The 66,607-nt window shown below is 30.9% G+C and overlaps 3 protein-coding genes and 1 pseudogene across 3 annotated transcripts; 1 reads left to right on the top strand and 3 right to left on the bottom strand.

Annotated features, from left to right (window-relative positions):
* The first annotated feature begins 17,150 nt into the window (after positions 1-17,150).
* LOC149059687 (uncharacterized) lies at positions 17,151-19,327 on the top strand (annotated as a pseudogene).
* Positions 19,328-33,897: 14,570 nt separating this feature from the next.
* Positions 33,898-41,141, bottom strand: LOC149059686 (zinc finger MYM-type protein 1-like). Its single transcript, XM_089225497.1, has 4 exons — positions 41,091-41,141; positions 39,213-39,468; positions 36,012-36,086; positions 33,898-35,888 (listed from the first exon to the last, which is right to left on the bottom strand). Exons 1-4 carry the CDS (start codon positions 41,139-41,141, stop codon positions 33,898-33,900), a joined length of 2,373 nt encoding a protein of 790 aa, XP_089081623.1.
* A 6,025-nt stretch (positions 41,142-47,166) lies between these two features.
* Positions 47,167-48,986, bottom strand: LOC149059685 (uncharacterized). Its single transcript, XM_089225486.1, has 3 exons — positions 48,735-48,986; positions 48,492-48,642; positions 47,167-47,479 (listed from the first exon to the last, which is right to left on the bottom strand). The coding sequence occupies exons 1-3, from the start codon at positions 48,886-48,888 to the stop codon at positions 47,167-47,169; spliced, it is 618 nt and encodes a 205-aa protein (XP_089081612.1). The 5' UTR covers positions 48,889-48,986.
* Positions 48,987-53,072: 4,086 nt separating this feature from the next.
* Positions 53,073-54,948, bottom strand: LOC149059684 (uncharacterized). Its single transcript, XM_089217686.1, has one exon. The coding sequence runs from the start codon at positions 54,607-54,609 to the stop codon at positions 53,137-53,139; it is 1,473 nt and encodes a 490-aa protein (XP_089073812.1). The 5' UTR covers positions 54,610-54,948; the 3' UTR covers positions 53,073-53,136.
* Between the last annotated feature and the right edge of the window lie 11,659 nt (positions 54,949-66,607).

The raw sequence follows: 66,607 nt of genomic DNA, 5'->3' as shown, positions 1-66,607 counted from the left end.
CACGAGCACCGGGCGCACACCCTTCCCCACCGAAGTCGGGAGAGAGTGCGCCCGTACCATTGGCTGAAGCGTACACGTGCGCTTCGCCACCCAGGTCGGGTCGCAAGCTATCCTCATTGCTTCCCGTTTTTGGTTACGGGCAACCTCCGGTGCATATAGCCCCACCGGTAGGCTGGGTAGGCGCTAAGGAGTAGTCTCACTCGGCAGCTTTCCCCTAGACCGAGCTAGGTCTTTCACCACAAGGTTAGCTCCTGCTAACAGCCACTCCGAAACCAATCCGCCACCGACCGCGCTGCGACCGAAGCCGATGCGCGGCCGGCGTGTGAGGGCACGACGCCAATTCCCTCAGCGCCGCGGGGCTCCCCCACATCCCGAAGTACCATTATCGCACCACGTTGGGTCTGCACGTCAATGGTTGGACGCTGGGCCAGAGCTTCGTCGACGGTATTAAGCGCCTCAGCTGTAATCCTACCGAGATTTGGGCCGTGTACCCGGGCTCACGGTTGGCCCTCACCGGGTGGCGCTCACCACCGGCGCCGTGGCCGCGACCTCCGAGTTAGAGGCTCGGTAGCCTATGCCACGCCTCCCAGAGGCATCACCGGAGTGATCGACTCGCTCTTCATGAGGTCGCAGTCAGAACCTCAAACACCCTAGTCCCCGAAGGTTTCGGTGTGTCCGCGTCCCGGACGCCGGCCCCGTCTGGCCAGTTCCCTTTTAGTCGCCTTTTACGACAAGCAGGGAGTACTGTTGCTGTATTCTAACCGGTCCCAGCAACAGGCCCCTGGTCAGGACGCGCTCGAGCGTGGCCCGCCGCTTGTGCCGCTTACGCCTTGCGTGCTCACCCGGGCCACCCCGAGTCTAAGCACTTACACCTCCTGGTGCGGCTGCGCCCTGACCTTTCCGTTCCTGTTGTCAGTTATGTTCTTTTTGATCATCGATCTGTACGTTTTTGGAGGCAGTCTCTGGCAAAGACCCTGAATGCCTCATAGGTGTTCTTATTTTTAAGGATGGCTCCGTCGTACGGAGGCCACGTTACTGACTCTTTTTGTAATTTCATCTTGAGATGTGTCCTCTGTGCTTCAGTCCTTGGACAGTCAAGGAGAACGTGCTTGACAGTTTCGCTGCCGTTACCGCATGCGCATCCTGGTGCTGGTACTAGCTTGAATGTGTGTAGCTTCCCTCGGAAGTCACCATGTCCTGTTAGCATTTGGCTTGTATAGTGATCCATTGCAAGTGGCAGTCCGTATCGGATCCTTATGTCCGGGATGAGTTGGTGCGTCCACTCACCTTTGTCTTGGGTGGCCCATCGTTCTTGCCAAACCTCTAAGAGCTTACTAAGGTTACTTTCATATTCTTGATAAGTGATGTCGCTTGTCTTCAGGGCTCTTCGAAGAACAAAGCGTCGTACCTCTAGATCAAGTGGGAGTTGTCCTGAGATAACTTGCAAGGCGGCGGTGGACGTGGTCTTATATGCGCTCATTATAGCGATTAAGGCTTGACGTTGTATACTGCCGAGCTTATTGATGGAGCACTTAAGCTCTAGTAACTTTTGCCATATAGATGCGGCGTAAGTTATCCTTGGTAGGAATACCGCTTTGTAAATAACTAGTGATGTGCTCTGGTTGATTCCCCAATTTGCCGATGTCATGTGTCGTAAGCGCTTGAACATTTCTGTGGACTTGTCCGAGATGCTTATTATGTGGTTTCAAAATGATCTTTTCGGGTCTATAGTGACTCCAAGATATTTCACAGTTTTTGATGCTGTAATTGTCAGGGCGTTAGCGCCTGAGCCAAAGGGAATAGTGTAGGTTGGTTTAACCCCACCTTTTAATGTCATTACTTGGCTTTTTGCCATCGAAAATTCTAGGCCGTACTTCTTTGACCAGATTGTTAGTTGGTCTAGGCAATTCATCAGTCTTTTCTTTATTGTTTCTAGCCTCGCGCCCCCAACGGCGAGTGATATGTCATCCGCGTATGCTATTATGTGCGATTGTGGACTTGTTATGTCGAATGCATCTGACATTGCCACTTTCCACAGTGTTGGTCCTAGCCTTGACCCCTGTGGACAGCCTCTTGTCATTTGTCTTGTTCTTGTCTCATTTTCAGTAGTGAGCGAGGCCCTTCTGTTCACGAGATAGCTCTCGAGAAGTGCTAACGTTCTTTTGCTAATGTCTAGGGTCTTTAGTTTCTCAAATATTGGTATCCATCGAACGTAGTCGAAGGCGCCTGTTATATCAAGAAACGCACCTATTACTATTCTGTTTGGGCAATTGTCTGTCAATTCGTATAATGCTTTAACTGCTGTTTCCGTTGATCTCCCGGCGACGTATCCATGTTGCTGGCCTACTTCATTGAGGCCGGTTTCTTTTTCAAGTCTTGTCGTGATCAAGGATTCCAGTGCTTTACCGAGGGTTGATAACAGACTTATGGGTCTATATGACCCCGTGAGCAGCGGGTCTTTTCCTTTTCCCTTTGGAATAATGACTAATTTAGCTGTTTTCCAGCAGTCAGGGAACTTTGCGTTTTTAAGGCAGTTTTCGTACAAGTTTGTTATTGTGTCTGAGATGACCGGCCATGCTGCTCGAAGCATCTTGGCGGTGATTCCATCAAGCCCAGGTGCCTTATTCGGCTTCATTTTCCATATAGCCTCTTTCACTTCTTGAGCGGTTGTGCTGTCAACAGGCGTATCATCTGCTTGATGATCGTAAGGCGTGAAGGTTGGAGGTTCCTGATCCTCGGGAAGATAAGCCTCAAGGAACGTATCCAGCGTATCTTTTAGGCCAGTGGTATATGTCCCTGTGCAGGTCTTCACCGTAGAGGGCATTGGATTCTTCCGTGAGCCACTCTTTGCCCATCGAAATGATTTGCCCCAATGGTTGCTGTTCATGTCTGAACTAAATTCTCGCCATAAAGTCATTTTAGCGAGTCTTATTTTGTGCAGGTGTTGGTTTCTTAGACGGTGGTAAGCCTGTCTGTTTAGTTCAGGGAGACCTTCCCGTCTTGCTTTTTGTAATGACTTTTTTGACTTGGTTAGATCGTCCGTCCACCAGGGAGGCATGACGAGCCCGGTCTTCGCCCTGCCACGCATAGGCATGGAGAGTTTCGCTGCTTGGACAATAACCTTAGTTAGACCATTTGCACTTTCCTCAACTGAGTCCTCTTGAATCTGGGACATGAGACCCAGGAGTACTAGTTTGAACTTATTCCAGTCTGCTTTTTCAGTGTTAAACCTTATGCCAGAATTTTTGTGTTTTGATTTTTTGAGACTAAGTGTCATTTCCAGTAGTCGATGATCGCTATCGATCCTATTGGTCACTGACCAGTCTCTCACTAAACTTCGAATCGCCATGGTGGCCAATGTTTGACTCGCCCATGCCATGTCTTTTGTATGTTTTGAGCTCTTGAGGGGTATTTAGAATGCCGAGTTCTTGATCATCGATCATTTCCTCAACAGTTTTCCCCCTTCTGTTTGTGTCATTGTTGAACCATCTAACAGAATGACCGTTACAGTCAGCCCCTATTAATAGGCGCTTACTGGATAGGCTGATGCTTGTCAGTAATTCGGTGAACATCGTCGTAGGCTTGTTGTATCTAAAGTAGGCGGACACTATCACCACATCGTCCTTGCAAGGTCCGATGCCGATTCTGGCTGTCGCTATATATCTGGTCGTAAATTGTCCAAGTTTTATGACTTTAATTTTGTCATTGATTATGATTATTGCAGCCTCAGGATTGTCATCGAACAAAACTTGACGGCAGCTTTCAAAGGACGATACTCGTCCTTGAGAAATGTATGGGTCTTGGGCTAGAACGATATCTATTTGGTCTTTCAAGCAGATATCCCTCAATTGCTCAGAGGCAATCATCTGCTTGTTGAGATTGACCTGAATTATCTTCAGGCCATTCATAATGGTTCTTCGTACAAAGATCCTGCCGTTGGCGGCTGACCGTAGTCAGTTCGCTTGGCGAGTCGTTTGAGAGCAGCAGTTCTGGCGGGACAGCTGACACTTGATGCCTTGTGCATACCTTTGCAGTTGCAGCACTTAAAATTGTCTTTAGCCTTGCAAGTACAGCTGTCATGACTTTCAGAACAGTTACGACATGTCGACTGTTCTTCGCGACAGTTTTTGGCGGTGTGACCGTATTTTTGGCACTTGAAGCACTGTGAGACCGAGTGGTTCAGACTCAGAGTGCTTCGTATACCACCGATGTAAGCCTTTTTGCCTTCAATTCGTCGGAGAATCTCGGGACTTACTTCGAGGACAAGATCAGACATAATTTCTGACTATGGCCCAGAGTGTTAGGCTACTCTAATGTCCTGTAAATCAGTATCTGATAAACCAAGCTCTGGATTGCATTCTATGAGTTCTTTAATAATTTCAATATCTGTAAGGCTGCTGTCCAAGCCTTTCAGTATAATGCGTGGCCTCTTAGGGATAATTTCGGAGACCATCTCCATGTCCCTTAGAGCATCTGTCGTCTCCTTATTGTCTGGGGTTAGTATCGTCGGGCCTTTAATTCGGCTTTTATGTACAGCCAGTCGCGGATTCTTTACCTTTCCCCTAAGGTTGATCCAAAAACTTTTCCATAGTTTTGGATACTCTACTGTAGTAGCAGAGTCTTTTAGGGTGAACTTCGGCAGTGCCTGAGTTTTCCTTGCCTTTGTAAGGTCGATGGTTGCCTTAATTTTTGCCTTGGGCTTATTTTTCTTTCCAACTTCTTGGAAGGAGCCTCTTGTGGTTGTCTTTGGTACCGATACTGGTGCCGGTGTAAAAGTGTTTGGCTTTGGACCTGAAGAACCTGCCGATTTTTGATTCTTAGAAGGCTTGTTGCCAATCCTGCCATCATGAACGCTGACCCTTACTGGTTCATCGTTCTTCGATGCGGATGGCTGGAGAATTTCTGCATAAGAGATCTTTTCCTTTTTAGATGTACTTTGTGACATGGGTAAATGTTCTTTATTCTTTTTTACCATTTCTTCGTATGCACCTTCCAACTTCGCATGTCGGTATGTAATGTCTCTTACCACCGAGCAGATGCGGTTGTAAGATCCAGTAAGCTCCTTACGCATGGAGATCGTAATGCGTTTAGATAGACTATCGTTATCGATCAGTGTTCTGAGGAAATCAAGTTCCGAGTGGACTAAGTGGCTGAGGTCACCCAAATGATCTTCGGGCTCCTCCTGTGTTTTTGTCTTTTTCTGAGTGTTGTCAACTAAGGTGATTTCTGACTCAGGTTTGTGTCTTTTCGTTGAGGTAGAAGTACCTTCGTCGCTGTCTAGATCGTACACAGGACAAACTAGATTGCCAGGACTTTCTACATTATCTTGGTCATTTCCGGTATCCATATGGTGATCGAAGTCACCGAGACTACCGAGCTTTGGCTATCTAATCTAGTATAAGTTAGTTTCGGACTTTTTGTCGGACTTCGTAATATCCTCATCTGTTCGTCTTCAGATAATTGATTGTCCGTGTTTTTATTCAGCTTAGACATAGCATCCTCTAGCAAACCCTTAATTTCTTGGGATCGTTCATAAACTGCTTTTTCCCTTGTATTCAGCCCTTTGACCGCTAATAGTTCGAGGTCTTTTATCGCTTTGCTGACTAAGCTCTTGACTATTTCATAGTCATTCCATTGCTCGTCCTTACTCGAGTCAAGGTTGGATAATTTGTAGTCAATTGTGTCTAATGTTTCAATCATCTTGCCTCGATTTTCATCTGAGGCAGTAGTATTGGGTTTTGGCCAATATAAGTCGTCTTCAAAGAAGCTTTTTATCCAAGCGACTCGTATTTGAATATTCTTTCCTGTATCCGTAATTTTAAATCCTTTGTTTCCAGTTTCATGTTTCCAGCTTACATTATCCGAGCTACTGATGACGACCTGTGTGGCAAGCTCACCCACACCTGCCGGGTCTGAGGTTTCCGAGGCCTCTGTACCTGTAACGTTTTTTTTGTTTTGTTTGTATGTTCATATTAGTGTTGTTATAGGGGGGCTGCCCCTGGTAGCCCTACACCCTCTGGCCGCCGTCGGGCTAGTTCGGCGGTTGCATCGATTGGGATTAGTACGGTCCGGGGTCGGCCTGCCCCGGACGAGGGTTAATGTGAGAGCCTCTTAGCGACTGGAAAAGTCCAGCCGGGCGGGGTCACCACGACAAGGTGGGCTCTCGTCGACCCCGTAGATTTTAGTACAGTACACGTCCCGGGAATACATAATGAAGCACCAGACTTGTTATCCCGCGACCCGGCACCCGGATCACCCGTAGACGAGGAGCAACTCGAGGAAAAATTGGTCGGAGTACCAACAACTCCGACGACAAATGTTGACCTCGAGGCCGATCGTATCTTCTCTATGTTCGAAAACTACGACAGGGACAACACCCCCCCTCACCGCAGCGACGTTAGAACAGTGGCAGTCCGATGACACCACGATATGCGACGTCATCGCCGGTCTCAAGCTAGACGGGCCAGCACGTAACACAAGGAACGCCAAAACGGGAACCGACACTTATGTCTTTTCCGACAGGCTCTTACGTGTAAACGTCGGCCCTAACGCGCTCATCGTGATACCGAAATCCAAAGCACAACACGTAATTTTGAGGTGTCACGATCACGTCTTATCCAACCACCCCGGTTGGAAAGAGACGTACCGGGTGGTTCGGCAACGGTACTATTGGAAAGGTCAAAAGAACGACGTAAGGTTATATGTCGGTGCGTGCCACGTATGCGCGTGCACAAAACCACTCAACACACGTCCTAATGACCCAATGCAACCTAGAACCCCCCGACAACCTTGGGAAGTTATTAGTATCGATTTAATGGGCCCATACCCACGTTCCGGGAAGGGAAAATCGTATATACTAGTAGCAACTGACTGTTTTAGTAGGTGGACCGAGGCTTACCCTCTAGGCACAGCAACCTCTAAGACAATAATCGAAACGTTAGAACGCGAGTTCTTCTCACGTTTCGGTTACCCGCGCGTGTGTCTCAGTGACAACGGCCCCCAATTCGTGTCGAACGAGATGTTAAACGCGTTAGAACGTTGGGGAACACAGGGTTGGACAACTCCAATTTACCATCCGAGGGCCAACCCAGTCGAACGCCGAAATCAAGATTTGAAAAAAGGTTTGCGCGCACAACTTGTAGACGGCAACCACAAATCTTGGGACACAAGACTACCCGCAATCCTATTTTCAATACGGAACAGGTGTAACGAACAGACATGCTATCCACCCGCGGTCCTCGTTCTCGGCAGGGAATGCAAAAGACCCGGAGATTGGGCGATGTCAAGTTCAACACCGGTCGGTATCGGAAAAGCACAGGAAGAGAGGGTAGTGCGGGAGCAACAGGTTCTAAGCAAAAAGATAGGGGTACAACCAAGCGCGAACACCGGGACACCGGTAAAGTTCAGCAAGGGCGACGTAGTATACTACAAAGCACACCACCTATCAAAGGCACATTGCAATTTTCATGCCGGGTTCGCACCGAAATGGTGGGGACCGGTAGGGCTGGCGAAGCAAGTCGGAAAAGGAGTTTTCCTGACCGACCAGCAGCCACCACGGAAAATACATGTGTCTTGCTTAAAACGCGCACCCACGGGACAAAATTAAAATATATTATTGTTCCGCTTGCGTCACCACAACCACACCAACTGATTGCATACATTTTTTTTTTTGTACCCCCCCCCCCCCCCCCCTGCCTACGCTCTTGTCAACCGCCACCACGGGGTACGACCGCGCGACAGTCGACTCTCCCGCCACGCCGCAAAGGCACAAGGCGGGACGGGAAGAGAAGTCGCGCCGGACGCGGACCGGCCGTCGCCGGTATCTCTCTCGTTCACCGACCTTCGAAATATACACGTCGATATGCACACGCCGACACACGCTGTCTCTATTTCTGTTTCTTTGTAAAAGAATACTTAAATTATTGTTGCTACAATAAACGTGGCCCAGCCACAGTGACCAAGTGAACGACAAGTGTCTATTTTGTTTTTTACATATCCTCGACCGGCCTTCCGCGGACCCTCATCGTCTCTGTCACCGCCGAGGCCGCGTCAGTATTTAGAAGCATTTTCCGTATCTGTCAGGTAAGGTTAATGAATGTAAAGATATTTGAAATGTGTACAATTTTGAGATGTAAGGATTCACTGATATAAAGACAAATAGGTACTTTTCTGTTATCCCTACTACCGCGACTCTCAATTCTGTTGTTGACTGACTTGTTGCTGACTACTATTTATAGTACTATCCAGATGGTTTCGTAATAATAATATAATATAATATACAATAATACACATCATGAATTGCCATTTATGTAATAATATTTATATTAGTATAAAGTTTATTATTAGCAATCACATAAATTATCACAGCAGTGGAGAGTTATAGTATAAAACCACGATTTAAGATAGTGCTAACTTAAATCGTGTATAAAACATAAAATCATCAAAATTATCACAAAACGTCAAATTACAAATTCTAAAATTATCGCAGCCGTGGAAAGTTATTATAATATAAAACAAAAAGTCATCAAAATTATCAATTAAACGTCAAACGGTAGTCGCGGCATTGAACGGTAATAGGGATAACAGAAAAGTACCGACAAATAATTGTTGTAATATTTAGTAAATTTTAATATATTAAAATTAGCGAGCAATCAAGGTATGCATGGTAAACTAAACTTAAAAGCAAATTCATTATTTTCAAAATATTATTCTTTTTTTTTATAAAACTATCTACATTTATAATATTAAATGTATACAATGTATATGTATGTATACAATATTAAGATAGTAAGATACATATCTAGTTTGAATCTAAAATAGGTATCTAAAGAAATGTAGTTTGTGAAAGTCATCAGTTTAATAGGTAGGTATTTACCTAATAAAAATATGCTTCAAAATTTAAACTTAGAGAACATTGTTTGTGCTAGAGGCTCAAAGCGAGTTCAATTGAATAATAAATTATTTGTATATTTACTTTAGTTTATAATTTAAATTATATTTATATTATAGTTATTATACCTATTATCTACAAAAATACTTGTCTCAAAAAATAATTTTGTTTATAAAATATTTTAAAAACTATTAACATATAAGAAATTACTAACAATTTTATTGTTACTTATCAATATAGCAAAAATTATTTTAACGTTTGATATCTATTAAATAAATAAATAAATAGAATAGTTTATCACACAAAAATGTATGTTATTATAAAGTTATAAATAAACAAATAAAATGTATTTCATGAAAATTCAATTACTGGATGTATGAATACTATAATTGTTTTACTAAATTTTTCCTAATTGGCTATGCTACCTTTATTTAATTAACAACTGTGGTTGAATTGGGGATGGACGCGGGAGGGACTGAGCTACTCTTCATTTTTTCTTCAAATTATAGCGTACCCCTTTATTATATTCATCAAGGAATAGGGTTACTATTAAATTGATTAGCTTAATTGTTAAACTTCATTTAGAGCCCCCATTTATTTATTTTTCCAATTCAACCACTGATTAACAAAATATATAATACATAATTTAAGCCTATGAAGAATTTAATAATATTTTTACACTATCATAGTTAATTATGTTTTAAAAAATTAAAATAAATTATATGCATTTCTAATAAATATGACTAAATAGTAATTAGTTTTGTTTGGCATATTCAAATTTGCATACACAATTTAATTATTGTAGCTCAGTAAGTTTAAATACATTCTCTAATATTAGCTGCACTTCAATCAAAAGATTACAATATTATAATAATATAATATATTATAATACAATGGTAACCTTTAGTACGATTTTAAAAGCCAAATTGCTTATTTAAATTATCGTTAAATTATAAACTAAACTTGTAATAGGTGTTGTTTATATTATAACAAAATGGTAAATTGCTATGTGCTACAAGCAGTTTTTTTTACTTATTTATCAAATTTATAATAACTATAATATTTATGTACATATTCTTATTGTGTTAAATTGTTAACATAATATGAATAAATTATAGGTATCATGCTTTTTTTAGTTGGTAAAAAAATGAAAAAAATGATATTTATTTTATTTAAATTTTATATACTGAGTTATATTTTTAATTGTTATATAAATTATATAGGTATTGTATTTCCTTTATAATATTACCACAGTAATGATATTATTACATTGTAAGTAATTATTTTTATTGTTTTATGAAAATCATATTTTGTTTTAAATATGAGTATTTAATATTTTCAAAGTGTTACATTTAATTACTTTTCTAATTGTTATCTAGTGTTATATATTTTATTTTCCTTGTACTATTCCCTAAAGCGATATTAGATATTAAGTATTTATTTTGATTTTTGTAATAAATTATATTTGGATTTTTAAATTATTACATTTAATTTATTATTATTTATTATGTTGTGTTCCTGGTAATTTGTTTGCCTATACACTGTTACATAGGTGGTAACTATAATATAATACTGCATGTACAAAATCTATTAGCTTATACATTTTTCTAGTTTTTCAATATAACTAATTATCTTATCATCAATTATGAATGTTCAAATACCTACTGTGTTAAGACTAGGTTAAACTGTCCAATGACTGATGTTTTAAAACTGAACTTTGTGTTATTTTTAATGTGTATGATTCAGTATCCTTTCAAATGTGTTTATTATTATGTATTATCTATGTATTTTGGAAAATAAATTAATAATACTGAATTTTTGAACAAAATATTAAGTTCAACTAGTCCTTAAGGCCGGGCGCACATTGAGACGCAGGCGACGCAGCACAGTGTAGGGCGACGCAGGGTAGGAAAAACTGCGCTACCTAAGTGAGCGCATATTACTATGCAGTTCTGACGTTTCACCGCCTAATATCAGTCACGAGCATGAGCGTGAGCGATAGTATGATGGCCGAAAATTTAATAAATTTAAGTTCTGAATCAGATTCTGATGACGAATTTGATGAACTTATTTTGTTATATTCGTTAACTAAACAAAAAAAAACGTGGAAAAGTAATTTTATGAAAAAAAGACAAAGTCACGGTGAATTCAATTTGTCGTCGGAATTTTCTGTTGTGAGTGAAGTTCTTGAAAAGCATTATTTTGTTGAGAATTCAAAAGATCAGACTCTACTTGCGAAACAACTTCAAATAATTTATTTTTTATAGTAAGTTGAGACGCTGGTGGCATTTTATAAGTAGTTTGGTACATGGACATAAAGAAATGGTAAAGCGGATCATTTGGAGTTTTGAGGTCTACCAATTTTTGGCGTTCAATAGATCTTTCTTTGGCTCGTTGTTCGCGATTCGCTATAGACTGTTGAATTAAGGTGCCTATATCATTTTTTTTCATTTTTTTCTGTGGTTCTTTGAAAGTAAATTTCCTTCCAGCTGACGAAGGAGTATCTTTTAATTTTTCAACAGAATCTTCTCGTTCCTTGTTGCTGCGCACTTCATTATCTTCTTCCAGTTCATAATTATTCTCCAAGATTGGCGTCTGCTGTGTCTCTAAAATTTGACTAACTTCAGTGTCTGCATTGTCAGATTGTTCATCATCACTGTCAACTATATTGGCACTTCGCTTTCTGTTCTCCATGTATGGCAACAAAAACTCCATTTGTTTCTGGAATTTCCACTGTTTAACTGTCTCAGCTCCAGCTCCACTTTTAAACATTTTTTTTTGCCTTCGTAGAGCATCTCTGTGGCAGTTCCTCAGTTTGGTCCACATGGTTTTCACTGTTTCACCTGTAAAAACAATAAAATATTCTGAGCGGAGCGACTGACCGACCGTTTTCACTCAGAATCGTTTTTTTTATACAATGATTATATTATATCATTGGATTCAAATTTAACACTTGATAATGTATTGTTGTACTTGTATTTAAAGTAGTTAACCGAAATTGTTTAACTGCAAATTTCACATCTCTTTGATTAATAGTAGTAAAATGTAAAAATAATTTTATTAAAAAAACTGTTTTCCCTGTTGGTTACAGGTATTTAGCTTCAGGAGATAGTTACAAAAGTATAGCATATAGTTATAGAATGGGGGATCGAACTGTCTCAAAGATAATAAATGAAGTGGCCACTGCTATATGGAACAACATGCAACCAATATATTTACCAGAACCCACAATGGAAATGTGGAAATTGATCGCAAATGATTTTGAAAAGATATGGCAGTTTCCACACTGCATTGGCGCTCTAGATGGCAAACACATTGTGATTAAAAAACCACCCAAAAGCGGAACTTCATTTTATAATTATAAACAAACATTTTCCGTGGTTTTAATGGCAATAGTTGACGCTCACTACAAATTTATTAGTATTGATATAGGTTCTATGGGAAGATTCAGTGATGCAAATATATTTTCGAGTGGTGCGTTAGCAAAAAAACTTAATAAACAAACTTTAAGACTTCCACCACCAGCAGCTTTAACCGATTATGACCAAATATTACCCTATGCTTTTGTAGCAGATGAAGCGTTTCCACTAAGTGAAAATATTATGCGACCTTATCCAAATAGAAGTGTAACAAACAATTTTCAAAATAAAGTTTTTAATTATAGACTTTCTCGAGCACGGCAAACTGTTGAATGCACTTTTGGAATCTTGGCATCACGATTCCGAGTGTTTAGAAGACCTTTTGAAACTAAAATTGAAAGTGTTGATAATGTTGTAAAAGCAGCTTGTGTATTACACAATTTCTTAAGAAATGAAACAATAATTTTAAATAATATGCAAGGCGATAGTAGTGAAAATGAAATGCCGGAAAATCAATTACTGCCATTAACCAACAACAACACTAGAAGTGGATCAAATGCTTTTTGTGTAAGACAAAAGTACACAGATTATTTTAACACAGTGGGAAGCGTACCATGGCAATCGGATAGTGTTTCTAGGGGTAAATACAAAATACTAACTACTTTTATTTGTAAAAATGTTGATATAATATACACTCTATAAAAACTATTTTATTTGTTTGTAATTTTTTTTTTTTATTATTATAATGTTCTACTAGGTATAAATTAATTTTCCACAATATTATAAACTTTACATTTCTATGAAAAATAAATACGTAAATCTTTACTTGTAATTACTGTTTATTAAGTTCATTATTATTAGTTATTACCTAATATATAATAATTTGGTATTCACAAATCAGTTGTAAAATAAATTAAAATCATCATTCACAATCAAAAAAAAAAAAAGAAATGTAGTATAGTCATACAGAAATTTGTGACAAATATTGTTGATGTATAATATGATGTATATAGGACATAAGTATGTATAATACTATAATGTATAACCATGCGACGAAAGTGAATTTCCTATTTTAAATTGTGTGCGCCTGCTAATCAAATTATAATTAAACCAAGATAATGTTTAAAATTAGATAAAATCAAATCACATAAGTGAGTTTTTGTAAAATATCTTATCTGTACTTGATAAGTTTGTCGACATTTATAGATTTCAATAGTACACCGAACACTTTTCATCGTCTAGACAAATATTCATATTTCATATCTATATTACAATTTATACGTCGAACATTATAGCATGTTAAATGAATAAAAAAAATACCTACGAGTTTTCATAAAAAATATTGACTGATTAATATATATCAGTAAATTTGTTTGATTTTAGTGATATTAGTAATGAAAAAATATTAATTATAATAGTAATATAAATATTATTTTAGGTAATCTAAATCAATTGAATACTAGGTACTTACCATTACTTAATTTAAGTTCACTGGCAATCTTTTCCCATATTTCGTTTTTCAACTTGCCCTTCATATAGTCGGCATGACTAGTGTCAAATAAGACACTGTAATGTCTGACGGCTTCAATTAAAGTTTCTTCCATCGTAATTTTTAAAAAATGATGACTTAATTAACAAGTTTAATTAGTTAAATAAATATCGTAATAGCCAAAGCTCGTGGCACGTGTGCAGTAATCTGTGTCGCGAACACTACGTGACGCAGGCCAACATAGGCACAGCACTGCTCTGCCCTGCCCTGCCTCCCAATATGCGCTAATAAGTTCTAACTAATAGATTACAGAAAACTACGCTGCACTGCCCTACGCTGCGCTGCGTCGCCTGCGTCTCAATGTGCGCCCGGCCTAATTGTTAAATAACTGGAATAGTTATCCTAACTTGTTGTCTAACATGAATTTATAATAAATAAGTACTTATAAAATAAGCATCTAATTATCTTAACATCAACAATTGTGTTTAAGAATCCCATTATAAAAATGTAACTATTTTAGATACTTAAAAAAAAAAATGTAATCTGTAATGTAACGTTTACGACTCATGGCCATTGTCACCGATGTCTTTTGATCGATAAAAAAAAAAATGTAACCATAATGGATTGAAGAACACAACAGAAATAGAAGATATTCTAAACTAATATTTAGTATAATAAAATAATATACAATCTATACAGAGTGATTTTTTAAACATGCTCACCTAATTTGTATGCATTTATTCAAATTCTGATTTTTGAATTTTTAAATATGCTTGAAAACCATATCTCAAATTTGAGATTTTTGTACCACTTAAGAAATCATTCTTAAGGATCACCTATAACAGACAACAATGCAAACTTCTGTTTTTTCAAATATGAACTTTATTTGCTACTTATTATTCAGCAGGCATTTATTGATGTACTTATCTTAATAAAAATTTAGTTGTTCTTAAGTACCTACTATGTATTAATTGGATTATGTAGCTACTAGTTATCGGTGTTAGATTAAATTAAGTTAACCAATAAGTAAGTAAGTAATAACCCTGTGTGGCTGTGTCCTGTGATCTATAATAAGTATTTAGTATATTATTATTGTTTTACAAATTAGAATTAAACACTAATTATATATTCTAATTACCATAATTCAACATTTCAATACCTAGTATAGCAGTATGTGCATAAATAATAATTAATAATAATTGTATTGTGGAATAATTTAATTACTATTCAGTATTCATTCTTTTTTCGTGGTTATATTTGGAACGCAAGTACGCAACTAGAATGCAACAAATATTTTACTTTTGAGTTTTTGATACCTACTTAGTTTATGTATTTTATTAGATACATATTAAACATTAAAATAAATTAATGTACCTATCGTACGTATAATAAAAAATAAAAATTTGTTATTAGAATTAAATTAGTAGGTACCTAGGTAGTAAGGTATGTAAAATAGACCTCAAACATAGACAGTGGCGCCGAACTATAAAAAATGCAGTATGGCAAATATCAAATTTTAATAGAACCACCCACCTACCAATTGGTTAACGTGTACCCGTAGGGGGGATGAAACACTACCATCATATTGTATTCATAATTTATTTTAATACATAATATCTATTTTCATATTGTGTTATCAATAATTTATGATATACCTAGCTGATATAGGTGTTCACTTTATTATTTTTAGCAAATATTACATAATTATTTTCAAGCCCCCCCCCCCCCACCAATAAGTCCTAAGTACACTACCATTATTGATATTAATATTAAAATATATCAAATTAAAATACATCAATTTCAATAATTTCATACTGAGAAAAATTATTTAACAGGCTGCTATTATTTGTTAGGTTTACATTTTAGAATTTAAATTATCTACCACATATTTTTAACAATAGGTACCTTGAGGATTTCTGATTTTTGAGATTTTATACAAATAAGCGTAAATTCATAAAACAAATACATACATCGTAAAGAATTATAACAGAAATTTGTTTTATTTACAACTATAATAAACATTTTAAGTGTAAGTAAAATGTAAAATGAAATATATTAATTAAACTTTGTAATATTTCAAAATATAATATTGTTTATCAATTTTTTTTAAATAATTAATAATTTAGTGATTGGCATTGATTTGCTTGCAAATATATCTATTATTTTATCTTTATCAAGATATATATATCAGGTTCAGAACTTATTTTGACCATTTGCTCCAATCTGTCTTGACACATGGTTGTACGAAGCTTAGTTTTTATTAACTTGAGTTTAGAAAATGATCTCTCAACAGTACAACTCGATACAGGAAGTGTAACAGTTATTTTTAATGTTATATATAAATTTGGAAAAACGTTTTGAAGTGATGCTGTATAGAAAAGTTTAAATAATTTCCCAACACTGGCTAAATTCTGTTTTGAGCAATTTGATGTTTGATCTTCTTCTTCATCATATAAACTAAAATCTATATCATTCTCGTCACCTGAATTTCCAAATTCGTCGAAATCATCGTCATTGATGGTTGTGTGTAAATTTGGTTTGAGTTTAATTGTAGATTCAATTTCTTTATAATTAATAACAAATTGTAAGTATTCTGATACTAAAGCATTTCGATCAACAAATTTATTATATACTTGACAAAATACTAAAAATGAGTCATCTGGTAGCTCATTACTTTCTCTTACTTCCATAATCCTTTTCTCAGTCAAAAGTGATATGTCGTTCAACACACCACAACTAATAACATTAAAACGACTATTAATTTCAGTGAGTGTAACATCAAAAAGCGTGTTATAAGTTTCTATTCTAAACTTTTTTAATGGTTCAACTATAGGTTCATCAATGCCCAATTCTCCAGACTTTTTAGGAATTCTTTTTAATCGTTTATTTTTGAATGGTTAAATTTCATACTCTAAGGGCCGTTTTATCAATCACCAGTTAAATGTCTAGTTAACTAATCTCAGATAATAACTAACTGTAGATTAAAAATATTATGATTTTATCAAATATCTTTATACTAATAAACTGATAAGTTTCAGTTAACTCTCTGTTAAATTTAACTGATAGTTAAATGTCTCTAACTAGCAGTTAAATATGACTGAAAAACCGGGCCTAAGATTAACTATTCTAGCGTATAACAAACCGAAGATTAATTAACTACCGAAATGCATTGATTGATGTTAGTTACATCAGTAATATGAAAATGTTTCTAACTTCTATCAATGAATTGTTATCTTTTATCATGATATATTTATTTTGAGTGATACGCTTACATTATCTGACATATTCTTTTCCGATCTTTTGACGTTTTCAGTTAACAGTTTTTCACTTTTAAAAATATAGAATACTTTTGATTTTATATGTTCAATGTTGTCGTGTTGTATTTGTTAGTTTTGAGTACAATTTAATAACTATGAGTTTATTAAAAATCAAACGTGAACGCTCCACAAATTTTATTGACGGCGAACTGCAACTTCTTGTTGACCTGGTGGCTAGTCAAAAACATATTTTGGAAAACAAAAAAACAGATGCCGTAACAGCCAACCTAAAAAATAAAACTTGGGAAGCATTAGCAAATAAATTTAATTGCAAAAGCCTAAATGGATATCGTAGTCCAAAATGTTTGAAATTAAAATATGAAAATTTAAAAAAAACTGTAAAAATCAAGTTGCGAGATGTGAAATCTAAACCCTGTGTAACAGGAGGAGGACCTCCAATTCCATTAAAAGCACTCAGCAAATTGTCCCCTATGGAAGAACCATTTCTAAAACAATTTTAAACGTGTTTTTACTCAAACGGAATCTGGCAAAAAAATCTTGCTCATCCCATTTATATAAATGGTCTATTCTTATGGATAATAAATATGGTCTTCGAGGTTTGTTGAAGCATTGATTCATATTACCCAAAAATTCAATTTCTTCATCAGTACTACTATCACTACTACTGCTGCTACTTAAATAACCCAAAACGATCTAAGATTAATTTTAAATACAATTTTTGTAATCAAATAGTTATTTTTTAAATCAATGGCACTTACATTGAAATAATCACCAATAAACTATAAATAGAATCAACAAAATAAAAAAATCATTGAAATAAATAATTGAAAAATCAAACAAAATGTAATCGCAAAATCAATATAATCTAATATTGTATACCTAATCTCTAGTTAAACTGTTTAAATATCAAGCCAAATATCTAGGATTAATTAATTTTCGGTTAAAGTCCAGTTAAAATATTAATCCAGTGATCATAAAATCACATTTATAGTTTAACTGGGGATTAAGGTTAACTGAAGTTTAAATTATCATAACTGGAGATTGATAAAACGGCCCATAGTCGTTAATAAAACTATCAACATTAATGCAAATTTTTTCAAACGCACTATCTTCACGCATATTTTGTATTCTAGGTTTAGTTTTATTTATTATTACTGTTGCTGTAATGACATCTAAGTCGTGAGTTTGAAGTATTTTATTAATTGGTCCAAGTATTTTTAGTATATTATATTTAGGAGAAATACTTATTATAGTTAACAATAATTATATCAATTTTTTTTTAATAGGTAAATGGGCATTTATTGATAATGATAGACTTTTATTGAAGGACAATGGTCCAGAGGTGTCTGAAAGAATAGTTATATTTGCAACAGATGATCATTTAAGACTACTTACAGCATCAGACACCTGGTATCTAGACGGAAATTTCGGATTGTCTCCAAAATTTCTCTTACAATTAAACGTAATACGGATAAAATAAAATAATGTATTTTTGACTTCAATTTATTGTATTTTACAAAGAAAAACTAAACAAACATATGTGGAAATGTTCCAAATTACAATGGAAGAATGTGCTAAACGAAATTTATATCCCGACCCCAAATACTTACACCTTGACTTTGAAAGTGCAGTTATTGAAGCAGCAAAAGAAGTAATTGGTAATCATATAAATGTAAGAGGTTGCTTCTATCATTTGTGTCAATCAACCTTCCGTAAAGTACAAGAACTGGGACTTGCCACAATGTACAAAAGAGATGAAGAATTTCGGAAACATTGTGGAATGGTTTATGCACTTGCATTCCTTCCTTTGCAACTCGTAGAAGAAGGTATGACGTATTTAAAAAACAATTTACCCGAAAATCTCATGGATCTATTAGATTATTTTGATGCATACTACGTTAGTGGAAAATATCGAAGAATTGGAAATGAAGAAAATAATATTAGGTATCGAAAACTACCACCAATGTACCCATCAGCTGTATGGAATGTAAATGAATCTACCCTCAATGGCTGTAACAGAACCAACAACAGTGTTGAAGGATGGAACAATAGGTTCTCAAAACTAGTTGGTCAAAAACATCCCACAATTTGGAAACTGATGAGAAAAATTAAAAATGAAATCAACGCCGATCGAGCTAAGTTAGCAATAGATGCTTTAGGTGAACCCGAAGAGAGCAGAACAAAAAGAGGCCACAATAAAACTGTAAACATCCGTCTAAAAGAATTAGTCAAAAGACAAAATGAAGACAACATAACCATTGGGGAATTTTTGACAGCTGTGAATAATAACATACGCATGAGAAACGATTAACTTTTTATTATATACATGGATATTATTTTTATTTTATGCGCAGTGTGATATTTTATATTTTTACCATTGTTCATAATTATCATAATTTTATTATTTTAATTTTTTAATTTTTGACAGCTGTGAGTAATAACATACGCAAGATAACCGATTAACTTTTTATTATATGTATAGATATTATTTTTATTTTATGCGCAGTGTAATTCAAAATTTTATATATTGTTTTTTATTATTAATTATTATTTTAGACATCTCTTTTTTCATTATTATCATAATTATTTTTAATTTTTGCGTAATCTAGCTGTGTGATCAAAATAATATTATACCTAATAGTTATCATTCAAATTTTATATATTTTTATTATTATTAATTATTATTTTAGACAGCTGTATCCAACAATTAGGTATAACTTTGGGGATTTTTTTCCTAGATTCGCCTACATCACTTAAAATTATAACTTGTGTTAGATCACAGACAAATATATATTAAGTCTAGACGATGTTTTTTAATAATTAATTTAAATAATTTTTAATATAAAATGTGTGTTAACGTAAGTTATTCACAATTTAAAGAAGACATAAATCATGAGTATGTTTTAAGTATCAAAAAATCTATCACCGTTAACTTATTTTACTTGGTTAGGCATGATATATTTATAATGGTTTTTGTCTTTATGTTTCATTAGTTTAAATGCTGTCCTTAAAACCAAATACTTATACAGAAAATTGAATTTCATAAATGTATTAATCATTTTTATACATATACAAATTTAATTTATTATGTAAATAATTAAAAAAATTCTTATTTAAAAAAAAAAGATAAAATATGCAGTATAAATTTAAAAAAATATGCATGTATAGGAAAAAAGTTGGAAATAGGTAGGTATGCTTAAATATGTGCAAAAAACTTTTAAATTTCAAATCCAGATACCACAAAACAAATTTATAATTATAACAAAAAATCGTCGGGAGCGATGCGGAGGTACGTGTTGATGCCGTTGACGGTTTGGTGTTCGGCACCGGAACCTAACCTTAGATCGGCTTATTTAAGTGGTTTTATAGGTGCTTTAGAATATAATGATTTGATGTTTGATATAAAATAAATAAAAAATTATTGAATACTAATTGGAATAAAATATTCCAGAAATGGGCCTTTAATTAATAGTTTCAATATCTTGACCAATAAATAAAAGATAATTCAATATTCTTAAAAAAAAGCTATTATTTATCATGGAATAATGGAATTATACGAGTAATTGAATTGAATTATATACATATGCATAACAGTAACTTAAATATTAATTGGCTGAAAGTTTGTTAATATTTGAATTTAGTACCATAGAAACAATATGTAAACAACAGTTAATATAAAATATATTTGTTGATATTAATCATTTTTTACCGACAGTAATAATTATTTAGTAAAATATTTCTGAGTTTTACAATTGAATTGAAAAAAACTTATATTAAATATGTCTTTATTATTGGCAAAACAATTTATTTAAAATAATCGGACAATCGAGAATATGGTATACAAAATCTAGGGCAATAAGTCATACAAATTTAGTAGAAAGTCCTAAAGTAAGTTAATCAAAAAATATGTATAATATTTTTGTCTTCAAACTGTAATCCTTAATTTTTTGGATTGGACTAAAAAAAAAATGTATTGTGGTCTATATAATAAAAACCTGTGTATTAAAGGTAAATATTTATTTATTTATTTATTATTTTGTTAATAGTATACACCAAAAGAAACATTCCTATGTCCTTAATATACATTAAAAATTGTAAATATTTGTAAAGATATTGTTATATTTTAGGCGTAAATGGAACTTTTTCGGGTGGATAAACTCTAAAAGAATTTGGTCCCCAATTAGATAAGTTAATTTCCGAATTCAACACTCTAAATAACATTCTAAGCCAAGCAGATCAGACAAACACAAATTGGCCACAGAGCGATTATGGAGGTTTAAACGACCTCAAAAAGTCTATGACTTTGGAAAAGTTTGGGGAGGAAAAGGATTATAACGCACAGCGATGGACCAATTCACTAAGATGGATATATTTAAACCACAGCTGCAGGTATACCATTATGCTGATAATCCATTTATCAATGTTATATTACTATATACCTATTATACATTCGGTAATTTCTGAGGCCCTAAATGTAAAAAAATTAAAATTAAAAAATAATAGATAATTATACTTTTTAAAACAAACCTCTTAATAAAATGTTCAAAATATTTCAACAATTTTTTAATTATATTTATAAACATTTGAAATTTTTCGTTTTTTATTGTATAAATGTCAATAAAATTTTATTCATTGCGTCAAAATCTTGAAGATTTATACAACTTTCTCATATGTTGATATATAATAGCAGTTGGAAAATATTAAAAATACATAGATACTGTTTTTTTATAAGCGTTTAAGGTTCAAATTTTGTCAAAATTTTATAATTGAAAAATGTAAAAAAAGTTTAAATTTAATAGCTAAGGATTGACAATTTTAAACAAGGTTCAAAAATCTAAAAACTTTACAAACACAGTTTTTTATGGTTATTTTAAGTTCAAGAATAATAATTTTAGTTTTATTGTTGTAATTCAAAAATTTTATTCGTGGGTACTTTAAATTTCTTGAGTATACTTTATATTATAATTTTAATATAGTTAATGTCGTTAATGACTTATATTAATACTTTATAATAACTTGTTTGTTGTATATTACAGCGGCGCGGCGCATGAATTGGTCCACCGGGATTTCGGAAAAGTTCCCGGTTGGCCGATCCTCGTGTTAAGAATCTGGGTCGATGCACTTGGATTACAAACTTATTTGACAATATTTATCTGCGTGTCTAAGTTGTTTGTTGTCAAATACTCATACTACGATATTAGTTGTACCTACTAAGTATAGGAATTACAGTATAGTACATACTATTATGAATTCATTAATCAGTCAACATATTTATATATAAAATACCCAGCAGAACGACATCAACTTACCAGCTTTTTTATATTAAATTACAAATTATTGTAGGATGTATTGGATAAAGAATTATTGAATTATTTACTAGGAATTTATTATTCAGATAATTATTCCAACTCTATTTTTAAAATAAATGCCTGTAAAATTATGTAGGTAATATAACCGATATTGGAATATAAATGATTAAATCAATTTAATATGCAGTTTCATTAGTTCAAAGAGTATTGTAGAATTACTTTCAATGCAATAATTTGATTTTCATATTTTTTGATGGCATAGGTAGCTTCATTAATTAATTTCCACGTGTTTTTAATAATGTTCTTAGATAAAATAAATAATTTATTGTAGTATAGACTACGAGATTTTTTGATTAATTAATTCAATAAATTTCTATATTTAATGTAATATTATTTAATTTAAGATCAAAAGCCACAACAAACGGGCTTCTTGTTTCGATTAATACAAAGAAACTGTATTTAAAGAAACAAAAAGCGCCTTTAATTTATCTTATCTAAGATATTATTATAAGTCGTTAACAACATTAACTATATTAAAATTAGAATATAAAGTATACTCAAGAAATTTCAAGTACCCACGAATACAGTTTTTGAATTACAACAATAAAACTAAAATTATTTAAGTAAAAAATGTAGCATGGAATGACTCCAAATAATTGTTGGTTCAGTATTCTTCTCCAAAAACACTGATTAAACCTGGACCAAACTGTAGCAACCAAAAAAATTCCACATACCCAATTAAAAAGTTTCTCATACCTCGTTCAATCGCAGGAAACTGTCTTGTATAACGCATGATAGCACTGAAACCATCAGTCATGGAAAATTGTGGACAAGCGTGGGTAGCCTGGGTAGGTGAGGTAATGCCAATACCTAATAATACATTAATGTATTAAAGAGAAATACAATTGAATACAAATTTCAAACTTAAACTTACCATTCTGATAATTCTATCTGCTACTGGGACACTGGGTTTGTACGGACCAAATCCAAAACGCTGTTCATCTGTCGGTGACAATACTGTGCAATTGACTAGAATTTTTTTTTTTTTATACAACCATCACTAAGTACATAAAAGTTATTACAAAGTTACTTGTGTAAAATGGAACCAACAGCATCTTAATTGGCTTTCTGGAAATGATTGCTGGGCAGCTGCTGACATCAGAGCTTTTTCATAATCTGTAATAAAACACATTGATAATATAAAGGTAAAATATTTCTTACAATTTCAAACAGAGCCGCATAAACTTCTTCAGTCATACTCCCCAGTAGAGCATAAACCATTGGAAAGGACTAAAAAAACAAAACAAAAATAAATGAATAATAGGCATATATTAAGAAAATAGAATTTGGATTATACATAATAATTATAATATCTATTATTCAATACTTATAACACTTTTGAAAACAACCTGGATGGTAAGGAAACATTTCAAATCTGCTGGAACACGAGGCACAGTTTTGAATGTTGCATCGATCTCAACCAATGTGACAGTGCCCTATTCTTCTCTGTATCTGTCAATTGCATCTGTGTTGGCAAATATCACACCAATACTCCTTCCATCGACGACTAATGCTTGTTGAAAGAACCTAATAATAGTTTTTAAAATATAGGTAATGCATAATAATTTAGAACATTTAATTATAATCTAATACAATACATTGTACATTATACAATATTATTATTAGTAATTAAGAGGTTTTAAGAAAAGTAGTCATAACTACAAATAAATATCAAGGTAGGTATAATTTAATTTGTTGTAACTGAATAATAATTAATTATGCAAATCGCACTTCAGTATCTAAAATAATAATTTTACTCATGTTAAAATTATCACAACAATTTGGGTACAATATTTAATACTGACAATAATATTAAAATAGTGAATAATTCTAATTTTACAGTAAAGTAACATTACAATGATAAATCATGTGAAAAAAAAACAAATTATACATAAGGTACTATACTATATGTACTGACGTGAAAGAATTATGTCAACAGTTTTTTTTTATAGTATAGATTGTTTCTTTTTTGATTAACTTATAATAGATATATAACTATACACTTATGTAAGACTTATAATATGTACATTTTTTTATCAATCATTTTTAATGTCAAATTGAATAAAATAAAAGATTCAAATAGGTATATTAATTCCTACAATTTTATTTACCTAGATGGGGGATTTTAAACTATATATAGAAGCATAAATTGCATTGCGGTCTTCATCCATCACGCTGAACCTTTGAAAATGGCTGTAATTACAGCTAGTCACTCTGGGACATGGACACATGGTACAACAAATCGGGTGCGAGATTTCCTTGTCAACGATCGAGATCGGAATAAAACTATAAAACGTAACAATTTGTTTCCTTCAGCTAAGGAGCTCAGCATTCAGCAACCAATTGGAAAGCTGGTTAGGTGCCGCCGAACTCACTCATGGACCCCTAGAGCCATAATAGCTCCGTACGTAGTCTCTGAATAATACATTCGATAGTGTGTTATATTTTTTAATCATCAACAATTCTAATGAATTTCTATTTTACAGGCATGCCGGATATCAGTATTGTGGTGCTTGTGCAGCATTTGCTTATCGCCAAATAAGTCCATTTGTCGTGTAAGTTACAATGATTACAAAACTTTTCATAAGTAACTCTAGTTATATTTAGGCAACGTATTTTTATACTTGGACCCTTATTTTACCAACCCTAAGGATGTCTTATTTCACGGCTACCCTGTATATCTACAGGGCATTAACCTATCCGCAACCTGGGGACGCGCCCGATGGCATGCTCTTGCCTCCCGTAGGCTGGTTGCAAATTCTTCGTATGACAGATGAAAATTACACCGTTGTTTGGTTGTTTCTTTTTACGAGGTGTGTTTTTCAGTTGTCACTTGTCTGTAATCGCCTCGCCAGTGCCCGTAAAAAATGTATCGCCCTGCCACTCTTTTTTACGGGCACTGGCGAGGCGATAACAAACAAGTACCAAAACTTTTATTGTGATGTGACTGAAGAATATTGCCCAAAACCAATAGGCATGTTTAATTTTTCTTTGATTCAACTGGATTTATTGATTTTATTTCTGATAGGTACATACATTTTCTCAGGAACCATATTATTATTATAACTTCCGTTAATGTTTTACGAATAGTTCGCACATTTTTGTAAATTCGATCCAAGATGTTTTCATTCTAAAAAGAAATTTTATTATAATAATAATATTTAATAATAATAGGTACTTTATAACTTTATACTATTATAAGTGTTTACCAAATTCACATAAGTCACAATTTATTTGATCAAAAAGGCTTGTCATAAAAAAAAAGACTTAAGTCAGAAAATGAGACCAAAGATAGATATTATGTGTTACTTACGTTCAAAATTTGACCGCTGTTATTATTTGAATTCTGGTTCGTATATTTCTGGTCCGCGATATTTAAATATTTAATTGATATATTATTAGAATCTTTCATGTAAATAAATGTTAGATTTCTTTTAAAACTATTTCTGCTATTTAACAAGTACCTAGAATAAAAATTAAACATATTATTTAGATAAACATACTTTAAGACTTTCTATTAAATATAGTACTTTGATTTTGAACTTTGAATTGTTAAAATATTGCATCTTAAAAATTGTCTCGTTAGTTGAAAAGCCATTTTATTAAAATTTTGTTGAAAAACTCAAAATTGTTTTAAACTGTTAATAAATAAAATATTTTATCTGTGTTAGATTGGAGTTACACTAAAATAAGAAAATCGCTAAATGTGAAATCCAATGAAAATCCAATGTTGTAAACATTTAAATTTCAAATGCTCGTAAAAATTTAATTTGAATTTCCGGGGGACTTTTTTTGTGATAAAGATTGACAAACTTGTAAGGAATCTTGTTTTAAATTTACAAATCTTAGATTTAAAAAGAACATTTTTTATGAATTTCTAGCTTAAATAATTTGCGAATTTTTGTGATTTTTCCGTATTTTGTCAAAATTCAAAGTTTGAGTGCTTATAAAAAAAAAATTATGACTATGAATTTATTTTATTTTTCAACTGCTATTGTAACAATATGTTAAGAGCCTTGTATTAAATTTTCAAGATTTTCTACCCAATAAATAAATTTTTATCGATATTAATTTTTAGTTAAAAGTTGGTCATTTAAAATAATTGTATTATAAGTTTAAATTTTTACAAAATCCAAAATTCAAGTGTAAAATAGTGATTTACCATCAAATAATTTTGTATTGTTGTTATAGTTAAAAATTATAACTCGTAGAAACTTGAAATATACATCAGTTGTTTAAATTGCCATTTTCTATACGATTTAATTTAGGGGTATTCAGGTAATTAAAACAAATAAAACATAAGCCTTTTACAACACCCAGTGGAAAATATTATATTATCCTAGGCTGACAATCTCCGATCAGAATCGTTTTTCGTAAATATACTTTTTATTATTATTATTATTTAAATATAGTGTATTATGTTACAGTTTCCTTTTTACACTTCTTTACACATTAAATCAGAAATGACGTAATAACTAAAAGTATTTAGTATAAACTTAAAACTATAATAACATACTTATTTTGAAATTTGAAAAAGAGTGTTCTTCTTGAAAGTGTTGAATTAGAACCGTTTTCATATTGCAACCATACCCACAATAGTTGCAGTCATATAAAAAAAAATTGTGTTTGGATTTTTGATGCCGAAGCAACGAACATCTTTTTTTATATTGGAGTGAGCAAAAATCACAATTAAACATTTTTAATGAATATTTGTATAATACTATAATTGCACCGAGTGCCTACATTTAGACTACCATTAGTACCATTATATTTACTATTTAGACATTAGACTTTAAAGTACCATATATCTGACTTGGGCGTCTATATTTTACTCTATTTTTAGACATGATAATATTTTTTATATATTTCAAAAGATCAAAAGTGATAAGAATAGCGATAAGCAATAATAGTGATAAGCATGCGATTCCTGAAAAAAAATCCAAGTCCCCACGCATGCACTTTGAGTTTTGGTATCGAAAATTATCTTGTCGCGAGACGCCTGTGCTAGTGCCTACTGCCTAGTATGCCATTATGGTTAGTTAAATATAGAACATACAAAAATACTTATATGATACACGTAATTTAATTTTGATGTGCCAATACGTATATGCTATTCCTGGTCATAACGCTAATGTTGAAAGTATATTTTCCCTGATTATGGCCCAGTGGACAAAAGAACGTAACCGTCTTCAAATAGAAACTGTAGAAAGTATCATTCAATGCAAATTTAATTTCAAAATGACTTGTTCGGAATTTCATACGTATACTATGGGAAAACCAGAGCTATTGAAACAGGCGAAAAAGTTAGAAAAATATAATATTTCAATAATTTAAATTAAAATTCTTTCATAATTCAATACTATTATTATTTTATTATATATATATATATATAATATATTCATAACATTGTTCTAAATTTTAATATAAAAAAAGCGGGTAAGTCGTAGATATCGCTCTGATGTACAGATGAAGGTTATAAGTGAGTTACTGTAATGGATGGAATTAAATTTGAATTCAATTATATCATTGTATACGAAAAACGATTCTGAGCGGAAACGGGTTTATCTGTCTTAGACAGACTGTCTAGGATATATTATAGATTATTAAAAATTTTCAAATCTTACATTTAAAAAGAAAAATTTTTATGAATTTCTAGCATAAAATAATTTGCGAATTTTTGTGATTTTTACGTATGTTGTCAAAATTAAAATTTGAATGATTATAAAAAAAAATTATGACTATGTATTTCTTTTATTTTTCAACTGCTATTATTGTAAAAATATTTTAAGAGTATTGTATTACATTTTCAAATCTTAGATATAAAAGGAAAATTTTTTATGAATTTCTAGCGTAAAATAATTTACGAATTTTCATGATTTTTACATAATATGTTGTCAAAATTCAAACTTTGAATGCTTATAAAAAAATTGTGACTATGTATTTCTTTTATTTTTCAACTGCTATTGTAAAAATATGTTAGAACCATTGTATTAAATTTTCAAATCTTAGAATTAAAAAGAAAACTTTTATGAGTTTCTATCTAAGATAATTTGAACATTGCCGTAATTTTTACGTATTAAGTCGAAATTTTAAATCTAAATGCTTATAAAAAAAAATTGTGACTATGTATTTTTAATATTTTTTTACTGCTATTGTTACAATGTGTTAGAAGCCTTGTATTAAATTTTCAAGCTTTCTACCAAACAAATAAATTTTTATCGATATTTATAAAAAAAAAAAACCAAAAAGTTGAAAAATTAAAATGTCTGTAAACAGCTCAAAACAAATTTAAATATTTTGAAAATTTTATCAAATATAGAAAATACCTATATAAACATTCAGTGAAAATTTTAAGTATCTACGGTCATATTTGTTTTAGAGTTACACCAAAATAAGAAAATCGCTAAAAGTGAAAATCTAATGTTGTAAAAATTTAAATTTCAAATGCTCATAAAAATTTAATTTGAATTTCCGGTGGACATTTTATTTGTGATAAAGATTGACAAACTTATTAAGAATCTTGTATTGAATTTTCAAATCTTAGAATTAAAAAGAAAAACTTTTATGAATTTCTATCTAAGATAATTTGAACATTGCCGTAATTTTTACGCATTTAGTCAAAATTTGAACTTTGAATGCTTATAAAAAAAAATTGTGACTATGAATTTATTTTATTTTTCAACTGCTATTGTAACAATATGTTAAGAGCCTTGTATTAAATTTTTAAGCTTTTCTGCCTAACAAATAAATTTTTATCGATATTAATTTAAAAAAAACTAATAATGATCGAAAACTGCAAATACCTATGAATAGTTCAACAACAGATTAGGTATGTATGTATAACTATTAACTACTGTACGTATTCAAAATATACGTTTTCTGTTATTACTATTAAAAATAAATAATAATGGATGCGGCATAACACTATACAACAATAATAACACAAAAATCTGTAAGCTAACATAATTCTAAGACCGTGATTCATACTATTATTAACCGGTAGATGTCATCTATACTATTATATAAAATTGTAAGGGTTTTTCTTAGACCGCGCTAACCGAGAAAACTACTGAACCGATTTGGTTGAAATTTTTTTTGGCTGAAACCCGACACTCCGCTGAAGGTTATAGTAACACTTTTGTTAATAAAAAAAAAGTATAAAGTTCATACAAAATCAAAAACAGAATCAAAGTAGTGGCGCCCTCTTTCGGCCAAAAAATATACTAAATATTTTTAGTTGTACGGTTCTATAGGTTGCAGATCCAAAGAGGATGAGTAGTTGTTCTTATATAAAATGGAAACATATGGTAAACTTATTGTATGACATATAGTTACTATTGGTTACTGATAGGACAAGGTTATTATGAAAGAATATTTTATGAAAATCCACCCGAAATGTAGGATATCTGTATGTCAAAAATACAACAGTGGCGCCATCTGTCTAGAAAAAAACAAACTAAATTATAAAAAATTTAGTTTATTGTTGCAGATTAAAATAATAATAAGTAGTGTATTATATAGTGGTTGCTATTGGTTTATCGGACATGTTTGTATATTATAATATTACTAGCCGACCCGGCCACGCGTTGCTGTGGCTAAAATTTTTGTAATATTACATTATAGTAAACAATCTAAGAGAACATCAGTCACTGGCATCAGCACACTGGCATAATTTGTACTTAGTTTTTTTACCTTTTTTTCTTACCCAAATTTTGAGTAAGTGGCAGTTCTTCTGCTAATGCGTGCTCTTTGCGCTCTCGGCATGATAATGAATTGGCCACTTACTCAAAATTTGGGTAAGAAAAAAAGGTAAAAAAACTAAGTACAAATTATGCCAGTGTGCTGATGCCAGTGACTGATGTTCTCTTAGATTGTTTACTATAATGTAATATTACAAAAACTTTAGCCACAGCAACGCGTGGCCGGGTCGGCTAGTAATTGATAAAATTGTAACAATTATCAAGAGTGATTAATGATTATCATCATAGGTATTAAAAATATTATGTTTAATACTTATTATTATGTTTACTCTCTCTTACAAGAGTTGTACTTACTAGTGATGGGCAAATATTTTAAACAATCGATGTTCGATTGTTTTCACGTATGAAGCTATCGATGTTGAACTATCGATGTTTTGTCACAAGAATATCGATTGTTTAAAATATTTGATGTTCGATGGCACATTGACATAATGTTCAACGTTTAACCAATATTTACCTGCCATACCATTATACCAATCATTTATTGGGACCAACTTAAGATTTAATTAGGTATTTAGCAGTACTGAATAAAAAAAGTACATAACAATAAAATTAGTAATTCAAAATAAAATTATAACACTTGTATTTTAACTCTCTGGTTTATAAATATATACATATAAAATAATAAACATTATCAAATCCCTGAAATCCCCCACAAACTATCATATAGTGATTGTAAAAATAATAGCTTATGAAGTCTTTTATATGTAATTCTATTCCTTTTAGTACCTAAAGTTGACCCGGCTTTAGAAAATAACCTTTCTGAGGGCACAGAGGTGGCAACTATTGAGAGATATTTAATAGCAAGTTTAGATAGATTTGGATAGACAGTACTCATGTTATGCCATACTTTCAAGGGTTCTCTGATAAATTTGCTAGGTTGCTTTTTAAATATAGACATAACTCTGACTTACTGATTAATAATCAAATATTCCAATTTATCAGGGAAACATATTATCAACATCGAACTCTGAACATCGATGTTTAAAGCGATACTTTTATGGGTAAAATAAATGGTAAAACATCGATGGTTTTTGCCCACCACTAGTACTTACCTTGTCACACAGAAGATGTGTGCGAGTGAGAACCATCGTTTCTCTCTCGGTTATGTTGTCCTAAACAATGTATGTAGCCCAATGATTAAAATTAAAAATGTTATTGGGATGATCCATTTTCCTCAAACCATTTAAGAAAAAACGTTATTGTTATGTATGGTAAAATATTATTAAAAAGCAATGTTGGATTTCTCTAAAACTCATTATTCTTAAGATTTCAAAAGTGACATCATTATTTTTATAATCATATTCTCTGCATATGTATGTATATTCATATTGTAATAAAAGTTGCAAAATTCAGCATATACTAAATATCTAGATTTTCTTTTTTTTTAAACATTATTTTAGGTACTTTAATTCCTAGTAAATTCTAAAGAATTAAAAATTTTTTAAATTATTTTGAATAAGACTTTTTTAAATTCCATAATCATTATTCTTAATTATTCTTTAATTTCTCTAAAAGCCATTGTACATTTGTACCTATCTAAGATTTCAAATTTTAAATTAGCTTTTTTATCTCAATTCAATATGTATTCTTTGTTTATTTAATCTTTATTTAGCCCATTGATTTAGATTAAAACTGTTATTGGATATGATCCATTTTCTTCAAACCGTTTAAGAAAAAAGTTTGTAGTTATGTATGGTAAATTATTATGCAAAAGCAATGTTTAATTTCTCTTAAAGTCATTGTTCCTAAGATTTCAAAAGTGACATATTTTTTTTTATTAAATCATATTCTCTTTATTGATATTGTAATGATAAGTGCCACATATTTTATCATCTAAATATCTAGATTTACTAATGTATTTAACATTATTTTACTTTAATTCCTGATTCATGACTCATGATTAATAATTTCATAGAATTCAAAAATTTACTTATTAAATATGTGTATTTGCATGTATGGTTTTTAGTTGGTTTGTGTTAATAAAATTATTGAAATTATAACTTTTTGACTTTCAAATTTTAATGCATATTAATGTATTAGTTCTATATTATGTCACACAGGTTAATTTTGATGTAAACACAACTAATAACGATTCCGAAATATTACCACTTTCCTATAAACGGAAAAGTTAAAGGTGTGCTGGAGGGTTACTCGTATATCTACTCTATAAACGAGAATTAGTATATGTTAAAGAGTAAACGTTATTAAGTAGATATATTACAACTGTTGACATGAATTGAATCTAAATTCCAAACGATATACCTCATGTTTTGGAAGAAAATATAATATTTTTCAATGAAAACAATACAAATTTGTAAAGACTTGCAGTTATATTTTATAAGGTTATTTACACCAAATCAACTATTTTTAACCAATTTGAGCATATGAATACTTTAACATAATTTTTAAGTAATTTGTAAAAACATTAGTCTCATTTAATAATGTAATAAATATAGCGAAACAGTAAATATACAAATAATTTATTATTCAATTGAACTCGCTTTGAGCCTCTAGCACAAACAATGTTCTCTAAGTTTAAATTTTGAAGCATATTTTTATTAGGTAAATACCTATTAAACTGATGACTTTCACAAACTACATTTCTTTAGATACCTATTTTAGATTCAAACTATAAAATATGTATCTTACTATCTTAATATTGTATACCTACATATACATTGTATATTATAAAAGTAGATAGTTTTATAAAAAAAATGAATAATCTTTTGAAAATAATGAATTTGCTTTTAAGTTTAGTTTACCATACAAACCTTGATTGCTCGCTAATTTTAATACCTATATTAAAATTTACTAAATATTACAACAATTATTTGTCTTTATATCAGTGAATGTCAGGCACGTAGCCAGGAATTTTTCTATGAGGGGGCCAATATTTGTTGGCCCCTTTATGTTTTTTTACCCCCTACCACTCCTTTCCTTATCACATAATATCTATAAAAATATATACTACATTTTAACAGTATAATGTCTGTATTGGTTGTTAAAGTTTTATATTATATTTATATTAGGTAGGTACATTTTATTATATACATTTTATTATATACATTTTATTATTTATACTAGAATAAGTCTTCGGTTTTTATGGTTCACAGCAAATCTTCTGGTAAATTCATCTAAATCTAATGATTTAGATAAATGTTTTTCTATAGACAATAGTGCCAAATTATTCAACCTACAACAAAAAATAATAAACAAAACTATTATCTCATAGGTATCTAATTTTAATTAAGTAATTGAGATGCTTATAATTTACAAAAACAAAAAATTTCCAGTTTGATTGTTTTTCAATGGGATATTTTTTGAATTTATGAATGAAATATTTTATTTTTATTTTGTTAGATAATTGTATTATACATAATAGCATTTTTAAAGATATGTAATAATACATATTTTGTAGAAGTGTATAATTGTTTGAGTTTACTAGTCATATTATTTTACATATTTAAATACTGCACTAACCTTTCATTTGTCATAAGAGATCTCATATAGTTTTTGAGCCTTCTTAAACAAGAAAATGTTCTCTCACATGCAGCACTTGAAACTGGAATAGTTATGATAATTTGTACAATTTTATGAGTTTCAATAAAAGCCAACTTGTATTTTTCTAACAGCTCCAATAATTTCATCATAGTTTTAATTTCTGTATTATTTTGTAATTCATATCTTTTTATAGTGTTTGGTAATATCTTTAATTCTGACTTTAGTACATCAGTATTGGCCCCATAATGTTAGGCTAAAGGCTGAATGTGCGAAAAACTTAAAAATTTTTCATTACCAGGATGTAAGTATGAGACAGCACTTAAAATATCTTTATTATTGGAAAATCGATTTTTAATTTCCAACAAAATGTAGTCAATTACTGTATAATAAAGATTGACTTTTAAATCTATTTTGGATGTATACAATTCTACTTCTAATGAGTTTTGTTGTGTAAATATAAATTGTTCAAAGTGTTTTGGTATTTTTTTTATTCTTTTTACATTTGTATCTTGTGAAGGTATGGGTATGTTATTTTTACCACATATAGAAATGGTTTCAGCATATATGTTACTAAAAGTTGTATCTGTATCTTTTAACCGCATATCTTGAAGGGTTGATTCTAAAGATGATATTAAAATCAATGCATTAGCTAGTTCAGCACTTACATTTTGTAAATAATCGCTTATTCCTTTAAACATATGTAGGATATAACAGAACATTACTAAATTTAAAATAAATTTAAAATCAATTTGATGAAGTAAACCTATAGCTTCTACAGCACGGTCTCCTCTTTCATATGCTAATTTGTTTAATAGTACAAGTAATGGACTAATTGCTTTTTTCATTGTTAAGCATGCAAATACTTGGGCTGTCCATCGAGTTAAGCAAATACGCTTAAGTTCAACTTTTGAAGTTAATTTCATGGCATTTTGAATATCAACAAATTGAGCATGAATAGAAGAACCAGAAATAAATACATACAGACTTTCAATTAAATCAAAAAACATTTTAACTCCAGATACATTTTTACAGATATCTGCAATAACCAAATTCAGACGATGATTGTAACAATGCACATATAAAGCCTGTGGCACTTCTTTGCGAAATAATGCTTGCACACCATTAAATTTACCACTCATTACATTGGCACCATCGTACGTTTGTCCCACACACTTGTTTATGTCAACATTACTGATATCAAGTATTTCTTTAATATATGTAAATAAAGATGTAGCACATAAAGAACCAGCAGCACGGAAACCCATAAATCTCTCATAGACAATACCATCCAGGTAATATCTTAATACTACAGACAACTGCTCAGTTTTACTAATATCCTTTGTTTCGTCAACCATAATTGCAAAGTATTCACATTTCTGCAATTCGTTACTGATTTTATCCCGTACCATTTGACCAAAAACTGTAAGTATTTCATTCTGCATGCTAGGACTGGTATACTTTGAATTACTTGGAAGTGATTGCCTTTTTAGCTTAAAATCATCATTGAAATATTCGAGCAACTGTACAAGCTCCAGAAAATTACCACGATTGACACTGTTTTCACTTTCGTCATCCCCTCTTTGAGCAATACCTTGAACTGCAGTGAATAACAACGCTTTTCCAATATACTGAATGTATTTACGATTTTCTTTTACTAACTTTAAATGATTTTCATTAATTAAAGTTGATACAGATATATTTTTTCTTTTCATACTTGTGTATTCAACAAACATAACTTGACATTTTTTGTGTTCACTACTTGATTCATGTCGTTTAAACCCTGAACTTTTGTCTAAAGCTTTTTTCCATTGTTTAAATCCAATTGTAATAAACACAGTGTGTAAGTCATAATGCTTAGAAAAAAAACGACATGGAAAACAAAATACTCCATCGTCCATTATACTGTACTCGATCCAATTAAACATTTTGTACCATGTATCTGAGAAATGTCTCATTCTGTTAGAAAACATTGTTTTTGGATAAAATAATAATTTGGGTTGTTTTGGTCCATCATCCAAATGTTGAGCAAGATCTTTTGGACCTGGTATTGTTTTTGATATTTCAAGTGTACAAGAGGAAGAATCTATAGAAGAATTTATATCAACACTATCAACAATTGTAGCACAACTCACATGTTCATCACTACTGTTGCTATCATTGCTACTTGAGTCTTGTAGTTGTTCTTCTTCATAATTACAAGTCACAATGTCACCAACGCTATTGTTGAAATCTTCAACATCTAAAAGTAATAAGTATTAATAAATAAATGTATAAATATTAAATATGTATGTAGATAATATGAAACTATGTAAGTATTATTATAAAGTATAAGTATGCGCAACAGTGCAACTGTAACATTAACCTTTATTTATCTCTTTTATCTCTGTAGAAGTAGATGCTTCACATAATAACTTCTTGCTAATATCATCTTCATTAACTAAAACATGATTATTGGACTTAACATATTATTTATTAAAATTATTTTTTGTTAAGTTATCTAAATTATCCAAGTCTTATATGGTTACATTACATATAATCAGGGTTTGGAACATTCATTCAAAAAATGAATGCATTCACATTCATATTCATAGAGCTTAAAATTGAATGTATTCGCATTCAACATTCAATTTTTCAAAAAGAATGCATTCTTAACCGCATTCATGTAAAAAAAAAATGTTTTATTTTATATGAATAAAACATAATTTATTAATTTATTTTTTTGTTTAACAAAATAACAAGGCGTTTTATATATTTCATGAACAATAACAATAAACGAGGTAGGAGGTATAGCAAATTGAAATAACACACATTTTAAACATTAACTGCAATTTAACAATATTATATATAAATAAATAAATAAATAAGATATTAAAAATAATAATAATTATAATTATAATTTAGAACCATATATATTAACATGTTATATAAATGGCTAATGACTATTGAAATGATGAATGAGAAACATCTTTTGTTTCACAATAAATATTAAATAATATAATAAAGTAGGTATAGAAATACTTGTCTTTAGTCCACATTAACTATACTGTATATATAAATGTATATGTATCATAGTAACATTAACATCAAACATGAATAAAATTTTTTTTTAAATTTTTTGGTATTAAAAATATAATATTTTTTCCATGTGATTAGAAAAAGAATGCATAGTTACATTCAATTTCCATTCATATTCGTTTGTAAAATAAATGCATTCACAATCATAATTCATAATGTAAAAATTGAATGCATTCTTTTCAAACCCTGCATATAATAATAATAATAATAATAACAATATAATAAATAGGCAGGTACAAATTAGTATTAATTATCAACTATGTTATGATCAACAAATAAGTAAATCAAAATTTCATGAATAAAATAAAATAAAATAAAAACAATTATTTATGAAAATAATGTATCCACCGAATGGTAACAGGTAAATACAATACTAAATAGTAAATACCATAAGTCCAGAAATATTTAGTACTACCTACCTAAATTATACTTTGTAAAAATAGTGTAAATGTTGAGATTAATAAGAGTGTGCAAAGAGTATAATGCACATAAACACTATAAAATAATAATCATCTTAATGATTAAAAATTAAAATACTACAAATTCAACAATATAATAGAATGAAATGTCTTAAAAATTTAAAAAAACTACGGATTAATAATATGTAGGACGTAGGTACCTATTAATGATAGAATATACAGCTTTAAGAAAATTAGTCTAATAATTAGTAAATATAAAATGTAGGTAAATAAGACTTGGGTAGATAAAATGTACCTGAATTGTGTATAATATTATCGTACATACCTTTCTCAGTTTTTAAGTTTTTTGGATTATTAAAATAACTTATTATACTTCTCTTCATTGTAATACTACTACAACTACTTGTGACTTGGCCTCTGCTTGATTATGAATAATGAATCAATACAAATCGATACACTGTGTATATTATATTGATGAGGTATGTTTATTTGTTATTGACGTTATTGTAGACTGTAGTAAATGGTGATCACTATCACAATGTTACTGGAATAGTGGAATATAAACTATTGTACCTAGTCGTGTTGTCTGTGGTCGACGGTCGTGTTTATCAAATGCACGTTCGAGACCCGTATTTGGAATTTCTAGTTTTCAATCTATTCTTAGACGTGTAATTCACTCTAATCTTATGATTATCACTCTTATCTCAAATTGTCGAGTGACGAATTTTACGGACTAACGCATATACGCCATGTCGCCATATACTAAGAATTAAGATACTTTAGTCCGTGGCGAGTATAATAACGACTAATAAAATAAAATCTTGGAATTTAATTTATGTACCTACCTAATACGATTGTTTGATTCGGCCATTCGGAATAATCAAATGCCATTATATTTGAAAATAAAATTGAGGGGGCCAGTTCGGGGCCACTGACTTTTCTTAGGGGGCCAGGCCCCCTAAGGCCCCCCCCTTGGTGACGTGCCTGGTGAATGTTGATCCTTACATTATAAATATTTTTACATTCATTAACCTTAACTGACAGATACGGAAAATGCTTCTAAATACGTTACAAAATTAAGAACAAAAATGGAAATAAAAAAGTTTCTATCTCTGTCTAAAACCTAACCCTATTCACCACTCAGAATATATTACAATAATTTTTTTCTGACGCAATTGACATATTTAAATACTTTATAATTATTTTTGATGTCATAATTGAGACTTTGGTGTTGTTATAATTATATTAAAAACTCATATTATAATATTTATCATAATATAAAATCTTATTTTGCATAAAATACAATTCGAGTCAAAATTCAATATTTGTGGAAATATTCTATAAATATTTTGGCACTTAAGATTTTTTTTCTGGCTCATATATATGAGATTTTTTTAATGATAATTTGTGTCATATAATAAATGTTAAGACTTCCCAGAAATTTTTCAATTGGGGATAAGGGTAGGATGTTATAAATAATAATACATTTTACAATAACTTTTTGGTATAATAACTAATAAAAAATATTAAAGCCGGTGTCACACTATATATATATATTTTCACAATATCGAAATTCATATATCTATATTGTTATATAATAATAATAATAGGTACTATTGTAACATATTATCTACCACCAAGGATACTATTGTTGTCACTATTCGTTGTATGACTTCTGAATACTTCATTATTGTACCGATGGTTTTGAAACAATTGATTTTTTTCATTCTAAAAAGAAATTTTATTATATCAGACAAGTTATTTAAAAATTTCGACAATTTATAAAGTTTTAATGATTTGTGTTATTCCTTACCCCCAAAAATTGATTTAAAATATTTTAAAACATTCTGACAATCCAAATGAAATATTTTAATGTTCGTAAAATATATTTACACAATATTTTGAAAATATAATTTTGCTGTTTGATTGCATTTTTTTTACTTCTCAGCGATTAAGTTTAATTAATAAAAATATCGAAAATCGGGCTTAGCTTACTATTATACATAAAATTCTCCTCAACAATTTTTACAATAGGTATTTTTACTGTAAACTGCTTTAAAAAGCAGTACTTCTGGAATTAAGAAACCATGCTTTGCAACTGGGCAAATTTGTATAACTCTCAGAATTATTCTGTCCAAAACATTGCACGCTCATAGAATTTTTGTGTTTTAAATATCCAAAATTGCTCTGCCGCCAATTATTCTGATCTGCAACTGGGCTTGGAATATCATTTAGATTGTTCATATCAGTTATCAACTTATTTATTTGGGAGCCAAATTCTGTTAGTATTTTTCTATCCGAATTCTCTCCTAAAGACTGCCATTTCTAAAAAAAAACTAGTATATCTCTTAGTATAACTATAAGAGTTGGATTTAAATCCTCTAAAACCTATGCAAACGTCACTATAAAAAATAGCCAACAATTTCTTTAAAAAGTAATTTCTAACGACACATTTATCGTGTAACAACCTATATATTTATTTATATTTTTGAATTACATTGAGGTATTATTTATTTTTTTATTTTTGAATATTTTGACAAATTGGTTCGTAAATCGTAACACTGTCATTGTTACAGCAATTCTTCCCAAAATTTTATCGTATCGATCCCAGAAATTCTAAACATTAATTTATTGTTATTAATTATTAAATACTTACTAGATATTATAATGAGTTCATTTTTAAAAAAGGTAAAATATATCAGAAAAGTCAGAAATATGAGAATTTTCAAACTTTCAAACGGCTGCCTGAAAAAGTTAATTAAATAGACATAAGTCCTTAAAGATACATACTTTCTTTGGTGTATCTCTATTACCATTTGGAGATGGGTCGCTGAAATTATAAATAGACACCCACAAACAGACACACAGACACACAGACACACAGACACACAGACACACAGACACACACAGACACACACAGACACACACACACACACACACACACACACAGACACACACACACACACACACACACACACACACACACACACACACACACACACACACACACACACACACACACACACACACACACACACACACACACACACACACACACACACACACACACACACACACACACACACACACACACGCACACACGCACACACTTAGTGGTAGATACTAAATTCATATATTAACAACACAATTTCAGCTGATAATATTTAAGTTATAATATTTAAGTACTGTTATAATAATATAGGTAGGTATTTAATTAAATTCTATTATAATTCCATGATAAATGATAGCGTTTTTTTAGAGATATTGAATTATCTATTATTTATTGGTCAAGCTATTGAAACTATTTAAAGGCCCATTTCTGGAATATTGTATTCCAATTAGTATTCAATAATTTTTATTTATTTTATATCAAACATCAAATCATTATATTCTAGAGCACCTATACGACTACTTAAATAAGCCGATTTAATACAAATCTATCTCTCTTCCTAGGCAGCGTTTCCTAAACCATGGGTTTTTTTGATTGGTCGCGAATCGCGGCTACGATTACAGTTATTTTAGCTGTACATTGATAAATGCTTATGATATATTTTATTTCATACTCTTAATTCTACAATAATTGTAATAATAATGAGAAGTCTAACTACGATTATGGAATATTTCTTATCTTATCGGTAAATGTGCTAATGACCATGACAAAATAAATAGGTATGATCACAGATTTTTGATACGCATTCCCGGCTCCTCACTTCTCCATAGAAAGTGGTGGGAGACTTCCGCCTCTTTTCATTGGTTGTTGCTCTGCTAGTATTCCGCTGATAGTGATTGACGGTTATCAATTAATATATAATAATATTAATAATATTTAACTATACCCATTAATTTATAAATTTTTGTTTTTTTCTCTTTTCTCGTCTCTTCGTGTAGTTTTTCTCAGTGGTCTTGTTATTTAAATCATTTAGTCTGATGAATGTCCTTGTTCTTACAAGGCATTCAACAGCATCTTTTGGAATACACAAATCTTCAATGTGAGGCATCAGTTAGTTGGTCATATTTTTCATAATATTTTTATTTTTACTAATGCTCTCTTGGTGTAGTTTTTGAAATTCTATTTCTAATTTTCTGACTGCCACCATCATATTGTCAGAAGGCATTTTCAAACCACCCTTTGATTTAAAACTAGTCCAACAACTATCAGTTTTATCATCAATTTGTTTGATGAGTTCTGTATATTCGTTAGCAAAACGGTTAGCAACATATCCTGCTACATATTGGGCACAATCTAGTTCAAGTTCATTGAAAGGTTCACTGTTTTCCATCTAAAAAGTAAGAATAAATATTTGTCAGATTAGTTTTATAGTTTATTTTATTTTTTAATTATAACATAACTAATATGTGTAGAAATGACACTTAATAAGTAATAAATGTTTCAAGTCTACTATTAGTTTTAATTTAATTAATGAATAACTAGTTTGTATAGGTACTTCAAATTCAGTTAGTAAGTCAAAACATTCTTTTGGAACTGAAGACTTGCATAAACTTGAACTCGATTCTATATTGGCCATTTCACTATCATGTTCCCTGGAATCATCCATTTCATCAAATACATTTGAGTTCAACATTTGGCCAGTTAAACAGTCACTTTCATTTAACAGACTCTTTTCCATGCCTCCTTGAGAATTGGTATTTTCAGTGAAAACAAAGTCTGAGTGCTTTCCCAGAATGAACCACCTTAAACTAAATTATTAGGTACAGCTAAATATTATAACATTTCTTACAGTGTACAATTTAAATTTATTTGGTTATGTTAAATGAAAACATATTTTTAGATCAAAATTAGACTCGCCTGTATTTGAAGTCAAGAGCAGTTATATTATTGCTAGCAGAACCTGCCATGCCTTTTAAAAAACTAAACAAGTTCTCAATAACATCTTGATTTAGTCTTTTAGTAATAATATAATGCAAAGCATATTTGCTTTTTAAATCTTCTAGTAAGTTTTTCAACGAATTATTACATACTAGTATACCTATATAATTATAAAATTATTTTATTAGGTACTCATTTTCAAAAACATCAAATATTTCATATACTGACCTTTTTGAAAAGGAAGCAGTGTTTTTTTTCCATGTACTCGTATTTCCTGAATAAAACTGGTCATTTTATTTAATAGCTGATTTTGATTAACCTCATCGAGTCCAAAACTTGGAACACCTCCATCAAATTTTTGTTGTGTGTTGAAAAGGTCAAACCAGTTATTAAATAATGAAATTAATTCCGAAGCCTTTTTTATGTGAAAATAAACTTGTTAATTGTATTAGTTAAATTATGAATATTTTTAAAATACTTGTATCTTTCCAGTTCAATGTGTCAATATAGTTATTTGTTCCAAGATAAGCAAGAGCTTTAGTAACTGTATCGGAAAACACATTAGCAGCTAGTTTGACATTCATCCTTCCAGTTCCTTGAACTTCAATATGCCGTTCAGTCAATTTAGGTGCCAACTTATAATCTGATCTCCCTGCATCAATTGATATAAGCTTTTGGAAAATTGCTTTACCAACATACTTTTCATTAGGAAGTATGAACCCACTAAAAAAAAAAGATTATATAATATTTAATTGTTCCTATTGTTGTATGTTGCTAGATAAACAACTTGTCAAGTAAATGATTCCTCGCCAATTTTAAGAGATGTGGGACATCTGCAAAAATATGAATACTATTGCCTGTATTTGGATGTTAAAATGACGTATTTTCAATTGAAATGTTTAAAGACCGCCATAAAGCCATGTTGGAAGGGCCCATATCATTAACCATCGAAATCACATTAAAACCAATCTTATGTAATTCTTCAATGATCTTAAATAGTAGATCCTTAGTCATATGGGTGTCGTAATTATAAAAAATTGGCTGTTTCCAATTACTTACAAGACCTAAATATTAATTTAATATAAATATTTGGGTAATCGTTTAATATATTAAAGTAATTGAATTCAACATATAAGACTATACCTCGTATAACAACAGTCTGCACACACCTATGTGGACCAATCACCTGCTCATTTTTTTTATCGTAACATATTCTATTAGAAATATATGTTTCGTCAAAAGCAATAACAGTAAGCTTTTCATTGTCTGTCATTAAAGTTCCTGAATAAGTAAATTAGTTATTTTTAAACAGTAGGCTATAAATTATGTTGTATAATGTCAATGTGAAATAAAAAATTTTTATTATTAAATTACCTTTGGCTTTCATGAGAGTTAATACACTTTCCAGTATACCCGGTTCAACTTCAAAAGTTGAAGCCCATCTTCTTAATGTAGATAAACCTTAAATTTAATTTTATGAACGACTATTATTTATGTTAAATTTATTTGTTTAGTTTTTTAAGTGTACATAGTAATGCAATTTTTTTTACTTTATATTATTATTTAACTATTTTTTTTTTTAAAAAGATTTCATTTATATAGTTTTCATTGTGTATAAATCAATTCAAGTTAAAACTCACCTGGTAATGGATATTGTTTTTTATTCCTTAAATATCTGTATGCTTTTGGCGAAATACTACGCAATGTAATAGCAGAAGATATGTCTTATACCTTTAAGGTATGGTTTCCAAGGCGCGACCGGTCGCGGCGGCTGATCGCGGCGGCTAGCCGTGGCGACTGGCCGCTGGGACTCGACTGTTTTCCAAGATACGACTGGTCGTCGCGACTTTTCAAACATTATATCTCATATTTTCAGTACTGACGAAAATAATATTCAGTCTAGACGTGTGTTGTAGTGTTGCACTGTCCTATCGGTATTTTAATATATTTTAATATATTACTAATACCATTATGGCTGAGTTGTGTATATTGAATAATAATAGAGTAATACTGCAGTTATTAGAGGAAGAAGAGGAAGAATTTGAATTATTTTCTTCCCTACACTTACATAAAAGAAAGCCTGTTGACAATATTTATAAATTTCGTGAAAGTGAAGGTGTTTTTAAAATTTTAGTTAACCGTCATTTAAATAAAAATGAAACTAAGTTTCGAGAATTTTTTCGCATTAACTATAAACAGTTCGACTTTTTGGTTTCATTGATCGAGGTAGAATTGTGTAAAGAACCTAGCAATCGAATAAAGAAACCAATAAGTGTTGCAGAAAAACTGGCACTCACCTTAAGGTATTTATTTAAAATACAATATATATATTTATATTAAAAATATATAGTTCATACAGTGTTGGGGATGTTACTTTTTTTTGTAGTTAAATTACACCACGTATAACCTTTCAAAATTGTAACTCGGTTATTTTAAAGTTATTTTTTGTATTTTGTTAAGCTGTACCTATTATTTTTGAGATAAAAATTATTAAGTAACTGCATAAGAAATTACAAATAATATTACTTTTTATTTTCAAATAAATGATTATGTCAATAGGTAGGTATATTAACTACCTATAACTTATAAGTAGTGTTTGAAAATTTCATGAAATTTAAAAAAATTAAATATTTCAAATGTGTGAAATATATTTCAGTATTTTAATAAATTTTGTTTTTTTTTTAAATAAGTTTTATTTTTATGTATATAGTTGTCATAATTTACTTTTATAATCTTATACTACTGAAACCAATCACTAATTACCCATTACATACTAACCTACTCATTAGTAAAGGATTTTTTTTTGGTATTATACATTTAAAATAGTATTCAACACACAGAATAAAAAATAAAATAAATAGTTTATTCGTTTATTAGTTCGTACACTAAATTATACACTTAATAATTATTATAAAAATTAAAAGATTATATAATAAATATTAAATGTCTATAGGTACACTATTGTCGTCAGACGTCTATTCACCATAATAATAATAATTTTATGATAATAAACCATGCATATTTTTCTAGTTAGAAACTATATATGTATTAGTTATAAGTTTATAACGTTAAGATTATGTTTGAGAAAATAAATTATTGACTGTCAACAGTGTAATAAATATTATACCTAGATAATATATTTAGTCACAATTCACAATAATAGAACTATCCTTGCATCGTCGTCGACGATAAGCCATACCTGGGAAAAAAACCAAATTTTGCTATAAACAGCCGAAAACAAGACCCTAATATAGTATAAATAGTATAATATGTCAACCACGGCACTCATTGCATTAATATTGTTAATATCAATGATTATGCCAAGAACTCATGGACTGTACGTCTGTACTATAAATAATTGATAAATAGCAATCATTATAATTTGTTTTTAAAAAAATCCAATGTTTCACGTTTTTGTGAAATATTTCATACTTTAAACACTACTTATAAGTAATGAATAGGTAATGAAAATTAACAATTATACTTAAAATAAAATAAATATATAGTATATACATTAAAATTATTCAAAAAGTTATTATTTACAATAACTTGTAACATGTCAAGTTACTCCCCAACACTGATTTTAAATTATAAAATTAAAATAAATATATTTTGTAATATAGGTATATGGCAACTGGCGAGTCATTCCGTTCGTTGTCATTTGGCTTCCGTATTAGTCATAGCTACATTAGTCTAATAATAAAGGAAACATTATCTGTTTTAAGAACTAAATTAGTGCCCATATTTTTGCCGGACGCTAATACAATTGATTTTAAAGTGAAAGCGGCCGAATTCAGTTATAAATGGAATTATCCGAATTGTATTTTGGCTATTGATGGTAAACATGTCCGGATACGCAGTCCAAGTAACTCGGGATCTCTTTTCCATAATTACAAGGATTATTTTTCGACAGTATTGCTCGCTATGGTCGACGCAAATTACAAATTTATCGTCGTTGATATAGGATCGTATGGCAAAGAGGGTGACAGCGGGATTTTTTTAAAATCCGAATTGGGAAAACAAATTCTTGGAGGAACATTTAGATTTCCCGAAGATAGTGCTCTTCCTGGGTCCAATATAATTGTACCCCATGTGATTGTCGGTGACGAGGCATTTAGACTACACAAGCACATAATGAAACCATTTTCAAGGAAGGCAAGCAGAGAAGACGATTCTAAAAAAAATTTTAATTATAGACTAAGCCGTGCTAGGCGAGTCACAGAAAATGCTTTCGGTTTGCTCAGTCAAATATTTAGAGTTTTTTACCAGCCTATAAATATAAATATAACGACATGTGATGATTTAATTTGGGTTGCATGTTGTTTGCATAATATGTTGAGGGATGCTTACATGGAAAACAATAAACGACCATTTTATGAGCTAGATTCTGAACAAACAGAACCCACCAATAATATGCTGTCAATGACAAGAGGAGGCGGATTCTACAATATCGAGGGATTTGAAGTAAGAGACCGTTTTAAACATTTTTTCAATAATGAAGGGTCCGTATCCTAGCAATAATGAATTATTATGAGAGTTTTGCATTATGTATAAATTTCAAACTATATGTAATTATTAATAATCATGTAAACAATTATAAAAATATGTTGTTATAAAATATTAATAAAAAATTAATTATACTGCATTGTCTTTTCTTTTTATATCTATTTTATTTTCGTAAATTATACATGTTTAAATCTTTTAAATGTAAGTATGATAAGTATAAACAATAAAAATAAAATTGGAATAAATTCTTATTCTTATTTAAAAATTATGAAATACATTAAAAGTAATTACTATTTGAAATAAAAAAAAATAATTAAGATTACTTAATTCATTATTTTGTTCCTTCAAAATATTATAAAAAAAACTTGCATACTTAATTCATGAATATAATATAAAAATTAATAACAAAATATACCTAGTATACATACGTATTATGTTCATAAACCTATTTTACTGCTCACCATGGTTATTATGGTAGTTTCCAAATCCAGAATAATCTGATGACATGGGATATAGTACTGCAGAATCTGATACCGCCTGCAGACTGGAAAGCTGGTAGTAATTTGTTTGGTCAGGAACAACAGATGTTATATGTGGTTGTGCAGGAACTGAATATTTTTCTTGGATTTCTGTTACTAAAGCCAATGATTTAATTTTAACCTCGTTTATACCTTTATTAGGCAATTTTTTTACTGTAATTGCCAAACTTTTGAAAAAAAATCAATATCATCTTCCTCGGTTTTATGGTAATTTAAAATTTTTTCATTTTGTTTTTCAATGGTTTCTATAATTGTGTTTCGATCTTTTGCTCTCTTTGCTAACAACACGTTTAATTTGTCTGTTTTCGACACAATTTGTACACGTTTTCCGGCGTATGAACACCCAGGCGACACGGGAGACTCTTCGTCACTAAACTCATTAACGCCAACGTCTATGTCAGCTTCAATAGAACAATCTGCAGCTTCTAAATCACTTTGCTGGGTACTTAAATTGGAAGAAGAGCTGTGAAAAATAAATAGTATTCTAACAATATATCCTCTAACCTAATAATTTATATTTTATATTATATAAAATAAAACTAAAAAGATTAAAAATTGCAAATACTTATAAATACTAGTATATTGCACATGTTATTTTCACACGGTGGGTCAAAATTGGACACTTGACTTTTATGTCGTAGACGAACCGCTATCGATAACATTCTTATACATATACACTTAATGAAACTATAAAATATTGTTTTTTGTAATAATATAAAATATTATATAATAATAGGTCCTTATAAATTGTATACCAAAATAATATATGTAGCAACACAAAATTATGAGCAAAATAATCAGTTGCCAGTTACCAGCTAAAAATAACGTGAAATTAATTAATTTCTGTTTTATTCTGGGACAAATATTGAAATATATTATACATTATTTGATAATTTTATATCCTATATTGACGATATATTATGATGCCTTATTAAAACTATTAATATAAATTATTAAATATCCAGAAAATAATAATACTCCGGAAATGTGATTTTATTGGTGGGACATTCGGTATTCTATATATATACTACTATAATCTGTATTCTATGATAACTACGACAGAACCATTTAATTATAAACGGGATAAAACCTTTCGACTTTCGTCCATATGCAATGAACACGTACTATGTAGTTTATATCAAATGTGTTAAAATATCATTGGAATAAGTTGAATAGTTCTTTTTAAATAATTGTGTACCCATAATTTATTAACTCGCATAAAGTATTTAGTATAATATATTATAATATAAATGCCAAAATGAAATATACCAAAAAGTTACAAAGTTATCAATTTTATTTTCAATTGGATAACTATTAGATTGTGTATGGCGCTACATAAAATTTGTATAGGTAGGACTGTAATTAATAATATATAATATAATATATACCAGAAAAAATATAAATAATTTATAAACGAAGTATAATTAAAATAATATTATAAAACACATTACAACCCAGTCCTTATTTTAACTTACTTTCTTTCACATTCAACATTATTTAGAAAAGAAACTCTGCCTGCCAATGACCATTTTTTCTTTGCGGAACTAGCCGATCCTGTACCCAATCTTTTTCTATACCGATTATGAGTGTCCCTTATATTTTTCCATCGCTTCTTGCAATCGTCCACTAAACATATTTAGTAAAGGTAGGTATGTATGCATATAATATAATAATTTTCCTTGTTTAAATATTGTGGTAATTTCTACTCAAAAACTTACTGGATTTTCCTACTTTTCCTGCAATATTTTTCCATATCTCGTCTTTATATATAATGTCTTTATGTTTTATATCCTGACTGTTATAAAGAACAGTATTCAGGCGCACTTCTTCGATTAAAATGTCATCATTTTCTGGTGTAAATGTATTTGCCATTTTGAACCAATTGTAATAATCGCCGGCGACTGTCGCGAAACACTGCTCTCGTCGCGGTACAGCCGCCGGCCGCGGCGGCTCAAGTTCAGTCGCGAGCCGCAGTCGCGCTTTGGAAACCAGTCAGTGCAAGTCACGTATAATCAGTGTGGCCACGACTAGCCGCGGCGATCAGCCGCCGCGACCGGTCGCGCCTTGGAAACCGTACCTTAACCATTTAGAAACTTTTTAACTCGGGTGGAGTATTTGATTAATTTGAGTACTAGTAAATAATTTAGACAAAATGTCACTAAAACGGGATTCGAATCTTTGATTTTCCAAATTAACTAATTGTCTATAGAACTCAATTTTTTCATTTTGTATCCGAATTATATTTTTAAGTTTAACATTTTCTGCCACAAGTTCTTCTTTCTCTTTCTTAGAATTTTCAAATTCATGCTAAAGATAGTTTATTTAAGGTAATTAGTTTAACAATTTAAAAATTTTATACATACACATATTACATATTTAACTAAAACATGATAACTAGGTACATACAAATATAATTGTTTAATGCATAACATAAACAAACATTTATTATATTACATTACATTTGGTATTATTATTGTTTAATAATTAGGTTTGATTAATATAGTGTATAAATCCCAAAAAAGTAATTTAAAGAATAAAATACAATACAATACATTTATATTAGACTTTAAAATTAATATAATGTATAACTAATTAAATAATAAAATGGTTTCTGCTACTCTACAATATATATTAAACATTAAAATTAGTTATGTTGAAGTACACCAGATACACAGAAGCTAAAGGTAAATAATAATAAGATCGGATATATGTAATAATATAATAATAATATGTATAATTGATACGAATAACTATAGTGCTCTGAGGCGTAATATAAAACAACGACTAATCGTCCTACAGGCTACTACATAGAACGAATATGATGCTAGTAATACAAAATGCCTATTCAGCGTCTGCTGTACTACAGTGTGAATAATTTTACTTATAATCTACATACTATAGGGTGTGTTGTTTACATTCAACAAGTTAGCCAATAGAAATCTACATATTTTATTAAAAAGCATATAACAATAGTATAAGAACAATAAGAAAACATATAAAAATAGAATAAGAACAATAAGAAAACATATAACAATAGAATAAGAACAATAAGAAACATGGTATATATTGTCAATTACAAAATGTTTAAACTAATAATTAAGTATCATTCAAGTTGATATCTCGATATTAAACACAAATTCTTAATCCAACAGATTATTTAAAATAAACTATCCCTGAAGAACCAAGAAAGAGTATTTTTTATCAAGAATACGCAAGTTTCAGTTTTCTAGTAGTACTTGTCATGATAGGGAAATTCATTGATCTTGTTTTTGTTTACACCTCATGCAAATACAAAAGCAAATAAAGATTTTAAAAGATCACAGAAGATAAAATATAATTTTGAAAAATATACTTTTGAAATAAATCTGGCTCATTATTTCCAAGGCAGTTGACACCAGGCATAATATCCGATACTCCGAACAAATCCACTTGGCATGATATTTTTCTTCTAAATACAGATTCAACACTTGAAAAATATATATCAAATTTAATATTATCAACATTTTAAATTATTAGTTTTTACTGTATGTTGTATCACAATATAATATTTTCTATGGTTATAATGCAGTATACATTTGGAGACCAGATATAAAATTTAAAAAAGTACATTTTAAAACTTAGCTTATCCTATCGTAATTGCCAATCTCCTTCTACAAAAATTATTTATTTTTTTTAATTATTATTATTACCTGGGTACTAAAAAACTAATTATTTAAAATTATTATGTCAACTCATTAGATGTGGTCTTTATGATAACAATTTTATGAAATTTAAGTAAACTCAAACTAAAGTATAAATATTTTAGTCATTTTTTAAAGGTTAAAATACCAAGTGTAAAATTTGAATAAATTAATACAAAACTTTGTTAAAGTGTAGGATACATTAACAAATTAAATTAACTATACTAACAAACAATTAGAGTGCATTAGCTCGAACCATAAAATATAAATTAATATCAAATTATAAAAAATCATAAACATGTAGTAGCCCACAATATTTTTAAAAAAAGGTTACAATTTCATATACTTAACACTATTGTTGATAACACTAGGACTTGCATCAAAAAAGAGTATTGTCCTATGAAAAATAGTATTTCTGGTCACCATAAGTATACATAATATAATAAAAACATAATTTATTAAATATATAGGCACCTGTTAGATTTATCAGTTGAATTTGTCACAGAAAATAATCGAGCTGGAGTTTTAATTGGGGATGATTGATTTCTGTCACTAAATAAACAACAAAATACAATTAATTCATATTTTTAATTGTTTAATTTATTAAAAAAAATCACAAAATTAAATTGAAACCAACCTAAAAGGGATAGCAGTAGGTTTTAGTTTTCTACCTCATTTTGGAGAATAATCCAACATATTTTGCACTATGGTTCTTTCTTCATATGAATTTAGGGAAAAATGTAAAGAACATACAGCAGCTTAAATAAAATTGGTTAAATTGATTAATACAACAATTAAATTTTAAGCATTTAAAAATTTTGGTAAAATATTTATCAACTAAATATTTCAAAAAAGTAAAATGAAGTATAATCCATACAGCCAATGGCCAATCCTTCATTAATTTATCATTAATCTCTAAGTCTTAATAAAAACATTATTAAATTCAATTTATACACAAATGATTAATGATTTACCAGTATCACAATTAATCTCTTTGATCACGTTTGAAGCATGTTGAATTTGTTCCACCCATAAAGCTCTCATTCCAACATCTTTTGGAAATCGATGTAAATGTATTTTTGGGTCACAATACAACCCTTTCCGTTTACTTCCACTAAAACAATTTGGGACAATACAAACAGGCATTTTTGATAATTTTACCACGACAAAATAAACAATTATTACAAAATTCAAATTTTTACAAATCAATCACGGATTCGTGGTAATGATTAAACTCAAATGACAAAAGACGAAAATCAATTATCAAATAAGCATTTAAGTATAGAACAACGCTTTTAACAATCAAAAACAAAAAAGGCGCCAAAAAGTATAAGCCAATCAAAAGACGCGGAAGGCTCCCACTCTGTTCTGCGCAGACTGAACAAAATTCAGTATGTTGTGATCATACCTATTTATTTTGTCATGCTAATGACGATCGGTCTCGGTCGTTTGTCCATAATCCATAATATGCAGTTGAGCAACGAGCGGTACGAGTTATTTACAAAAAAAAAGTAAAAATTCTTGAAACATGATATGGTAGTACGATTAATTTTAAATTTTTACACACAATGCACCTTATGAACTCCGGTCTTAAAATAATATTATTCTTTTAAAATATGTTTATTTAATGATATATAAGTGTGTAAATTAGGAAGTCATAAAGGTGCAAAATTCTTCATTCTACTTTAGACATTACATAGACACGATATGGTAGTATGATTTATTTTTGAATTTTACACACATTGCATTATAAATGCACCTTATGAACTCCGATCTTAAAATAATATTATTATTATAAAATGTGATCATAAAATGATTGTGTAAATTAGGATGTCATAAAGGTGCAAAATTCTTCATTCTAGTTTAGATATTTCACTGACATGATATGGTAGGACGATTAATTTTAGATTTTTACACACAACGCATTATAAATGCACCTTATGAACTCCTATCTTAAAATAATATTATTGTTATAAAATCTGTACCTAAAATTGTATTTAAGTGTGAAAAAAAGGAACTCATAAAGGTGCAAAATTCTTCATTCGACTTTAGACATTAAATAGACACGATATTATGTTAGGATGATTTATTTGCGATATTTACACATATTGGATTTTGTATGTACCTTATGAACTCCGGTCTTAAAATAATATTTCTATTGTAGTGTGATAAGTGATAGCCCTGCCTGCTCGTGCCGCCGAGGCGACGATTAGTTATTAGTGATTAGTAGGGCCCGGAAGTTCATGCACAAAAAACTATCAAAATATGCATGCAAATATGCGCTCAAGATCAATAAAATATGCGCTAAATATGCATTTAAAAAAAAAAAAAACATCAAGTTATTTTCGTTTTTGGTAAAAAAAAAAATAATTAAAATATGGGAAAAAACAAGCACAATTTATTTATTAATTAATATGGTATATATTATGTTATATTTACTTTAGGAATTACAATTTACAACCAGTGACTTTGACAGGTTTTCAAATACAAATGAACGGCGATTATCAGCCAACATATTTTTGTAAAGAGAAAAGCTCCGTTCTACATCAACAGAAGAAATTGGAGCATACTTGAAATGTATGAAATCTGAAATTTGAAGATCCTCTGGAAGGCCATCTGTTGTTGTTTCTTCTCCTGACATGACTTTTGAAATTGTTGACAGTATCTTAAACCCCTCGTTTTTCTCAATAACTTGTTCCAATTTATTGTAAATTATAACGCCTTTTGGAACTTTAATTTCTTTTAATTTTTTTATGACATTATTTACAATTTGAATTTCTTCAACTAAGGGTGTTCCTCGAGTTTCTAAACTGTTAATGGCTGATATTAAGAAACCATAATTTGTGTGAATAAAAATTAAATTTGATTGAACATTTTTATCACATATTATTTGTTTTACTTTTTCAATTGCCACGGCATCATCAGCATCAAGCATATTAACAACTTTTTTTATAGTTTTAAAATGCTCACAATAATACATAGCCGCTTTCAACCAGGTACCCCAGCGCGTTATAATTGGTGAAGGTGGCAATGGCGTATCAGCGGCTTCTCGTCGAAATAATTCGATGCGAGCTGGTGCTTTCAAAAATACTTTTTTCATGTTGGATATAAGTTCATCGACTTTAGGGAATTCTGCTCGAATTTTCTCACATACTCGGTGAAGACCGTGGGCCAGACAGGTTACATGTATCATTTTGGAGTAAAAGGCCTGTATGGATTTTGCAGCTTTCACCATATACGGTGCTGCATCGCTAACAAACAAAATAACGTCGTCATGTTGTATTCCTTTCGGCCATAATGAAAAAAGTGCTTTGTCAAAAAGCTTACTAATTGTTGTATGGTTTGCTTTTTCCAGAACTTCAGAGGCAAGTAAAAAATGTTTACCAGGTTCATCTACTGGTAACGTGCCAATTATAACATTCGCAACATATCGCCCTTCTGAATCTGTCGTCTCATCAATCGACACCCAAATCTTTTTATTTTTCACCTCATTTCTTATCTCGTCCATCGTTTCTTGGTAGCAATCTTCGACGTAGGTTTTTCTTAGCGTAGATACGGAAGGAATGTCCTTATCCACATATTTTTCTAGAAATGATCGAAAATGTGTGTTGCTTAGTTTTTCCAACGGAATATTTGATTTTAACAATGCTTTGCATAAATCTTTGTTAAAATCAGATTTTCGTGATGATGGTGTCGTAATAAGCGGTTGCGTTGAACTATTTTTTTTAGCTTTGCGATTAACAGCTCGAGCATGTTTCTCAGTTTTTATATGCTGAGTTACGCAAAAACGTTTGTCACTGTTCACCTTTATTTCGCACATTTTACAAAATAAAACACCTCCATCGGATGCAAATATATTTTCACCAAACTCGGCCACATAACTACAAATTCGATTCGTTCCGACTTTTGGCATTTTAAAATTAATGGAAACTGATGTAAAACAAAAACAACACTATAGGACGATCGCACACGACTAACGGACTAAACCTTGTACTCGGACTCTCACTATAATACGTTCTTGTATCGTGCTATCATGATAATCGCGACAGTCATTAAACCATTTTATTAATACTTGATATTTGAGAATATAACAATTGTCGATTATCGTTTCAATTCAATTTAGCTAGAAGTATAGGCTAAGTACTGGCTTATCGTTATCGCCTATCATGAATTATCGCATGAACTTCCGGGCCCTAGTAATTACATAATATTAAATTAAAGTACGACCTGTATAATTTTAAATAGGTTTTTATACTCAAAGTCCGAAATTTCTATAAAATATTAATGAAAAAAAAAATATCAAAGGTAAAATGCAATAAAATGCAATTTTTTTTTAAAATATGCATATTATGTAAAAAACCTCAAAATATGCGAAAATATGCAAACTAAAATTTCATTTTTGAACTCATCAGGTTGTGATTCAAATTTGTAGCTCATCCAGCAACTTTTTGATGCACTCATTAAAAACATGCAAATGCATGAACTTCCGGGCCCTAGTGATTAGTCACTATAGACTGATTAGTCAGTCTTGTGCCGTCTTGTGTCGTGTGCGTGTGTCAGCGGAGTGTCCGGACTGCACACGCTCACGGGCACTAATTAGTTTTTGTCTTATAATATATTATTACGTTGTTTATTACTACTGTTTACTTATTCATTGTTATGTAAATGTTAATATTATTAAAATATAAAATATATATATATATAATCGTGTCAAGTTTGTAGTAACGGCCGTCTATGCGTGGCCCTACAGTTCAGAAGTGGGATACAATTCAGTTGCCCTCAAAGTAATTGTGTATTGTCATTATCGCGAAATTAGTCGTCGAGTCGTTCGGTTTGTGTCGCATATTTTGTTTTGCCTAACTTCTATTGATTCAAAATGGATGACGGTCAAACGGGTCAGAAGGACGCCGAAAACCACGAGGTTTGGTCGTCTAGCCGTTTACGAAGCGGGTCGCAGCAGGCTACAGTGCAGCCACCATTGCAGCCCCAAGTGTCTACGGAGCAGCTTTGTTCGCAGTCAATAACAAACATGTTACCACCAAATACTAACCAGTCGTCCGGGAGTGTAACCACTACCAGTGATAGTGGAATGCGAGATGCATTGACAGCGCTAATAGAGCAGAACCGATTGTTGTTATCACGGATATTGCGTAATGAAGACAATAACAATGATAACATACGTGCGCAGTCAACACGTTCGCCGTCAACTTCTAATAACGGTTACTACGTCATGCCAGACTTTAATAATTCGATTAGTACTTTTTCTGGACGTGAATCTAATACGGATGCGAGAGCATGGTTGAAATCCGTTGAAGGTGTGGCAAAATTGCATAATTGGCCAGACAGTTTCAAACTAGAAATAGTACATACAAAATTGGATGGTCCGTCAAAAAATTGGTACGTTGGTCGTACATTTTCAAGTTGGGGTAGTTTTGTTGACCAGTTTAATAATACATTTGTGGGAAACGAGTTGTGCACAGTTGATCGCGTAAGAATTATGTCGAACGGCGTTCAAACCAAGGGCGAGTGCGTCATAGAGTATTTTCACCACAAAGCACGCCTCTGCCGTGAAATCTCGTTACCGTTTAACGAAACTAAACAACAGATAGTTGAAGGTGTTTATTCTCACGATTTATGTAACTATTTGATAGCGCGCACACATTTAAGTGAAGACGAATTATTAGCTGATATTAATTCTTACAATAATCTGAAAAATGCCAGGATCAATCGAATCCGATCGACCGAGCCTGCTAAAACAACTCAAAGTTATACCGGCAATCGAAAAGCCAGTTCTGACAACCGCGATAGAGATCGGAATACGGTACAACGATCCACTATTGATACAAGAATGAAGCCGTCAAGGGATACGTCGAGTGTCACGTGCTATAGCTGTGGAAAGATCGGGCATCTGGCGTCTTCGTGTCCAACGAGAACCTGTCATAGCTGTCATTCAACGGGTCATTCGGCGCGGAACTGTCCAGGTCGCCAAGGTGAGCGTCAAGACAACAACGGTGGTGAGCATGTCTCTGTTTTGGAACGGTCCCCCACACATATTGTACCCCCATATATGTTAAATGTTAGCATTAAGTTTCCCAATAGTGAGTCTATCGATGTACAAGCATTAGTAGATACGGGTAGTCCTGTTAGTCTAATTAAATCGACTGTTGTCCCATACGTGTCTGGGGTCGTGCCTCCAAAATCGGATTTAGTAGGTATTAATGGTTCTAAACTAAATATAGTAGACCAGTTTGATGCGAATATTTTTCATAGTGAACTTGATGCCCCGATTAATTTATGTTTTCACGTGGTGCCCGGCAATGCCATGAGAAATGATTGCCTATTGGGTCGTAATTTTTTATCTCACCCTAGAGTAAATTTAAACGTGTCAGATGGTCATATTGAAGTAAGCTTTAAAAAAGTTGATAATAATATATCGTTTGCCGAAATTTTATCTGTTAATTACACTGATTATAAAAGAGATGATGCTGATATTAATTTGAATGTTGAGGATACTCTGCCGGATGATATTAAACAAAAAGTTAAAAAATATATGTAGAGTCCTATGTTAACCATGAAAGTGTCATTAGTACAGCTGATGACTATCGTCCTGAGATACGCATCATATTAAAAAATGATAAACAGTTTTATTTTCGCCCCCGGCGTTTGTCTTTTTTCGAAAAAGACTGCCTACAAAAAATGTTAGATAACATGTTGACCAAAGGGATTATTCAACGTAGTAGTTCCGAATACAGTAGCCCCATAGTACTGGTTAAGAAAAAGAATGGAGATTTTAGGATGTGTGTTGATTACCGCGAGTTAAATAAATATGTTGTGAAAGACCGATACCCGCTGCCGTTAATAGACGATAATTTAGATTTATTACGCGGAAAAAAATATTTTACATGCTTGGACCTAAAGGATGGGTTTCATCATATATATGTTGCAGACGATTCGATTAAGTTTACATCTTTTACGACACCATTAGGGCAGTTCGAGTTTTTAAAAATGCCGTTTGGGTTAGCTAATGGGCCTTCGTGTTTTAGCCGGTTTATTCAAAATGTTTTCGACGAATTTATTCGTAAAAATGAGGTGATCGTATATTTTGACGATATTATGCTAGCCACAGAAACTATTGAAGGGCATTTAGAGCTCCTGTCTAGAGTATTAAAAGTAATGAAAAATAAACAGTTAGAGATCCGTCTAGACAAAAGTCAATTTTTGAAATGTGAGGTAATTTACTTAGGTTATTGTGTAAATCAGTACGGTATTCAACCGAATCCTAAAAACGTCTCAATAATTGAAAACTACCCTGTACCACAAAATAATAAAGAACTCCAAAGTTTCATTGGTTTATCGTCTTATTTTCGACGATTCATTCCGAATTTTGCAATTATTGCTAAACCACTTTATAGCTTGCTCAAAAAAGATATTCCATACGAGTTTGGAGAGGAGCAAATGAGGTCGTTCGATTCTATTAAATCAAAACTCGGGGAACAACCGTTATTAGCCATTTATAATCCCAATGCAATAACAGAGCTTCACTGTGATGCTAGTAGCCATGGATATGGTTCAATTTTGTTTCAGAAGCAACCCGATAATCATTTCCATCCGATTTTTTATTATAGTCATAGGACTACTGAGTCCGAATCGCGTTACCATAGTTATGAGCTAGAAATGTTAGCTATTATAAATTCTATTAAGCGTTTCCGCGTATATTTACAAGGTATAAAATTTAAGATAGTAACCGATTGTAATAGTGTTGCACTGACGCTAAAAAAAAAGATATAAACCCTCGAATCGCTAGGTGGGCCATGTTTTTGCAAAATTTTTTGTATGAGATAGAGCATAGGTCCGGGTCGCAAATGCAGCACGTTGACGCGTTAAGTCGTTGTAAGCATATTTTAGTAATAGAAGGTTGTACATTTAATCAGGCCCTTGCTATTAAACAACAAACTGACCCCGAAATTAGTTCTATTTCCAGAGAACTAGAACGCTCAGAACACCCACAGTTTGAATTACGTAACGGGTTAGTATATCGAAAAAATAATGATAGATTACTATTTTACGTACCGACTAGCATGCGTGACCAAGTAATCCGTTCCTGTCATGACGACATGTGTCACGTAGGAACAAATAAAACTATTGAGTTAATTAAACAAATTTACTGGTTTCCGAAATTAAGTGATCACGTTAAGACATATATTAGCAACTGTCTCAAATGTATTATATTTTCGCCTAAAAACGGTAAGGACGAAGGGTTATTAAATTTAATCGACAAGGGAGACAAACCATTTCAGACAATTCATATTGACCATTATGGTCCGTTAAACCAAACTTTTGGTCGTTTCAGACACATTTTGGTTGTGGTGGACGCATTTAGTAAGTTTTTAAATTTGTATCCAGTCCGCACAGTTGCCGCTAAAGAATCATGTTTACGATTAACACAATACTTTTTACACTATAGTAAACCGATCAAAATAATATCGGACCGTGGGTCATGTTTTCGTTCTGACGTGTTTAAAGAGTTTTGCGAGCGATATGATATTAAACATATAAAAACAGCAGTAGGTACGCCGTCGGCAAACGGACAGGTAGAACGATACAACAGAGGGTTAACGGTTATGTTATCAAAACTTATGCACGAGCATAGTCAAAATTGGAATGAATATTTGTATCAAATACAGTTTGCTGTAAATAATACTTTTAATAGATCGATACAAAATACACCTAGTAAATTATTATTTGGTATTGATCAAATAGGAGAGCCAACAGATTATGTTAGATTATACTTACAAGCGCTTAATGAAACTGAAAATGATCAACGTAATTTTGATAAAATTAGGCAAAATGCTCAGGAAAACATACGCATAGGACAACTAAATAATAAGGCTTACTATGATTCGACTAAACGACCGGCCATGCAGTACTCTGTCGGCGAGTATGTCATGATTAAAAATGTTGACACTACCCCAAATATTTGTAAAAAATTATTGCCTAAATTCAAAGGTCCATATAAGATAGATAAGGTCCTTCCCAATGACCGATATATTGTTTCTGATATTGAAGGGCACCAGGTGACCCAAATACCTTTGAATACAGTCGTGGCCGTGAGAGACATAAAACATTGGGTTAAACAGTATTAATTTTTGTATGTTAAAAAAAAAAAAAAATGTATTTTTTTTTAAGTATTACCTACTAGGTACTATCAGTGAGTGTTCGCTTATTATTATTATTATTTAATTTTTATTGTTCTTATTTTATTTTCATTGTATACATGATATTATACTTGATCTGTTATTTTTTTTTTAATTATTATATTGTGTTATACGGATCGAGGACGATCCGAACGTCAGGATGGCCGAGCTGTAGTGTGATAAGTGATAGCCCTGCCTGCTCGTGCCGCCGAGGCGACGATTAGTTATTAGTGATTAGTCACTATAGACTGATTAGTCAGTCTTGTGCCGTCTTGTGTCGTGTGCGTGTGTCAGCGGAGTGTCCGGACTGCACACGCTCACGGGCACTAATTAGTTTTTGTCTTATAATATATTATTACGTTGTTTATTACTACTGTTTACTTATTCATTGTTATGTAAATGTTAATATTATTAAAATATAATATATATATATATATATATATAATCGTGTCAAGTTTGTAGTAACGGCCGTCTATGCGTGGCCCTACACTATTTTAAAATATGTTCATTTAATGATATGTAAGTGTGTAAATTAGGAAGTCATAAAGGTGCGAAGTTCCTCGTCTTTGCTTAGATATCACACAGACATGTTGGCTTATGATTTTTTTGCAATATTTACATCATTATGGAAATTAATAAATAATTATGAAAATATGATATTCAATTCATAGAATTTAGTTAGTACTTTAATAGCTGTATTACATTGTATTTGAAGTTCATTACGTAGATATTGCAATACATGTTGATATTGTCGATGTGTAATAGGTAATAGGTGGTCTGTATTTTTATACTTATAGAAATTATAGTTAGCAATTTTGTGTATTGTTATTTGTATTATTATTGTGATATTATTATTGTGAGTCAATAGTAGCGTCCCCTGACCCAGACGTGTAAAATGTTGAATAATAATCAGTTGGATGCTTTAATAGCGCTTATACTTTTTTAGCATGTGTAAACACCATAAAACCGTGTAAATCTTAAAGTGTTGCGCCGCCTATATTCAAAAATTGGTACTATTTAACACACCAGTGTTACACACAATAATGTTATTTTGGACCTTATGGATTCCGATCTTGGAAAGACAATTTATAGGGTAAAAACTTGTTATAATTACGAAAATGACATCAACTCTTGTGACCTCCGGATTTCGGAGGTCAATATGACACTCAGAAGTCATAACGCCGGCTTGTATCTCGATTGTGGATGTCATAAGATACGCTGTACAAACCCACACACACACACACATACACACACACACTTACTTACATTTATAGTAATATAATATAATGCATGTATTGTTGTTTTGAATGACTATACGACCATCGGGTCAACCTCGCGAAGACGACAATACATGATTCAGTCGACAAAAATTCGTGCTCCTCACAATTGGCGTTTCCGGTGGAGAGCCATCACTTATAAGTAGGGCTAGGATTTATATGCATTTGCATGTTTTTTTCCTTAAGTCCAAATCGATCGTTTGTCAAATTTGTCCACGATTTTGCTTACTCTCGTTTAAATAAAATCAATTTTTTTTTGCATATTTTTGCATATTTTGAACACAATGCATATAATTGCATATTTATAGATTTTAAGGTTTTTTATTTTTTTTTTAACTTAAATTTTTAAATTTTTATAAATTATTGTTAATTTTAAATGGCATTTATTTCATAATACCGATAGTTTTTGGTTTATCCGTCGAATTGTAAATATATAGTATAAATATTACCCATCTAATCTTATCTTATCTACGACCGATAGGATTACCTACACATTATTTAACGACGTATTTAATTTCATTAGTACGACGTGTGTTGCGTAAATGTGCGGACACTTATACTTAAAATTTGAGTGGTTTTAATAACAGTATCAGTTAACAATTTTATAAAATGCTGAAAGTACAAAGTGAAAGTGCCAAGTTACGTCAATTTGTAGAAGAATTTTCAAGTGACGTTTTTAAAACAGATGGTAAAATATTATATTGTATTATTTGTGATCAAGCTGTGCCCGTAACAAAACGTTTTCAGGTGGTACAGCATTTTCTCAGCCAAGCTATTACTAACCTAGAAAAAAGTACACTATCCCTTGACGAAGGTTTAAACACTATTTTAAATGTGAAAGATAAACTGAATAAATGTAACGGGAGAGTAGCAGAATTGGTAAAAACTAAAATGGATTTTATACTAAAAAAAAATAAGGGATTTAAAACACTATTAAAAATTCATAGAATTATAAACGGTGAATATGAAAATGAAGAAGAAGATATTGATATTAATCTAACTCCAGGGAAAATCGCGTCATTCAAATATGCACCAATAACCTCGTGTGATGTGGAAAGGAGTTTTAGTCAGTATAAATCTATTCTACGTTCAAATCGCCGGTCGTTCATATTTGAAAATTTGAAACAACATATCATAGTAGCGTGTAATAATATAAACTAATATTTAATGTAATTATATAAACTTATATTTAATGTAATAATAATAAATTATGAATTATGATAAAAATACATATCTAGAAATAATAAAAATTTGTTTTTGCATATTTTTGCATATTTTGGTAAATCAAATGCATATTTTACAATTTGTTATTGCATATAAATCCTAGCCCTACTTATAAGTATTTTCAGTCTTGCGCTTTACGACTGTTATATATAATATTTTTTATATGTATAGATTATACGCAGTGCAACACGTATTCCTTACGATTCACGACGGTATTGTTTGCTAATGTACTTTGTCTACTTATTTATTTTGAGGTAAACTAGCAACTTATGTTTTCAAAAGTTTAGGACCACACGTTGCGGTAAGTGTACAGCGAGCCGGATTAAGAGTTTTGGTGTCCTGAGCTTTTATTTTTATGGTACCTCTATATTGACCAATATCAATTTCAATCTTAATATCTTTTATTCTTAATTTAGTTAATTGAATTAATATTTTGTAAAAGAAGCTAAGATGAAAGCTACTAAAGCAACATTTACATCAGATTTGTCATCATCAAACTAAGGAAACTACAAAAAACAATTTAACAGCAATAATTGTTTAAATAATTCAACACAAAAGACTAAAAAAAACAAAAAAATTAGAGGCCGTTTCGCAGACAGTACTAAGTCCTCCCAAGTTTATAGGGAAAACTGATAATACAATGACTAACTTAGTTAATTAAGTTGTAAGCACTTATCCAATATAATATTAGATATTACAGATATTGATGATTCGGATACCGACATGATATATACTCCTTAAAAACTTATAGGTAACAAAAACTAGTGAAAAATGTAAGTAGGTACTTTAAGTAAACTATTCCTTCAATAATATAGTATGTATTAAAAATAGGCACAAGAAAATCACAAAATACGTCATTTGATGATGAATGGACGAGGAAAAAGAATTGTTGGATAAATGACAAACCAAATTTGTTATGTGAAACATTTCAAAAATCATCTCAAAAACAATTTTTTAATGGTATGAAAAATATATATTTAAATCTGATAACTTACAAATATAGTATTATGACCTGAGTATAGATCAGTAGGTCAGGGGCGTTATTTGAGGTATGTTTATGGCTTTATGAATAATATAGGTAGGTAAGACTTCAAGTTTATCAAAATTATTTTTTGGACTGACAATAATTCATTTTGCCCAAGTCAAGAATAATTTTTTTGTTTATTGGTCTTAAGTATTGGCGACCATGGTTATGTAATTGTGGTATTATTATTAATGTATTATTAAATTATTTAAATTAAATATGAAAATGTTTGGTTTATATAAAGCATATTTCATGAATAATTGAGGATTTCAGGATTTGTTTTATGTACATTACATATTTACATACTATTAATGTAATTTAGAATTCCTAGGCCCAGTATTTTGAGAAAAAAAATAAATACTTTTTGGTACAATTGTGTCTATAAATATTTAAATTTAAGTTTAAATAAATTAAGTACAAAGTTATTATTATTAAGTAGGTATAATATATTATTATAATAAGATTACATGGGCAATATAAAGATTTGTATAATTGTTAGCAATAACTCTACAGTACAAATTACAATACATAATATTGGTCTACAGATAATTATTTTGGCCTTTCTAATTATTAGCATACTTTTCAAAAAGTTAAAATAACACTCCTGTTATCAGCTATTAGTACCTACTTAATATTTATACCTACTTTTTTTATATTAACTACAATAAATAATTTTGAGCTCAAATTAACGTTAAGTACTATGAGTTTTAAACAATATTATTTTATTTAATAATATTTGATTCAGAAAATAATGTGACATTAATGAACTCACCCTCTGGCCGGTGGAACATATCTGATGATGATGACGATGGCAAAAATATGACAATAAATCATAACAGATCTTATTTCGACAACAAACTCGGCAAAATACAAAGAAAACCTAACGGTAAAATTATTGTCAAGTATTATAAATTATAATAATATATTATATATTATATACTTATCTAAGGTATTAAATATTAATGTTGATAATTTGAATAGAAGTAATAGAACTGCAGAAGTACACAAGTATTAACCTAAAAAGTATAATATAATATATTTTCGATAATAATAATAGAGAAATACTTTAAGAGGACTGTTTTACAAGTGCATTATATAGTAAATTTTACGTTCAGCAGAACACGTGTAGCTCCGTTTGCTTAAAAATTAGAGTGAATTGACCTCTTATAAAATTTAAAGGTATGATTGTTATCTAGTCAACCTCATATGCTTTTTAATATATTTAAATTTTAAAGGAAGTTATGAGTATTTTAAGATGCACAAAAAATTCACAATTTTAAAATACTCATAACTCGCTTTAAATTTGATATAAAATAAAAAGCATATGAGGTTGTCTAGATAATAATATTACCTTTAAATTTTATAAGAGATCAGTTCACTCTAATTTTTAAGTTAACGGAGCTACACGTGTTCTGCTGAGCGAAAAATGTATCATGTTACGCATTTGTAAGACGGAGACAACACATGCGGGTATCACGTCCTCTTAACGGCCAGACGCTGTCGCATTGACAACGTCCACGTGGGTTTGAAGTTATCAATTGAATTGGCGGTTTTATTATCACAGATAAATAATAGTAGTATGTTTTAGTGGGTTCTGGGTCCCCCGCAAATCCGGCGAATCCGGCTACCCCGCCCGCCCTATGGTTCGAGCTATCGCGACCGTGCTCGGCCGTGCCCCCTCCCCTCTCATCCATGTCATGCCCTGCCCATCCCCCTACGATCCATGCTCAGCCTTACCCCCCCCCCTCCCATCAATGCCTATAACTTACATACCCCCCCTCTTATCTATTCCTATCATATACATACCCCTCTATTTATGTATATACCTTCCTCACCACCCTCTTCTATATAGTAGAAATTATATATTATATATTATATTCAAATATAATACATTGAGATATTGTATACAACTACCAGCGGATGAAAGTATTGGAAATGTTATTAAGAAAGTCTTCCACTTTTAATTATCCTCTAATAAATTCTGAAGTGTTAATGGCCTTCGATAATATTATAAACAATCAAATCTAATTTAAATGATATTCAATTATCTTATTTCGATAGTAATATACATTTAAGTATAAGATTATATGTATTTCAATATAAATAATATTTATACATATTTAATACATATTATGTAGAGTGGTGTTTATACATAACATTACCAATACCAATAATATAATTAGCTACTATATTTTTTCTATTAGCCTAGAAATTTCACATTCAAATAAAACTCATTAGAAAAATTACATTATTATATTTATATTAACATGATAGATCAAGTTTTCTAATATCTTAACTGTAGATATCAATATGTTATGATAAACCTATTATGAAAAATAGATATACCATATACTTTAACACTATGTAACGAGGTCAGATATAAGAGGGCTGATTTCCTATCATATACATACAACCTCCTCCTAAAAATCCTCTTCCATTCTCCTATCAATATACGGTCTTACGCTTACCTCCTCCAATCCATAAATAGTCTTACCCCTCTTATTCATGTTTATTATAGAAAATATACTATATTATTATACATATCCATACTCTACAATCTACCTATACCTATCTGATTGATCATATACTTCGCGATCGAGTTCATGTGTAAAGAAATAATGTCGAGTATTATTCATATTTAATTAAATAATATTGAGTAAAATATCTATTATGTAAATTCGAATATAATATTATATTAGTATAATTTATATTGATATTTTATTATGAAAGTGTATCACTTTTAATTATCCTTTAATAACTGTTGGAGGGGTAATAGCTATCGATAATATATTATAAAAGATGGATTCTAATTTAAATCATATTCGATTTTCTTCTCCCAAAAATAATATATACCTACATAGGAAAAAAATTATATTTAACTATCATATAAATATATTACACTTTTAATTTTAATGATATGTGAAATATCTCTCTATAATGTAATGATTAAGCATTATGTTGGTATATGTTACTATAGGTATCACACATTGATATATTATATACAACTAGTTGGAATAAAACTCTTGAAAATGTCATTACAGACTGTGAAAAATTGTTTTTACTTATATAATTATCCTTTAATAACTAACAAAGTTTTAATAATATTATAAAACAATCGAATCTAATTTAAATGATGTTCGATTATCTTCTATCGAAAGTAATATGTTCTTAAGTGGAAAAATTATATTTAAT

This window comes from Diuraphis noxia, unplaced genomic scaffold, assembly GCF_037042655.1.
Source record: "Diuraphis noxia isolate RWA-SAM2 unplaced genomic scaffold, SU_Dnox_SAM2 contig0001, whole genome shotgun sequence".
Taxonomy (NCBI): domain Eukaryota; kingdom Metazoa; phylum Arthropoda; class Insecta; order Hemiptera; family Aphididae; genus Diuraphis; species Diuraphis noxia.
The sequence above is the reverse complement of the archived record's forward strand: the minus strand, read 5'-3'. Positions and strand labels throughout refer to the sequence as shown.

What these genes read in the sequence shown, in the direction of transcription:
- LOC149059686 (XM_089225497.1), bottom strand. Translation starts at nt 41,141, where the DNA reads ATGCCTCACATTGAAGATTTGTGTATTCCAAAAGATGCTGTTGAATGC. An exon ending in AAGATGCTGTTGAATGCCTT is followed by an intron (nt 39,469 to 41,090) that starts GTAAGAACAAGG and finishes GTTTTTTTTTAG; the next exon opens with AAATGGCAGTCTTTAGGAGA. An exon ending in GATAAAAGAGATAAATAAAG is followed by an intron (nt 35,889 to 36,011) that starts GTTAATGTTACA and finishes TATTACTTTTAG; the next exon opens with ATGTTGAAGATTTCAACAAT.
- LOC149059685 (XM_089225486.1), bottom strand. Translation starts at nt 48,888, where the DNA reads ATGGCAAATACATTTACACCAGAAAATGATGACATTTTAATCGAAGAA. An exon ending in AGGAAAAGTAGGAAAATCCA is followed by an intron (nt 48,643 to 48,734) that starts GTAAGTTTTTGA and finishes AAATATGTTTAG; the next exon opens with TGGACGATTGCAAGAAGCGA. An exon ending in AATGTTGAATGTGAAAGAAA is followed by an intron (nt 47,480 to 48,491) that starts GTAAGTTAAAAT and finishes TATTTTTCACAG; the next exon opens with CTCTTCTTCCAATTTAAGTA.
- LOC149059684 (XM_089217686.1), bottom strand. Translation starts at nt 54,609, where the DNA reads ATGCCAAAAGTCGGAACGAATCGAATTTGTAGTTATGTGGCCGAGTTT.